The sequence below is a fragment of the Anomaloglossus baeobatrachus genome, chromosome 7 (genome assembly GCF_048569485.1).
Source record: "Anomaloglossus baeobatrachus isolate aAnoBae1 chromosome 7, aAnoBae1.hap1, whole genome shotgun sequence".
Taxonomy (NCBI): domain Eukaryota; kingdom Metazoa; phylum Chordata; class Amphibia; order Anura; family Aromobatidae; genus Anomaloglossus; species Anomaloglossus baeobatrachus.
In genome coordinates, this window is record NC_134359.1 from 230,888,336 (window position 1) to 230,960,424 (window position 72,089).

Consider the following 72,089-nt stretch of genomic DNA (forward strand, 5'->3'; position numbering starts at 1 on the left):
GTGTAGGAACACAAACACAAAGGCGGACCAATGGTAATGGACGGTGGTCAAAGAGGGACATTGTTACTGTATAGGAACACGAAAAGGGGCATGAGTACAGTCTGGAGGACATAAAGTCATATCTAATATATAAAGCTGAATGTGTGTGTGTGTGTGTGTGTGTGTGTGTCCGGGATTGGCATCTGCACCGTCGCAGCTACAGCCACAAAAGTTTGCACACTCACACGTCTGGACCCCAAGAGCGTCATAGGCTATGTTTTGAGGGGAAGTTTTAACGCCGCGCTTTACAGTTATTCAACAAAAAACCTGCCTCCATTAAAGCGAATAGAGCTGGGAGCCACAGTGCAGCCAGAACTTCAGAAGAATGCGCAGACACGCCCTTAAATGGAATGTTGGCGTGTCACAATGCAGCCAGAGAAAGAGACAGACACAGACAGGGAAAGAGGCAGACACAGACAGGGAAAGAGTCAGACATAGACAGGGTAAGACACAGACACAAAGAGACAGATATAGACAAAAAGACAGACTGACAGGGAAAGAGAGACAGGGAAAGAGAGGGAAAGAGAGTGAAAGGTTAAGAGACAGACACAGACAGGTAAAGAGACAGACAAAGAGACAGACAGACACAGGGAAACAGACAGAGAGGGAAAGAGACAGACAGGGTAAGAGACAGACAGGGAAAGAGAGGGAAAGAGACAGACAGGGTAAGAGACAGACAAAGACAGGTAAAGAGACAGACAAAGAGACAGACACAGGGAAAGTGACAGAGGGAAAGAGGGAAAGAGACAGACAGGGAAAGAGACAGACAGGGAAAGAGAGGGAAAGAGACAGACAGGGTAAGAGACAGACAAAGACAGGTAAAGAGACAGACAAAGAGACAGACACAGGGAAAGTGACAGAGGGAAAGAGGGAAAGAGACAGACAGGGAAATAGACAGACAGGGAAAGTGACAGAGAGACAGAGACAGACAGAGAAAGAGATAGATAGACAGACAGGGAAAGAGATTGAGACAGACGGAGAAAGAGACAGAGACAGTCAGAGACAGACAGGGAAAGACAGACAGACCAAGACAGAGAGAGAGAGAGACAGAGAGAGATATACAGAGGGGGAGACAGACAGAGAATGGGAGAGAAACAGAGAGACAGTTACTATCCCGGGAAGCGCCGGGTGCTACAGCTAGTATCTGTTAATAAGGGACGTTCCTGACGTCACCGTTCATCGGAATTGCTGGTTTTCGCTGTGTGCTGCTTCTCAAACTCTATGGAGCCTTGTTCTGAGCCTCCATAGTCTTTGATCATTGTGCAACGTCTTGGTAAGCGCCGGACTACGTTGGACCTGCGTGGGAACTTTGCTTTTTAATAAATTGGTGAACTAGTGACTGTGTCTTGTTTTTATTTCTCTCTGTTTATGTTTTTCTGGTTTCCATTTGTGGACTATGGCGGATTCCTTGGACTACGGCAGTCCTGCTGCTTTTTTTTTATTTAGTAAAGTGGTGAATGATGGAAAGAGTTGGGGAGTGTTTATTTTAATAAAGTATTTTTTACTTGTGAGTATTTTTTTTATTACTGGGTTAGTAATGGGGGTGTCTGATAGACGCTTCTCCATTACTAATCCCTGGGCTTGATGACAGCTGACACTACACAGCTGACATCAACCCCAACTACCATTACCCGATTGCCAGTGCACCAGGGACGAGCAGAGGCAAAGCACCAGAATTGGCGCATCTAATGTGATGTGCTACTTCTGGGGTGGCTGTGTGCTGCTATTTTTACTCTGAGAAGGCCCATGGTTATTGGCTCCTACTGCACTATGGCAATCAGGAAGAGCTGAGGAAAAGTGCCAGAATTGGCGCAGCTAATGTGATGCGCCACTTCTGGGGTGGATGCTTGCTGCTATTTTTAGTCTGGGAATGACCATGGTTATTTGCCCCTGCAGCACCAGGGCAATCAGGAAGAGCCAAAGCAAAGTGCTAACATCTATTGTGAGGTGCCACTTCTTGGATAGCTGTGGGACGCTATGTTTAGGCTGGGAAGGGGCCAATAATCATAGGCCATCCAAGCCTGATAATACCAGCCCCCAGCTGTCTGCTTGACCTTTGTAGTTCTCAAAAGTAAAGGGGTCCCTGTTTTTTTCTATTGATTTATTTAATCATAAATAGATGTCCAATAAGCTCCACAGGGTACAATTTTATTATATGTCGGCAGGTTTTGCAATTGAGGTAATACTTTTGGAGTTGATGTTAGCTTTGTAATGTCAGCTGTCATCAAGCCCATGGGGTTAGTATTGGAGAGGCGTCTATTAGACACCCCCATTGCTAACTCAGTAAGTATAAAGAGAAAAAAAACACACCCAAAAATAGTTTATTTGAAAAAAAAACACTCCAAACTCTTTCCTGTTTCACCAATTATTTAAATAAAAACCCAGGCAGGTCAGATGTAGTCCTGGGAATCTGACGTAGTCCACAAATGGAAATATGAAGGACACAAAAAGAGAGAAAGCATTATTATATGTGGGGGGCTGTGCAGTTATTTGTATGTTTTGGTATCTGCCTATATCTATATATTTTTTATGTCTAAAGTATTCATTGCTGTATAAAAAAAAACAAAATAGAAAAATGCAGGGGAAAAACAAATGCAAAAACGCGTAAATTTTCCCCGCCAAAAGATGCACCAAGCACTTTACATGTGCACAGAGCCTAAAGGGGGCTTTACACGCTGCGGTATCGGTACCGATATCGCTAGCGATCGTACCCACCCCTGTCGGTTGTGCGTCACGGGCAAATCGCTGCCCGTGACGCACAACATCGCTAACACCCGTCACACTACTTACCTGCCCTGCGACGTCGCTGTGGCCGGCGATCCGCCTCCTTTCTAAGGGGCCGGCACACGGCAGCCGTCCAATAGAAGCGGAGGGGCGGAGATGAGCGGGACGTAACATCCCGCCCACCTCCTTCCTTCCGCATTGCCAGCGGAGGCAGGTGAGGAGATGTTTGTCGCTTCTGCGGTGTCACACACCGCGATGTGTGCTGCCGCAGGAAAGACAAGCAACCTCGTTACTCACCAGACAACGATCTTTGGTGTTTGGACGACCTCTCAAAAACCAACGATTTTTACCACTTTTGCGATCGTTGTAGGTCGCTCGTACGTGTTACACGCTGCGATGATGCTAACGACGCCGGATGTGCGTCACAAACACTGTGACCCCGACGATAAATCGTTAGCGATGTCGCAGCGTGTAAAGCACCCTTTACATTGTAATAAAATACATTATATTTACCCCCAAATTTTATCAGTAAAAAGTCAGTTCAGGGTACAAATAAAATAAGCCCTCACACAGCCCCAGATCCCCAAAAATTAAAACTGTTACGGTCCTTGGAAAAAAAAAAACAATTTTTTTTTTTTACTTATTTCAGAATTTTTTTTGACTACTTAAATAAAATAAAACAATCTAGATGTTTGGTCTGTATGAACTCGTACTGACCTGGGGAATGATACCACCAGGTGAGTTTTATTATATAGTGAACATGGTATATAAAAAGCCAAAAAACAATGCGGAATTGCACTTTGTTAGCAATTTCAGTGCACTTGGATTTTTTTTTTTACCATTTTCCACTCCTTTCTATGGTAAAATCAATGATGTCAGTGAAAAGGTGAACTTTCCCCCCAAAAAAGAAGCCCTTCTAGAGTATATTTAAGGAAAAGTAAAAAAGTTCTGGCTTTTGGAATAAGGAGAGGAAAATGAAAAAAAAAACCCGTTAAAATGGCCATGACATGAAGGGGTTAACGAGGCAAGAAATGTTTTTTTTTAAGTCAGTGAATGAGGGTGGAAAAAAAAGCTTGTGTTTAGAAATGCGCTTTGGAAAAAGTTGATTGTTTTTTGTATTTTCCATGTCATCATCCATGGCCTGCTGCAGCTGCTGTGCAGGGGCTAATCAATCATATGCTAATCATCTTGTGTGTAGGCTCTGCCACTGAGCATATGTGCTGCCGAAGCTAGCACAAACTGCTAACCGACATGTCCGCTATATATAGTCCTATAAAAGTGAATATTTTAAATTAGGGAGATTATTTTTTTAATGAGTTAATTCTGAAAGGTTTCATGTAGCACTCTATGAATGTTGCAGTTAAACTGTAAAGAAACTCATCAGGGAAAAAATAAGTAATAATTTGTCAGAAATTAATATGCAAATGAGATCAGTATGCAAATGTGATCGGCGCCGCACAGGATCCTGGGAGAACATGGGGCCTATTTCCTACTGTACAACGGCCATTACTATTGTACAGGGCCACACGGGGGAATTCCTAAGGTACATGGGGCATTACTACTGCACGCATAGGGGGCATTCCAATTTTACAGGGGCTCACAAGAGGCATTACTACTGTACAGGAGGTATTAGTATTGTACAGAGGCTCCTCACAGGGGGCAATACTACTGTACGAGGGGGCATTATTTTTGTACATAGGGGTCACAGTTGGGCAATACTACTGTACAGGGGGGCATTATTACTGTACTGGGGCTCACAGGGGTAATTACTACTGCACAACGGAGCATTACTACTGTACATGGGGTCAAAGGTGGGCATTACTACTGATCTTGGGGGCATTGCTATTGTACAGGGGGCATTACTACTGTGCAGGGGGCATTACTACTGTACAGGGGGCATTACTACTGTACAGGGGGCATTGCTACTGTGCAGGGGGCAGAACTACTGTACAGGGGGCATTACTACTGTACATGGGGTCACAAGTGGGCATTACTACTGATCATGGGGCATTACTACTGCACAAGGGGACACTACTGTTGTACAGGGGGCATTACTATTGTGAATGAGGGCATTACTGCTGTACATGGGGGCATTACTAGTGTACAGGAGCTCACAGAGAGTATTGCTACTGTACAATGGGACATTACTGCTGTACAGGGGCATTATAATTGTACAGGGGCTCACAGAGGGCATTATTACTGTACAAGAGGCATTACTCATGTACTGGGGAACACAGGGGGCATTACTACTGTACATCAGGTCATTACTACTGTAGAGGGGCTCATTGATAAGCATTACTTTTGTACATGGGGCTACTAATACTATACAGTGGCTCACAGGGGACAGTCTCTTGTTTTTATTTTCTCTCTGTTTATCTTTTTCAGGTTCCCATTTGTGGACTATGGCGGATTCCTTGGACTACGGCGGTCCTGCTATTTTTTTTTGTTTGTTTTAATAAAGTAGTGAATGATGGAAAGTGTTTATTTTAATAAATCATTTTGTTAATTTGTGTATGTTGTCTTTTTTTTATTACTGGGTTATTAATAGGGGTGCCTGATAGACGCCTCTCCATTACTATCCCATGGGCTTGCTGCCAGCTGACATTACACAGCTGACGTCAACCCCAGCTACCATTACTCCGATTGCCACTGCACCATGGCAATCAGGAAGAGGCGGGCAAAGCGTCAGAATTAGAGCATCTAGTCAGTGGCCCCGTGATGCGATCACGGTGCGCCGTTGTATTTCTATGACAGCTCGGGGTCAGATTATTACTCCTGATGCTGTCATGAATCACTTCCTGTGAGAGTCAACAGAATGCCAGCACTCTCAGGAGACCAGCATTTCTCCTGATCAGTGCGATGCTGCAGCATCGCTCTGAACAGGAAAAGCCATCGCAGTGTACAGTCATAAAGTCCTCTAGGGCAACTAGTAAAATCAGTAAAAAATATTAAAGAAATAAATAATTATGTAAAATATGAAAAAATAAAAGCTAAAGCTCAAATCAAATCCCCTTTTGCCTCATTGAAAGCAAAACAATTAAAAAACTAAAAAACAAAATTGAGACATCCCTGAGGTAACCAGGTGTCACAAAACAAGGTAACATCACTGTAACAGCTCGGGTCCTACATAACTGTGCCAGTCAGTACACACACACCAGGACACATACACTCCAAAACCAGGGCGGGAGACTCCCATAGAACCAGGTGACAGGGCTGGGCACTGTGAGCTAACAGGCAGACAACTGGGTAGGGAGAGATCAGACCTGGGGGGGGAGTGGATGGCCTGGGGAGAGTGGGAGAAGTCAGTTAGCGGGCTGGAGAGACTGAAAGTGAGCAGTCGCAAGGAGGAGAATGAGTTGTCAGTAAAGGTGTCAAGACAAAGGAATCTTGAGACACAGTGAAAAAAGCAAAGACCCCGCCAAGACCTAAGTAGAAACAGCAGCCACTCAGGGGAGAAAGTATCTGGAGAACGAGAGGTCAAGCTCCAGGGACAGTGGAATGCTGTGGGAGTGGAAATCCAGGGCTCCTAGTACTTTGCACGCACGGGGTGCAGATCCGAGAACAGACCGGGACTTCAAGCCGTCTATTAACTCTGCCAGGTGGGTGGGTTTCCAGGACTCATCTGCCACCATTAACATCCGAGGCATAAGCAGCAAAGGGAGGACCGGGACATATTCCCTTAAATAGTCCAAACTGCCTGCGGCAGGACCCAGACACCAGGAGGACCTCCAAGTGCTCCACGCCAGGGAGGACCCACACACACACACACAAGTGCATCGGTGGGCGAGTGGCACCAGGTCAGCTGGCACAGGGACACAGGACTTGGGCGCACCTGGGATCCAGCACCTCCCCAGGTTGCGAACCCAGCTGTAAGTAAAGCGACCAAACTGCACTCCCCTGTCTGGACTGAGGTATTTCACTGCACCTCCACATTAACCCCTACCTACCCCTGAGGAAAAGCCCTGCTCGCGTAGGGCTTCACCATCCACGCTGCCCCATCCATCACCCCCAGGGAAGAACGGCAGCAGTGGCCATGCCATCCCTGGCCGCGCACCGCGTGTGGCGTAGTCGGACTATTTTTATTATTTTTCCCATTTTATTTAAAAACTGATCAACGTGCCCCTGGATCTGGGACCCCTCGAGCCACGGATTGCCCGGATCCAAGCAGCTCGGCTGCCCCGGGGTGCGACAATACACATATTTGGTATTGCTGAGTTCAGAAATGCCTGGGCTATAAAAATATAAAAGCAATTAATCTGATTAGTACAAGGTGTAGCGAGAAAAAATATTCCAGATGACAAAATGATGGTTTTTGGTCATCGCAACATGGCACTAAAATGCAATAACAGGCGATCAAATCATCATATACAAATATGGTATAATTAAAAACATCAGCTCAAAACGCAAAAAAAAAAGCCGTCACTGAGCCCCAGATACCGAACAATGAGAATGCTACAGGTCTCCGAACATGGAGACAAGGCGCTATTCTTTTTTTGGACAAACTTCTGCTTTTTCTTCACCCTTTAGATAAAAGTAAAAGTATACATGTTTTGTATCTACGAACTCGCACCGGCCTGAGGCATCATAATGCCGGGTCACTTTTACCAAATTGTAAACATGGTGACAGAAAAAAAGCAAAAAAAAACCCCTAAATTGTGGAATTTCACTTTTTAATTACAATTTCTACACTTTTGGAATTTTTCTTCCAATACACTACATGGAAAAATGAAAAGGAAATAAAGTAAAATGGCCATGGCTTGAAGGGGTTAACAAGACCAGAAATGTTCTTACCTCAAAAAATGACGAAAAAAAAATACATTTGGGTTAATAAATGCATCAAAATATGGAACGCTTCACGAATTTGCATGGATGGAAGGTGACATTACATTTGTATAGGGGCACAAAGAGGTAATTTCTACTTTATAGGAGCACAGAGGGCAAACAATACCAATGAATGTGGCTGATAAAAGGGCCATTATTATTGTGTGGGTAAACAAATGGGGACATCACAACAGTATAGGGGGACAAAAGGGGGCACATAGGGTGTAATATAACTGTACAGCCCTAAGAGAAGCACAGTTACTGTGTAGGAACAGAAACACAAGGGCGGACCAATGGTAATGGACGGTGGTCAAAGAGGGACATTGTTACTGTATAGGAACACGAAAAGGGGCATGAGTACAGTCTGGAGGACATAAAGTCATATCTAATATATAAAGCTGAATGTGTGTGTGTGTGTGTGTGTGTGTGTGTGTGTCCGGGATTGGCATCTGCACCGTCGCAGCTACAGCCACAAAAGTTTGCACACTCACACGTCTGGACCCCAAGAGCGTCATAGGCTATGTTTTGAGGGGAAGTTTTAACGCCGCGCTTTACAGTTATTCAACAAAAAACCTGCCTCCATTAAAGCGAATAGAGCTGGGAGCCACAGTGCAGCCAGAACTTCAGAAGAATGCGCAGACACGCCCTTAAATGGAATGTTGGCGTGTCACAATGCAGCCAGATCAGGAGAAAACTGTGGAAGAAACAAGCGCAGAAATAGGGTCTTATCTGATAGATAAGGGGATACACTAGTAGAGACAGGTACTCACCTGTTTCAGTTGTGACAGGCACAACTCCTATGCAAGCATATAGGTAGATCATGCAGCAGTGGTCAGCAGCAGCCCCGAAGCAGGAATAGCAGATAACAGGATGGCTGGGAGAAAACCGGGTTAAATGCTGCGCTAGAAAACCACGATTCCGATGGATAAAATAAATCCTTTCCTTTATTGGCACAAGTCAACGCGTTTCGAAGGCATATCTGCCTTCTTCATCAGGACAAGACAGTACAAGAAAAGAACAGCAACTGTTCTTTTCTTGTACTGTCTTGTCCTGATGAAGAAGGCGGATATGCCTTCGAAACGCGTTGACTTGTGCCAATAAAGGAAAGGATTTATTTTATCCATCGGAATCGTGGTTTTCTAGCGCAGCATTTAACCCGGTTTTCTCCCAGCCATCCTGTTATCTACAATGCAGCCAGAGAAAGAGACAGACACAGACAGGGAAAGAGGCAGACACAGACAGGGAAAGAGTCAGACATAGACAGGGTAAGACACAGACACAAAGAGACAGATACAGACAAAAAGACAGACTGACAGGGAAAGAGAGACAGGGAAAGAGAGGGAAAGAGAGTGAAAGGTTAAGAGACAGACACAGACAGGTAAAGAGACAGACAAAGAGACAGACAGACACAGGGAAACAGACAGAGAGGGAAAGAGACAGACAGGGTAAGAGACAGACAGGGAAAGAGAGGGAAAGAGACAGACAGGGTAAGAGACAGACAAAGACAGGTAAAGAGACAGACAAAGAGACAGACACAGGGAAAGTGACAGAGGGAAAGAGGGAAAGAGACAGACAGGGAAAGAGACAGACAGGGAAAGAGAGGGAAAGAGACAGACAGGGAAAGTGACAGAGAGACAGAGACAGACAGAGAAAGAGATAGATAGACAGACAGGGAAAGAGATTGAGACAGACGGAGAAAGAGACAGAGACAGTCAGAGACAGACAGGGAAAGACAGACAGACCAAGACAGAGAGAGAGAGAGACAGAGAGAGATATACAGAGGGGGAGACAGACAGAGAATGGGAGAGAAACAGAGAGACAGTTACTATCCCGGGAAGCGCCGGGTGCTACAGCTAGTATCTGTTAATAAGGGACGTTCCTGACGTCACCGTTCATCGGAATTGCTGGTTTTCGCTGTGTGCTGCTTCTCAAACTCTATGGAGCCTTGTTCTGAGCCTCCATAGTCTTTGATCATTGTGCAACGTCTTGGTAAGCGCCGGACTACGTTGGACCTGCGTGGGAACTTTGCTTTTTAATAAATTGGTGAACTAGTGACTGTGTCTTGTTTTTATTTCTCTCTGTTTATGTTTTTCTGGTTTCCATTTGTGGACTATGGCGGATTCCTTGGACTACGGCAGTCCTGCTGCTTTTTTTTTATTTAGTAAAGTGGTGAATGATGGAAAGAGTTGGGGAGTGTTTATTTTAATAAAGTATTTTTTACTTGTGTGTATTTTTTTTATTACTGGGTTAGTAATGGGGGTGTCTGATAGACGCTTCTCCATTACTAATCCCTGGGCTTGATGCCAGCTGACACTACACAGCTGACATCAACCCCAACTACCATTACCCGATTGCCAGTGCACCAGGGACGAGCAGAGGCAAAGCACCAGAATTGGCGCATCTAATGTGATGTGCTACTTCTGGGGTGGCTGTGTGCTGCTATTTTTACTCTGAGAAGGCCCATGGTTATTGGCTCCTACTGCACTATGGCAATCAGGAAGAGCTGAGGAAAAGTGCCAGAATTGGCGCAGCTAATGTGATGCGCCACTTCTGGGGTGGATGCTTGCTGCTATTTTTAGTCTGGGAATGACCATGGTTATTTGCCCCTGCAGCACCAGGGCAATCAGGAAGAGCCAAAGCAAAGTGCTAACATCTATTGTGAGGTGCCACTTCTTGGATAGCTGTGGGACGCTATGTTTAGGCTGGGAAGGGGCCAATAATCATAGGCCATCCAAGCCTGATAATACCAGCCCCCAGCTGTCTGCTTGACCTTTGTAGTTCTCAAAAGTAAAGGGGTCCCTGTTTTTTTCTATTGATTTATTTAATCATAAATAGATGTCCAATAAGCTCCACAGGGTACAATTTTATTATATGTCGGCAGGTTTTGCAATTGAGGTAATACTTTTGGAGTTGATGTTAGCTTTGTAATGTCAGCTGTCATCAAGCCCATGGGGTTAGTATTGGAGAGGCGTCTATTAGACACCCCCATTGCTAACTCAGTAAGTATAAAGAGAAAAAAAACACACCCAAAAATAGTTTATTTGAAAAAAAAACACTCCAAACTCTTTCCTGTTTCACCAATTTATTTAAATAAAAACCCAGGCAGGTCAGATGTAGTCCTGGGAATCTGACGTAGTCCACAAATGGAAATATGAAGGACACAAAAAGAGAGAAAGCATTATTATATGTGGGGGGCTGTGCAGTTATTTGTCTGTTTTGGTATCTGCCTATATCTATATATTTTTTATGTCTAAAGTATTCATTGCTGTATAAAAAAAAACAAAATAGAAAAATGCAGGGGAAAAACAAATGCAAAAACGCGTAAATTTTCCCCGCCAAAAGATGCACCAAACACTTTACATGTGCACAGAGCCTAAAGGGGGCTTTACACGCTGCGGTATCGGTACCGATATCGCTAGCGATCGTACCCACCCCTGTCGGTTGTGCGTCACGGGCAAATCGCTGCCCGTGACGCACAACATCGCTAACACCCGTCACACTACTTACCTGCCCTGCGACGTCGCTGTGGCCGGCGATCCGCCTCCTTTCTAAGGGGCCGGCACACGGCAGCCGTCCAATAGAAGCGGAGGGGCGGAGATGAGCGGGACGTAACATCCCGCCCACCTCCTTCCTTCCGCATTGCCAGCGGAGGCAGGTGAGGAGATGTTTGTCGCTTCTGCGGTGTCACACACCGCGATGTGTGCTGCCGCAGGAAAGACAAGCAACCTCGTTACTCACCAGACAACGATCTTTGGTGTTTGGACGACCTCTCAAAAACCAACGATTTTTACCACTTTTGCGATCGTTGTAGGTCGCTCGTACGTGTTACACGCTGCGATGATGCTAACGACGCCGGATGTGCGTCACAAACACCGTGACCCCGACGATAAATCGTTAGCGATGTCGCAGCGTGTAAAGCACCCTTTACATTGTAATAAAATACATTATATTTACCCCCAAATTTTATCAGTAAAAAGTCAGTTCAGGGTACAAATAAAATAAGCCCTCACACAGCCCCAGATCCCCAAAAATTAAAACTATTACGGTCCTTGGAAAAAAAAAAACAATTTTTTTTTTTTACTTATTTCAGAATTTTTTTTGACTACTTAAATAAAATAAAACAATCTAGATGTTTGGTCTGTATGAACTCGTACTGCCCTGGGGAATGATACCACCAGGTGAGTTTTATTATATAGTGAACATGGTATATAAAAAGCCAAAAAACAATGCGGAATTGCACTTTGTTAGCAATTTCAGTGCACTTGGATTTTTTTTTTTACCACTTTCCACTCCTTTCTATGGTAAAATCAATGATGTCAGTGAAAAGGTGAACTTTTCCCCCAAAAAAGAAGCCCTTCTAGAGTATATTTAAGGAAAAGTAAAAAAGTTCTGGCTTTTGGAATAAGGAGAGGAAAATGAAAAAAAAAAACCGTTAAAATGGCCATGACATGAAGGGGTTAACGAGGCAAGAAATGTTTTTTTTTAAGTCAGTGAATGAGGGTGGAAAAAAAAGCTTGTGTTTAGAAATGCGCTTTGGAAAAAGTTGATTGTTTTTTGTATTTTCCATGTCATCATCCATGGCCTGCTGCAGCTGCTGTGCAGGGGCTAATCAATCATATGCTAATCATCTTGTGTGTAGGCTCTGCCACTGAGCATATGTGCTGCCGAAGCTAGCACAAACTGCTAACCGACATGTCGGCTATATATAGTCCTATAAAAGTGAATATTTTAAATTAGGGAGATTATTTTTTTAATGAGTTAATTCTGAAAGGTTTCATGTAGCACTCTATGAATGTTGCAGTTAAACTGTAAAGAAACTCATCAGGGAAAAAATAAGTAATAATTTGTCAGAAATTAATATGCAAATGAGATCAGTATGCAAATGTGATCGGCGCCGCACAGGATCCTGGGAGAACATGGGGCCTATTTCCTACTGTACAACGGCCATTACTATTGTACAGGGCCACACGGGGGAATTCCTAAGGTACATGGGGCATTACTACTGCACGCACAGGGGGCATTCCAATTTTACAGGGGCTCACAAGAGGCATTACTACTGTACAGGAGGTATTAGTATTGTACAGAGGCTCCTCACAGGGGGCAATACTACTGTACGAGGGGGCATTATTTTTGTACATAGGGGTCACAGTTGGGCAATACTACTGTACAGGGGGGCATTATTACTGTACTGGGGCTCACAGGGGTAATTACTACTGCACAACGGAGCATTACTACTGTACATGGGGTCAAAGGTGGGCATTACTACTGATCTTGGGGGCATTGCTATTGTACAGGGGGCATTACTACTGTGCAGGGGGCATTACTACTGTACAGGGGGCATTACTACTGTACAGGGGGCATTGCTACTGTGCAGGGGGCAGAACTACTGTACAGGGGGCATTACTACTGTACATGGGGTCACAAGTGGGCATTACTACTGATCATGGGGCATTACTACTGCACAAGGGGACACTACTGTTGTACAGGGGGCATTACTATTGTGAATGAGGGCATTACTGCTGTACATGGGGGCATTACTAGTGTACAGGAGCTCACAGAGAGTATTGCTACTGTACAATGGGACATTACTGCTGTACAGGGGCATTATAATTGTACAGGGGCTCACAGAGGGCATTATTACTGTACAGGAGGCATTACTCATGTACTGGGGAACACAGGGGGCATTACTACTGTACATCAGGTCATTACTACTGTAGAGGGGCTCATTGATAAGCATTACTTTTGTACATGGGGCTACTAATACTATACAGTGGCTCACAGGGGACAGTCTCTTGTTTTTATTTTCTCTCTGTTTATCTTTTTCAGGTTCCCATTTGTGGACTATGGCGGATTCCTTGGACTACGGCGGTCCTGCTATTTTTTTTTGTTTGTTTTAATAAAGTAGTGAATGATGGAAAGTGTTTATTTTAATAAATCATTTTGTTAATTTGTGTATGTTGTCTTTTTTTTATTACTGGGTTATTAATAGGGGTGCCTGATAGACGCCTCTCCATTACTATCCCATGGGCTTGCTGCCAGCTGACATTACACAGCTGATGTCAACCCCAGCTACCATTACTCCGATTGCCACTGCACCATGGCAATCAGGAAGAGGCGGGCAAAGCGTCAGAATTAGAGCATCTAGTCAGTGGCCCCGTGATGCGATCACGGGGCGCCGTTGTATTTCTATGACAGCTCGGGGTCAGATTATTACTCCTGATGCTGTCATGAATCACTTCCTGTGAGAGTCAACAGAATGCCAGCACTCTCAGGAGACCAGCATTTCTCCTGATCAGTGCGATGCTGCAGCATCGCTCTGAACAGGAAAAGCCATCGCAGTGTACAGTCATAAAGTCCTCTAGGGCAACTAGTAAAATCAGTAAAAAATATTAAAGAAATAAATAATTATGTAAAATATGAAAAAATAAAAGCTAAAGCTCAAATCAAATCCCCTTTTGCCTCATTGAAAGCAAAACAATTAAAAAACTAAAAAACAAAATTGAGACATCCCTGAGGTAACCAGGTGTCACAAAACAAGGTAACATCACTGTAACAGCTCGGGTCCTACATAACTGTGCCAGTCAGTACACACACACCAGGACACATACACTCCAAAACCAGGGCGGGAGACTCCCATAGAACCAGGTGACAGGGCTGGGCACTGTGAGCTAACAGGCAGACAACTGGGTAGGGAGAGATCAGACCTGGGGGGGGAGTGGATGGCCTGGGGAGAGTGGGAGAAGTCAGTTAGCGGGCTGGAGAGACTGAAAGTGAGCAGTCGCAAGGAGGAGAATGAGTTGTCAGTAAAGGTGTCAAGACAAAGGAATCTTGAGACACAGTGAAAAAAGCAAAGACCCCGCCAAGACCTAAGTAGAAACAGCAGCCACTCAGGGGAGAAAGTATCTGGAGAACGAGAGGTCAAGCTCCAGGGACAGTGGAATGCTGTGGGAGTGGAAATCCAGGGCTCCTAGTACTTTGCACGCACGGGGTGCAGATCCGAGAACAGACCGGGACTTCAAGCCGTCTATTAACTCTGCCAGGTGGGTGGGTTTCCAGGACTCATCTGCCACCATTAACATCCGAGGCATAAGCAGCAAAGGGAGGACCGGGACATATTCCCTTAAATAGTCCAAACTGCCTGCGGCAGGACCCAGACACCAGGAGGACCTCCAAGTGCTCCACGCCAGGGAGGACCCACACACACACACACAAGTGCATCGGTGGGCGAGTGGCACCAGGTCAGCTGGCACAGGGACACAGGACTTGGGCGCACCTGGGATCCAGCACCTCCCCAGGTTGCGAACCCAGCTGTAAGTAAAGCGACCAAACTGCACTCCCCTGTCTGGACTGAGGTATTTCACTGCACCTCCACATTAACCCCTACCTACCCCTGAGGAAAAGCCCTGCTCGCGTAGGGCTTCACCATCCACGCTGCCCCATCCATCACCCCCAGGGAAGAACGGCAGCGGTGGCCATGCCATCCCTGGCCGCGCACCGCGTGTGGCGTAGTCGGACTATTTTTATTATTTTTCCCATTTTATTTAAAAACTGATCAACGTGCCCCTGGATCTGGGACCCCTCGAGCCACGGATTGCCCGGATCCAAGCAGCTCGGCTGCCCCGGGGTGCGACAATACACATATTTGGTATTGCTGAGTTCAGAAATGCCTGGGCTATAAAAATATAAAAGCAATTAATCTGATTAGTACAAGGTGTAGCGAGAAAAAATATTCCAGATGACAAAATGATGGTTTTTGGTCATCGCAACATGGCACTAAAATGCAATAACAGGCGATCAAATCATCATATACAAATATGGTATAATTAAAAACATCAGCTCAAAACGCAAAAAAAAAAGCCGTCACTGAGCCCCAGATACCGAACAATGAGAATGCTACAGGTCTCCGAACATGGCGACAAGGCGCTATTCTTTTTTTGGACAAACTTCTGCTTTTTCTTCACCCTTTAGATAAAAGTAAAAGTATACATGTTTTGTATCTACGAACTCGCACCGGCCTGAGGCATCATAATGCCGGGTCACTTTTACCAAATTGAAAACATGGTGACAGAAAAAAAGCAAAAAAACCCCCCTAAATTGTGGAATTTCACTTTTTAATTACAATTTCTACACTTTTGGAATTTTTTTTCCAATACACTACATGGAAAAATGAAAAGGAAATAAAGTAAAATGGCCATGGCTTGAAGGGGTTAACAAGACCAGAAATGTTCTTACCTCAAAAAATGACGAAAAAAAAATACATTTGGGTTAATAAATGCATCAAAATATGGAACGCTTCACGAATTTGCATGGATGGAAGGTGACATTACATTTGTATAGGGGCACAAAGGTAATTTCTACTTTATAGGAGCACAGAGGGCAAACAATACCAATGAATGTGGCTGATAAAAGGGCCATTATTATTGTGTGGGTAAACAAATGGGGACATCACAACAGTATAGGGGGACAAAAGGGGGCACATAGGGTGTAATATAACTGTACAGCCCTAAGAGAAGCACAGTTACTGTGTAGGAACACAAACACAAAGGCGGACCAATGGTAATGGACGGTGGTCAAAGAGGGACATTGTTACTGTATAGGAACACGAAAAGGGGCATGAGTACAGTCTGGAGGACATAAAGTCATATCTAATATATAAAGCTGAATGTGTGTGTGTGTGTGTGTGTGTGTGTGTGTCCGGGATTGGCATCTGCACCGTCGCAGCTACAGCCACAAAAGTTTGCACACTCACACGTCTGGACCCCAAGAGCGTCATAGGCTATGTTTTGAGGGGAAGTTTTAACGCCGCGCTTTACAGTTATTCAACAAAAAACCTGCCTCCATTAAAGCGAATAGAGCTGGGAGCCACAGTGCAGCCAGAACTTCAGAAGAATGCGCAGACACGCCCTTAAATGGAATGTTGGCGTGTCACAATGCAGCCAGAGTATAGATGAAGAGATGGATGTTTAAAAACCGCGCCAAAGACCACTGGTGCAGGAGATGGATTTAACGTGACTTTATTCCATATTCAGGTCTACGCGTTTCAGGAGCGTCCGCTCCCTTCCTCAGGACAATACAGGCACAAGCAACATCAAAATCAGCAGTCAAAGAATGAACCGAAAACTTTATACCTTCCGGTGTGACGTCATTAGTACGCCCACTTGACCCAGAAAAGAAAAAAATCGGCGGGAATTACATACATTCATTGAATAAAACAGTAACATGATTTCAATGCAAAAACCGCTTTTCCTTGTCATGAACATATCTATTAAAATTGTCATTAAAAAACCAGATGAAATAAAAGAAAGGAAAAAGAAAGGAAATTAGAGTCCCGTGTATTTGTGACAGTGAAAAAATAATATATAATTATATACTTGTGTATAGAGAACAGACCAAGCAATGAATCAGAATAGAACCTGCAAGACATCGGATTCATATGTGTGAAGAATGTGACAAGGGATTAGACCATTAAACCATACCGAACAGGTAGCGGTATATATAAAAGAACCCGCTCCTGCGACACCAAACATCAAAAATGAGTGCTATATACATCCTTCATAAAATACAAGAAGTAGAGAACTGCACTTCTCAGAGCAGGTGAGGTCGTGAAAGTTCAGACCGTGGGAAAAAAACTTATACGCATGCGGGAAAAAGGTAAGAAGCAAGATAGAATTGTGAGGTCGAGAAAGTTCAAAGCGTGGGAAAAACACAGCTGCGCATGCGGAAAGGAATGAAAAGATTTACCAGTGATAGATATACACAGGGAAATATTACTGAATAAGAAAAATGTGCGAAAAAATCAAGAAAACAGTAAATATATATCAGAAACCAAAACCCACATTGAATTATAGAGAATAAAAAATGCTAATTACAAAGATATATAATATTAATATCTAATAAATAATTCTTGTGATCATTAAAATTACACAATCTACATAAAAATAACCAAACAATAAACAATAATAATTTAATACAATGCTAAAATATGAGGTGAGACCTGAAGATGAACTATAAAAATGCAACAAACAGTATTTAAAACCAACAATTAAAACTGCACGTTAATCAATTTTCATAATACCCTAATATATAAGCCTAACCAATAACGGATATATAAAAAAATTATAATAAAATAAATAATTATTAATACGTATAAGGATATCTATGTATATATGATGTGTAGCACAATTTAAAAGGGATATAAACATATATATATATAGATATATATATAAACACATATATATGAAAATTAAAAATACATTTTTATAAAATCAAACAGGCAAGAACCCCTAGTGAAAAAGATCAGTTACCTCATTCAACCCCGACGTTGTAATTCAAGGGCACTGGAACATTCTTCTTAATGATCCTTTTTTGAAGGAGGTTCTTCCAAAGAAACCTGGGATCACTTTTAGGAGGGCTTCTAGTCTAAAAAACCAGTTAGCCCCTAGTAGATTGAGGAACTTTTCACATATACCTTTAATTGATAAACCTGTTGGAGTTTTTAGATGTGGTATGAAAAACTGCCTTTGTTGCAGATCCATACAGCATAGAAGGGAGGTTTTTGGTTTGTATCCAGGAGGCACTGAGTTCACTATTAAGAGTCATCTCACTTGTCAATCCGAATTTGTTGTTTACCTTATTGAGTGTGACTGTGATATGCGTTATGTGGGCAGGACCACGCAAGCCCTGCATAATCGAATGAATTCACATAGGCACAATGTAAAAATTGGGTTTATGTTCCATGGTCTATCCAGGCATATGACCATGGTTCATGATAAAAAATTTTGTCTTAAAGTTACTCCTATTGAGCAGATACCTCTACATACCCCTAATCGGAATGAATTACTTAATAAAAAGGAAACGTATTGGATCTATAAGTTAAACACCCTTAAACCGTCGGGGTTGAATGAGGTAACTGATCTTTTTCACTAGGGGTTCTTGCCTGTTTGATTTTATAAAAATGTATTTTTAATTTTCATATATATGTGTTTATATATATATCTATATATATATATGTTTATATCCCTTTTAAATTGTGCTACACATCATATATACATAGATATCCTTATACGTATTAATAATTATTTATTTTATTATAATTTTTTTATATATCCGTTATTGGTTAGGCTTATATATTAGGGTATTATGAAAATTGATTAACGTGCAGTTTTAATTGTTGGTTTTAAATACTGTTTGTTGCATTTTTATAGTTCATCTTCAGGTCTCACCTCATATTTTAGCATTGTATTAAATTATTATTGTTTATTGTTTGGTTATTTTTATGTAGATTGTGTAATTTTAATGATCACAAGAATTATTTATTAGATATTAATATTATATATCTTTGTAATTATCATTTTTTATTCTCTATAATTCAATGTGAGTTTTGGTTTCTGATATATATTTACTGTTTTCTTGATTTTTTCGCACATTTTTCTTATTCAGTAATATTTCCCTGTGTATATCTATCACTGGTAAATCTTTTCATTCCTTTCCGCATGCGCAGCTGTGTTTTTCCCACGCTTTGAACTTTCTCGACCTCACAATTCTATCTTGCTTCTTACCTTTTTCCCGCATGCGTATAAGTTTTTTTCCCACGGTCTGAACTTTCACGACCTCACCTGCTCTGAGAAGTGCAGTTCTCTACTTCTTGTATTTTATGAAGGATGTATATAGCACTCATTTTTGATGTTTGGTGTCGCAGGAGCGGGTTCTTTTATATATACCGCTACCTGTTCGGTATGGTTTAATGGTCTAATCCCTTGTCACATTCTTCACACATATGAATCCGATGTCTTGCAGGTTCTATTCTGATTCATTGCTTGGTCTGTTCTCTATACACAAGTATATAATTATATATTATTTTTTCACTGTCACAAATACACGGGACTCTAATTTCCTTTCTTTTTCCTTTCTTTTATTTCATCTGGTTTTTTAATGACAATTTTAATAGATATGTTCATGACAAGGAAAAGCGGTTTTTGCATTGAAATCATGTTACTGTTTTATTCAATGAATGTATGTAATTCCCGCCGATTTTTTTCTTTTCTGGGTCAAGTGGGCGTACTAATGACGTCACACCGGAAGGTATAAAGTTTTCGGTTCATTCTTTGACTGCTGATTTTGATGTTGCTTGTGCCTGTATTGTCCTGAGGAAGGGAGCGGACGCTCCTGAAACGCGTAGACCTGAATATGGAATAAAGTCACGTTAAATCCATCTCCTGCACCAGTGGTCTTTGGCGCGGTTTTTAAACATCCATCTCTTCATCTATACTATTCATCACTGGGATGACTGCTGCCTTTGACCCAATCCATATGCCTGCATAGTGGTTGTGACTTTCACAACTACACTTGGTGAGTAACCTCTGCGAATCATACCCCATTTGTTTGTCGGGTAAGACCCTATTGCGCTCCTTTTCCACAGTGTTTTGCACAATGCAGCCAGAGAAAGAGACAGACACAGACAGGGAAAGAGGCAGACACAGACAGGGAAAGAGTCAGACATAGACAGGGTAAGACACAGACACAAAGAGACAGATACAGACAAAAAGACAGACTGACAGGGAAAGAGAGACAGGGAAAGAGAGGGAAAGAGAGTGAAAGGTTAAGAGACAGACACAGACAGGTAAAGAAACAGACAAAGAGACAGACAGACACAGGGAAACAGACAGAGAGGGAAAGAGACAGACAGGGTAAGAGACAGACAGGGAAAGAGAGGGAAAGAGACAGACAGGGTAAGAGACAGACAAAGACAGGTAAAGAGACAGACAAAGAGACAGACACAGGGAAAGTGACAGAGGGAAAGAGGGAAAGAGACAGACAGGGAAAGAGACAGACAGGGAAAGAGAGGGAAAGAGACAGACAGGGTAAGAGACAGACAAAGACAGGTAAAGAGACAGACAAAGAGACAGACACAGGGAAAGTGACAGAGGGAAAGAGGGAAAGAGACAGACAGGGAAAGAGACAGACAGGGAAAGAGAGGGAAAGAGACAGACAGGGAAAGAGACAGACAGGGAAAGTGACAGAGAGACAGAGACAGACAGAGAAAGAGATAGATAGACAGACAGGGAAAGAGATTGAGACAGACGGAGAAAGAGACAGAGACAGTCAGAGACAGACAGGGAAAGACAGACAGACCAAGACAGAGAGAGAGAGAGACAGAGAGAGATATACAGAGGGGGAGACAGACAGAGAATGGGAGAGAAACAGAGAGACAGTTACTATCCCGGGAAGCGCCGGGTGCTACAGCTAGTATCTGTTAATAAGGGACGTTCCTGACGTCACCGTTCATCGGAATTGCTGGTTTTCGCTGTGTGCTGCTTCTCAAACTCTATGGAGCCTTGTTCTGAGCCTCCATAGTCTTTGATCATTGTGCAACGTCTTGGTAAGCGCCGGACTACGTTGGACCTGCGTGGGAACTTTGCTTTTTAATAAATTGGTGAACTAGTGACTGTGTCTTGTTTTTATTTCTCTCTGTTTATGTTTTTCTGGTTTCCATTTGTGGACTATGGCGGATTCCTTGGACTACGGCAGTCCTGCTGCTTTTTTTTTATTTAGTAAAGTGGTGAATGATGGAAAGAGTTGGGGAGTGTTTATTTTAATAAAGTATTTTTTACTTGTGTGTATTTTTTTTATTACTGGGTTAGTAATGGGGGTGTCTGATAGACGCTTCTCCATTACTAATCCCTGGGCTTGATGCCAGCTGACACTACACAGCTGACATCAACCCCAACTACCATTACCCGATTGCCAGTGCACCAGGGACGAGCAGAGGCAAAGCACCAGAATTGGCGCATCTAATGTGATGTGCTACTTCTGGGGTGGCTGTGTGCTGCTATTTTTACTCTGAGAAGGCCCATGGTTATTGGCTCCTACTGCACTATGGCAATCAGGAAGAGCTGAGGAAAAGTGCCAGAATTGGCGCAGCTAATGTGATGCGCCACTTCTGGGGTGGATGCTTGCTGCTATTTTTAGTCTGGGAATGACCATGGTTATTTGCCCCTGCAGCACCAGGGCAATCAGGAAGAGCCAAAGCAAAGTGCTAACATCTATTGTGAGGTGCCACTTCTTGGATAGCTGTGGGACGCTATGTTTAGGCTGGGAAGGGGCCAATAATCATAGGCCATCCAAGCCTGATAATACCAGCCCCCAGCTGTCTGCTTGACCTTTGTAGTTCTCAAAAGTAAAGGGGTCCCTGTTTTTTTCTATTGATTTATTTAATCATAAATAGATGTCCAATAAGCTCCACAGGGTACAATTTTATTATATGTCGGCAGGTTTTGCAATTGAGGTAATACTTTTGGAGTTGATGTTAGCTTTGTAATGTCAGCTGTCATCAAGCCCATGGGGTTAGTATTGGAGAGGCGTCTATTAGACACCCCCATTGCTAACTCAGTAAGTATAAAGAGAAAAAAAACACACCCAAAAATAGTTTATTTGAAAAAAAAACACTCCAAACTCTTTCCTGTTTCACCAATTTATTTAAATAAAAACCCAGGCAGGTCAGATGTAGTCCTGGGAATCTGACGTAGTCCACAAATGGAAATATGAAGGACACAAAAAGAGAGAAAGCATTATTATATGTGGGGGGCTGTGCAGTTATTTGTCTGTTTTGGTATCTGCCTATATCTATATATTTTTTATGTCTAAAGTATTCATTGCTGTATAAAAAAAAACAAAATAGAAAAATGCAGGGGAAAAACAAATGCAAAAACGCGTAAATTTTCCCCGCCAAAAGATGCACCAAACACTTTACATGTGCACAGAGCCTAAAGGGGGCTTTACACGCTGCGGTATCGGTACCGATATCGCTAGCGATCGTACCCACCCCTGTCGGTTGTGCGTCACGGGCAAATCGCTGCCCGTGACGCACAACATCGCTAACACCCGTCACACTACTTACCTGCCCTGCGACGTCGCTGTGGCCGGCGATCCGCCTCCTTTCTAAGGGGCCGGCACACGGCAGCCGTCCAATAGAAGCGGAGGGGCGGAGATGAGCGGGACGTAACATCCCGCCCACCTCCTTCCTTCCGCATTGCCAGCGGAGGCAGGTGAGGAGATGTTTGTCGCTTCTGCGGTGTCACACACCGCGATGTGTGCTGCCGCAGGAAAGACAAGCAACCTCGTTACTCACCAGACAACGATCTTTGGTGTTTGGACGACCTCTCAAAAACCAACGATTTTTACCACTTTTGCGATCGTTGTAGGTCGCTCGTACGTGTTACACGCTGCGATGATGCTAACGACGCCGGATGTGCGTCACAAACACCGTGACCCCGACGATAAATCGTTAGCGATGTCGCAGCGTGTAAAGCACCCTTTACATTGTAATAAAATACATTATATTTACCCCCAAATTTTATCAGTAAAAAGTCAGTTCAGGGTACAAATAAAATAAGCCCTCACACAGCCCCAGATCCCCAAAAATTAAAACTGTTACGGTCCTTGGAAAAAAAAAAACAATTTTTTTTTTTTACTTATTTCAGAATTTTTTTTGACTACTTAAATAAAATAAAACAATCTAGATGTTTGGTCTGTATGAACTCGTACTGACCTGGGGAATGATACCACCAGGTGAGTTTTATTATATAGTGAACATGGTATATAAAAAGCCAAAAAACAATGCGGAATTGCACTTTGTTAGCAATTTCAGTGCACTTGGATTTTTTTTTTTACCATTTTCCACTCCTTTCTATGGTAAAATCAATGATGTCAGTGAAAAGGTGAACTTTCCCCCCAAAAAAGAAGCCCTTCTAGAGTATATTTAAGGAAAAGTAAAAAAGTTCTGGCTTTTGGAATAAGGAGAGGAAAATGAAAAAAAAAACCGTTAAAATGGCCATGACATGAAGGGGTTAACGAGGCAAGAAATGTTTTTTTTTAAGTCAGTGAATGAGGGTGGAAAAAAAAGCTTGTGTTTAGAAATGCGCTTTGGAAAAAGTTGATTGTTTTTTGTATTTTCCATGTCATCATCCATGGCCTGCTGCAGCTGCTGTGCAGGGGCTAATCAATCATATGCTAATCATCTTGTGTGTAGGCTCTGCCACTGAGCATATGTGCTGCCGAAGCTAGCACAAACTGCTAACCGACATGTCCGCTATATATAGTCCTATAAAAGTGAATATTTTAAATTAGGGAGATTATTTTTTAATGAGTTAATTCTGAAAGGTTTCATGTAGCACTCTATGAATGTTGCAGTTAAACTGTAAAGAAACTCATCAGGGAAAAAATAAGTAATAATTTGTCAGAAATTAATATGCAAATGAGATCAGTATGCAAATGTGATCGGCGCCGCACAGGATCCTGGGAGAACATGGGGCCTATTTCCTACTGTACAACGGCCATTACTATTGTACAGGGCCACACGGGGGAATTCCTAAGGTACATGGGGCATTACTACTGCACGCACAGGGGGCATTCCAATTTTACAGGGGCTCACAAGAGGCATTACTACTGTACAGGAGGTATTAGTATTGTACAGAGGCTCCTCACAGGGGGCAATACTACTGTACGAGGGGGCATTATTTTTGTACATAGGGGTCACAGTTGGGCAATACTACTGTACAGGGGGGCATTATTACTGTACTGGGGCTCACAGGGGTAATTACTACTGCACAACGGAGCATTACTACTGTACATGGGGTCAAAGGTGGGCATTACTACTGATCTTGGGGGCATTGCTATTGTACAGGGGGCATTACTACTGTGCAGGGGGCATTACTACTGTACAGGGGGCATTACTACTGTACAGGGGGCATTGCTACTGTGCAGGGGGCAGAACTACTGTACAGGGGGCATTACTACTGTACATGGGGTCACAAGTGGGCATTACTACTGATCATGGGGCATTACTACTGCACAAGGGGACACTACTGTTGTACAGGGGGCATTACTATTGTGAATGAGGGCATTACTGCTGTACATGGGGGCATTACTAGTGTACAGGAGCTCACAGAGAGTATTGCTACTGTACAATGGGACATTACTGCTGTACAGGGGCATTATAATTGTACAGGGGCTCACAGAGGGCATTATTACTGTACAGGAGGCATTACTCATGTACTGGGGAACACAGGGGGCATTACTACTGTACATCAGGTCATTACTACTGTAGAGGGGCTCATTGATAAGCATTACTTTTGTACATGGGGCTACTAATACTATACAGTGGCTCACAGGGGACAGTCTCTTGTTTTTATTTTCTCTCTGTTTATCTTTTTCAGGTTCCCATTTGTGGACTATGGCGGATTCCTTGGACTACGGCGGTCCTGCTATTTTTTTTTGTTTGTTTTAATAAAGTAGTGAATGATGGAAAGTGTTTATTTTAATAAATCATTTTGTTAATTTGTGTATGTTGTCTTTTTTTTATTACTGGGTTATTAATAGGGGTGCCTGATAGACGCCTCTCCATTACTATCCCATGGGCTTGCTGCCAGCTGACATTACACAGCTGACGTCAACCCCAGCTACCATTACTCCGATTGCCACCGAACCATGGCAATCAGGAAGAGGCGGGCAAAGCGTCAGAATTAGAGCATCTAGTCAGTGGCCCCGTGATGCGATCACGGGGCGCCGTTGTATTTCTATGACAGCTCGGGGTCAGATTATTACTCCTGATGCTGTCATGAATCACTTCCTGTGAGAGTCAACAGAATGCCAGCACTCTCAGGAGACCAGCATTTCTCCTGATCAGTGCGATGCTGCAGCATCGCTCTGAACAGGAAAAGCCATCGCAGTGTACAGTCATAAAGTCCTCTAGGGCAACTAGTAAAATCAGTAAAAAATATTAAAGAAATAAATAATTATGTAAAATATGAAAAAATAAAAGCTAAAGCTCAAATCAAATCCCCTTTTGCCTCATTGAAAGCAAAACAATTAAAAAACTAAAAAACAAAATTGAGACATCCCTGAGGTAACCAGGTGTCACAAAACAAGGTAACATCACTGTAACAGCTCGGGTCCTACATAACTGTGCCAGTCAGTACACACACACCAGGACACATACACTCCAAAACCAGGGCGGGAGACTCCCATAGAACCAGGTGACAGGGCTGGGCACTGTGAGCTAACAGGCAGACAACTGGGTAGGGAGAGATCAGACCTGGGGGGGGAGTGGATGGCCTGGGGAGAGTGGGAGAAGTCAGTTAGCGGGCTGGAGAGACTGAAAGTGAGCAGTCGCAAGGAGGAGAATGAGTTGTCAGTAAAGGTGTCAAGACAAAGGAATCTTGAGACACAGTGAAAAAAGCAAAGACCCCGCCAAGACCTAAGTAGAAACAGCAGCCACTCAGGGGAGAAAGTATCTGGAGAACGAGAGGTCAAGCTCCAGGGACAGTGGAATGCTGTGGGAGTGGAAATCCAGGGCTCCTAGTACTTTGCACGCACGGGGTGCAGATCCGAGAACAGACCGGGACTTCAAGCCGTCTATTAACTCTGCCAGGTGGGTGGGTTTCCAGGACTTATCTGCCACCATTAACATCCGAGGCATAAGCAGCAAAGGGAGGACCGGGACATATTCCCTTAAATAGTCCAAACTGCCTGCGGCAGGACCCAGACACCAGGAGGACCTCCAAGTGCTCCACGCCAGGGAGGACCCACACACAAGTGCATCGGTGGGCGAGTGGCACCAGGTCAGCTGGCACAGGGACACAGGACTTGGGCGCACCTGGGATCCAGCACCTCCCCAGGTTGCGAACCCAGCTGTAAGTAAAGCGACCAAACTGCACTCCCCTGTCTGGACTGAGGTATTTCACTGCACCTCCACATTAACCCCTACCTACCCCTGAGGAAAAGCCCTGCTCGCGTAGGGCTTCACCATCCACGCTGCCCCATCCATCACCCCCAGGGAAGAACGGCAGCGGTGGCCATGCCATCCCTGGCCGCGCACCGCGTGTGGCGTAGTCGGACTATTTTTATTATTTTTCCCATTTTATTTAAAAACTGATCAACGTGCCCCTGGATCTGGGACCCCTCGAGCCACGGATTGCCCGGATCCAAGCAGCTCGGCTGCCCCGGGGTGCGACAATACACATATTTGGTATTGCTGAGTTCAGAAATGCCTGGGCTATAAAAATATAAAAGCAATTAATCTGATTAGTACAAGGTGTGGCGAGAAAAAATATTCCAGATGACAAAATGATGGTTTTTGGTCATCGCAACATGGCACTAAAATGCAATAACAGGCGATCAAATTATCATATACAAATATGGTATAATTAAAAACATCAGCTCAAAACGCAAAAAAAAAAGCCGTCACTGAGCCCCAGATACCGAACAATGAGAATGCTACAGGTCTCCGAACATGGAGACAAGGCGCTATTCTTTTTTTGGACAAACTTCTGCTTTTTCTTCACCCTTTAGATAAAAGTAAAAGTATACATGTTTTGTATCTACGAACTCGCACCGGCCTGAGGCATCATAATGCCGGGTCACTTTTACCAAATTGTAAACATGGTGACAGAAAAAAAGCAAAAAAAACCCCCTAAATTGTGGAATTTCACTTTTTAATTACAATTTCTACACTTTTGGAATTTTTCTTCCAATACACTACATGGAAAAATGAAAAGGAAATAAAGTAAAATGGCCATGGCTTGAAGGGGTTAACAAGACCAGAAATGTTCTTACCTCAAAAAATGACGAAAAAAAAATACATTTGGGTTAATAAATGCATCAAAATATGGAACGCTTCACGAATTTGCATGGATGGAAGGTGACATTACATTTGTATAGGGGCACAAAGAGGTAATTTCTACTTTATAGGAGCACAGAGGGCAAACAATACCAATGAATGTGGCTGATAAAAGGGCCATTATTATTGTGTGGGTAAACAAATGGGGACATCACAACAGTATAGGGGGACAAAAGGGGGCACATAGGGTGTAATATAACTGTACAGCCCTAAGAGAAGCACAGTTACTGTGTAGGAACACAAACACAAAGGCGGACCAATGGTAATGGACGGTGGTCAAAGAGGGACATTGTTACTGTATAGGAACACGAAAAGGGGCATGAGTACAGTCTGGAGGACATAAAGTCATATCTAATATATAAAGCTGAATGTGTGTGTGTGTGTGTGTGTGTGTGTGTCCGGGATTGGCATCTGCACCGTCGCAGCTACAGCCACAAAAGTTTGCACACTCACACGTCTGGACCCCAAGAGCGTCATAGGCTATGTTTTGAGGGGAAGTTTTAACGCCGCGCTTTACAGTTATTCAACAAAAAACCTGCCTCCATTAAAGCGAATAGAGCTGGCAGCCACAGTGCAGCCAGAACTTCAGAAGAATGCGCAGACACGCCCTTAAATGGAATGTTGGCGTGTCACAATGCAGCCAGAGAAAGAGACAGACACAGACAGGGAAAGAGGCAGACACAGACAGGGAAAGAGTCAGACATAGACAGGGTAAGACACAGACACAAAGAGACAGATACAGACAAAAAGACAGACTGACAGGGAAAGAGAGACAGGGAAAGAGAGGGAAAGAGAGTGAAAGGTTAAGAGACAGACACAGACAGGTAAAGAGACAGACAAAGAGACAGACAGACACAGGGAAACAGACAGAGAGGGAAAGAGACAGACAGGGTAAGAGACAGACAGGGAAAGAGAGGGAAAGAGACAGACAGGGTAAGAGACAGACAAAGACAGGTAAAGAGACAGACAAAGAGACAGACACAGGGAAAGTGACAGAGGGAAAGAGGGAAAGAGACAGACAGGGAAAGAGACAGACAGGGAAAGAGAGGGAAAGAGACAGACAGGGTAAGAGACAGACAAAGACAGGTAAAGAGACAGACAAAGAGACAGACACAGGGAAAGTGACAGAGGGAAAGAGGGAAAGAGACAGACAGGGAAAGAGACAGACAGGGAAAGAGAGGGAAAGAGACAGACAGGGAAAGAGACAGACAGGGAAAGTGACAGAGAGACAGAGACAGACAGAGAAAGAGATAGATAGACAGACAGGGAAAGAGATTGAGACAGACGGAGAAAGAGACAGAGACAGTCAGAGACAGACAGGGAAAGACAGACAGACCAAGACAGAGAGAGAGAGAGACAGAGAGAGATATACAGAGGGGGAGACAGACAGAGAATGGGAGAGAAACAGAGAGACAGTTACTATCCCGGGAAGCGCCGGGTGCTACAGCTAGTATCTGTTAATAAGGGACGTTCCTGACGTCACCGTTCATCGGAATTGCTGGTTTTCGCTGTGTGCTGCTTCTCAAACTCTATGGAGCCTTGTTCTGAGCCTCCATAGTCTTTGATCATTGTGCAACGTCTTGGTAAGCGCCGGACTACGTTGGACCTGCGTGGGAACTTTGCTTTTTAATAAATTGGTGAACTAGTGACTGTGTCTTGTTTTTATTTCTCTCTGTTTATGTTTTTCTGGTTTCCATTTGTGGACTATGGCGGATTCCTTGGACTACGGCAGTCCTGCTGCTTTTTTTTTATTTAGTAAAGTGGTGAATGATGGAAAGAGTTGGGGAGTGTTTATTTTAATAAAGTATTTTTTACTTGTGTGTATTTTTTTTATTACTGGGTTAGTAATGGGGGTGTCTGATAGACGCTTCTCCATTACTAATCCCTGGGCTTGATGCCAGCTGACACTACACAGCTGACATCAACCCCAACTACCATTACCCGATTGCCAGTGCACCAGGGACGAGCAGAGGCAAAGCACCAGAATTGGCGCATCTAATGTGATGTGCTACTTCTGGGGTGGCTGTGTGCTGCTATTTTTACTCTGAGAAGGCCCATGGTTATTGGCTCCTACTGCACTATGGCAATCAGGAAGAGCTGAGGAAAAGTGCCAGAATTGGCGCAGCTAATGTGATGCGCCACTTCTGGGGTGGATGCTTGCTGCTATTTTTAGTCTGGGAATGACCATGGTTATTTGCCCCTGCAGCACCAGGGCAATCAGGAAGAGCCAAAGCAAAGTGCTAACATCTATTGTGAGGTGCCACTTCTTGGATAGCTGTGGGACGCTATGTTTAGGCTGGGAAGGGGCCAATAATCATAGGCCATCCAAGCCTGATAATACCAGCCCCCAGCTGTCTGCTTGACCTTTGTAGTTCTCAAAAGTAAAGGGGTCCCTGTTTTTTTCTATTGATTTATTTAATCATAAATAGATGTCCAATAAGCTCCACAGGGTACAATTTTATTATATGTCGGCAGGTTTTGCAATTGAGGTAATACTTTTGGAGTTGATGTTAGCTTTGTAATGTCAGCTGTCATCAAGCCCATGGGGTTAGTATTGGAGAGGCGTCTATTAGACACCCCCATTGCTAACTCAGTAAGTATAAAGAGAAAAAAAACACACCCAAAAATAGTTTATTTGAAAAAAAAACACTCCAAACTCTTTCCTGTTTCACCAATTTATTTAAATAAAAACCCAGGCAGGTCAGATGTAGTCCTGGGAATCTGACGTAGTCCACAAATGGAAATATGAAGGACACAAAAAGAGAGAAAGCATTATTATATGTGGGGGGCTGTGCAGTTATTTGTCTGTTTTGGTATCTGCCTATATCTATATATTTTTTATGTCTAAAGTATTCATTGCTGTATAAAAAAAAACAAAATAGAAAAATGCAGGGGAAAAACAAATGCAAAAACGCGTAAATTTTCCCCGCCAAAAGATGCACCAAACACTTTACATGTGCACAGAGCCTAAAGGGGGCTTTACACGCTGCGGTATCGGTACCGATATCGCTAGCGATCGTACCCACCCCTGTCGGTTGTGTGTCACGGGCAAATCGCTGCCCGTGACGCACAACATCGCTAACACCCGTCACACTACTTACCTGCCCTGCGACGTTGCTGTGGCCGGCGATCCGCCTCCTTTCTAAGGGGCCGGCACACGGCAGCCGTCCAATAGAAGCGGAGGGGCGGAGATGAGCGGGACGTAACATCCCGCCCACCTCCTTCCTTCCGCATTGCCAGCGGAGGCAGGTGAGGAGATGTTTGTCGCTTCTGCGGTGTCACACACCGCGATGTGTGCTGCCGCAGGAAAGACAAGCAACCTCGTTACTCACCAGACAACGATCTTTGGTGTTTGGACGACCTCTCAAAAACCAACGATTTTTACCACTTTTGCGATCGTTGTAGGTCGCTCGTACGTGTTACACGCTGCGATGATGCTAACGACGCCGGATGTGCGTCACAAACACCGTGACCCCGACGATAAATCGTTAGCGATGTCGCAGCGTGTAAAGCACCCTTTACATTGTAATAAAATACATTATATTTACCCCCAAATTTTATCAGTAAAAAGTCAGTTCAGGGTACAAATAAAATAAGCCCTCACACAGCCCCAGATCCCCAAAAATTAAAACTGTTACGGTCCTTGGAAAAAAAAAAACAATTTTTTTTTTTTACTTATTTCAGAATTTTTTTTGACTACTTAAATAAAATAAAACAATCTAGATGTTTGGTCTGTATGAACTCGTACTGACCTGGGGAATGATACCACCAGGTGAGTTTTATTATATAGTGAACATGGTATATAAAAAGCCAAAAAACAATGCGGAATTGCACTTTGTTAGCAATTTCAGTGCACTTGGATTTTTTTTTTTACCATTTTCCACTCCTTTCTATGGTAAAATCAATGATGTCAGTGAAAAGGTGAACTTTTCCCCCAAAAAAGAAGCCCTTCTAGAGTATATTTAAGGAAAAGTAAAAAAGTTCTGGCTTTTGGAATAAGGAGAGGAAAATGAAAAAAAAAACCGTTAAAATGGCCATGACATGAAGGGGTTAACGAGGCAAGAAATGTTTTTTTTTAAGTCAGTGAATGAGGGTGGAAAAAAAAGCTTGTGTTTAGAAATGCGCTTTGGAAAAAGTTGATTGTTTTTTGTATTTTCCATGTCATCATCCATGGCCTGCTGCAGCTGCTGTGCAGGGGCTAATCAATCATATGCTAATCATCTTGTGTGTAGGCTCTGCCACTGAGCATATGTGCTGCCGAAGCTAGCACAAACTGCTAACCGACATGTCGGCTATATATAGTCCTATAAAAGTGAATATTTTAAATTAGGGAGATTATTTTTTTAATGAGTTAATTCTGAAAGGTTTCATGTAGCACTCTATGAATGTTGCAGTTAAACTGTAAAGAAACTCATCAGGGAAAAAATAAGTAATAATTTGTCAGAAATTAATATGCAAATGAGATCAGTATGCAAATGTGATCGGCGCCGCACAGGATCCTGGGAGAACATGGGGCCTATTTCCTACTGTACAACGGCCATTACTATTGTACAGGGCCACACGGGGGAACTCCTAAGGTACATGGGGCATTACTACTGCACGCACAGGGGGCATTCCAATTTTACAGGGGCTCACAAGAGGCATTACTACTGTACAGGAGGTATTAGTATTGTACAGAGGCTCCTCACAGGGGGCAATACTACTGTACGAGGGGGCATTATTTTTGTACATAGGGGTCACAGTTGGGCAATACTACTGTACAGGGGGGCATTATTACTGTACTGGGGCTCACAGGGGTAATTACTACTGCACAACGGAGCATTACTACTGTACATGGGGTCAAAGGTGGGCATTACTACTGATCTTGGGGGCATTGCTATTGTACAGGGGGCATTACTACTGTGCAGGGGGCATTACTACTGTACAGGGGGCATTACTACTGTACAGGGGGCATTGCTACTGTGCAGGGGGCAGAACTACTGTACAGGGGGCATTAATACTGTACATGGGGTCACAAGTGGGCATTACTACTGATCATGCGGCATTACTACTGCACAAGGGGACACTACTGTTGTACAGGGGGCATTACTATTGTGAATGAGGGCATTACTGCTGTACATGGGGGCATTACTAGTGTACAGGAGCTCACAGAGAGTATTGCTACTGTACAATGGGACATTACTGCTGTACAGGGGCATTATAATTGTACAGGGGCTCACAGAGGGCATTATTACTGTACAGGAAGCATTACTCATGTACTGGGGAACACAGGGGGCATTACTACTGTACATCAGGTCATTACTACTGTAGAGGGGCTCATTGATAAGCATTACTTTTGTACATGGGGCTACTAATACTATACAGTGGCTCACAGGGGACAGTCTCTTGTTTTTATTTTCTCTCTGTTTATCTTTTTCAGGTTCCCATTTGTGGACTATGGCGGATTCCTTGGACTACGGCGGTCCTGCTATTTTTTTTTGTTTGTTTTAATAAAGTAGTGAATGATGGAAAGTGTTTATTTTAATAAATCATTTTGTTAATTTGTGTATGTTGTCTTTTTTTTATTACTGGGTTATTAATAGGGGTGCCTGATAGACGCCTCTCCATTACTATCCCATGGGCTTGCTGCCAGCTGACATTACACAGCTGACGTCAACCCCAGCTACCATTACTCCGATTGCCACCGCACCATGGCAATCAGGAAGAGGCGGGCAAAGCGTCAGAATTAGAGCATCTAGTCAGTGGCCCCGTGATGCGATCACGGGGCGCCGTTGTATTTCTATGACAGCTCGGGGTCAGATTATTACTCCTGATGCTGTCATGAATCACTTCCTGTGAGAGTCAACAGAATGCCAGCACTCTCAGGAGACCAGCATTTCTCCTGATCAGTGCGATGCTGCAGCATCGCTCTGAACAGGAAAAGCCATCGCAGTGTACAGTCATAAAGTCCTCTAGGGCAACTAGTAAAATCAGTAAAAAATATTAAAGAAATAAATAATTATGTAAAATATGAAAAAATAAAAGCTAAAGCTCAAATCAAATCCCCTTTTGCCTCATTGAAAGCAAAACAATTAAAAAACTAAAAAACAAAATTGAGACATCCCTGAGGTAACCAGGTGTCACAAAACAAGGTAAAATCACTGTAACAGCTCGGGTCCTACATAACTGTGCCAGTCAGTACACACACACCAGGACACATACACTCCAAAACCAGGGCGGGAGACTCCCATAGAACCAGGTGACAGGGCTGGGCACTGTGAGCTAACAGGCAGACAACTGGGTAGGGAGAGATCAGACCTGGGGGGGGAGTGGATGGCCTGGGGAGAGTGGGAGAAGTCAGTTAGCGGGCTGGAGAGACTGAAAGTGAGCAGTCGCAAGGAGGAGAATGAGTTGTCAGTAAAGGTGTCAAGACAAAGGAATCTTGAGACACAGGGAAAAAAGCAAAGACCCCGCCAAGACCTAAGTAGAAACAGCAGCCACTCAGGGGAGAAAGTATCTGGAGAACGAGAGGTCAAGCTCCAGGGACAGTGGAATGCTGTGGGAGTGGAAATCCAGGGCTCCTAGTACTTTGCACGCACGGGGTGCAGATCCGAGAACAGACCGGGACTTCAAGCCGTCTATTAACTCTGCCAGGTGGGTGGGTTTCCAGGACTTATCTGCCACCATTAACATCCGAGGCATAAGCAGCAAAGGGAGGACCGGGACATATTCCCTTAAATAGTCCAAACTGCCTGCGGCAGGACCCAGACACCAGGAGGACCTCCAAGTGCTCCACGCCAGGGAGGACCCACACACACACACACAAGTGCATCGGTGGGCGAGTGGCACCAGGTCAGCTGGCACAGGGACACAGGACTTGGGCGCACCTGGGATCCAGCACCTCCCCAGGTTGCGAACCCAGCTGTAAGTAAAGCGACCAAACTGCACTCCCCTGTCTGGACTGAGGTATTTCACTGCACCTCCACATTAACCCCTACCTACCCCTGAGGAAAAGCCCTGCTCGCGTAGGGCTTCACCATCCACGCTGCCCCATCCATCACCCCCAGGGAAGAACGGCAGCGGTGGCCATGCCATCCCTGGCCGCGCACCGCGTGTGGCGTAGTCGGACTATTTTGATTATTTTTCCCATTTTATTTAAAAACTGATCAACGTGCCCCTGGATCTGGGACCCCTCGAGCCACGGATTGCCCGGATCCAAGCAGCTCGGCTGCCCCGGGGTGCGACAATACACATATTTGGTATTGCTGAGTTCAGAAATGCCTGGGCTATAAAAATATAAAAGCAATTAATCTGATTAGTACAAGGTGTAGCGAGAAAAAATATTCCAGATGACAAAATGATGGTTTTTGGTCATCGCAACATGGCACTAAAATGCAATAACAGGCGATCAAATCATCATATACAAATATGGTATAATTAAAAACATCAGCTCAAAACGCAAAAAAAAAAGCCGTCACTGAGCCCCAGATACCGAACAATGAGAATGCTACAGGTCTCCGAACATGGAGACAAGGCGCTATTCTTTTTTTGGACAAACTTCTGCTTTTTCTTCACCCTTTAGATAAAAGTAAAAGTATACATGTTTTGTATCTACGAACTCGCACCGGCCTGAGGCATCATAATGCCGGGTCACTTTTACCAAATTGTAAACATGGTGACAGAAAAAAAGCAAAAAAAACCCCCTAAATTGTGGAATTTCACTTTTTAATTACAATTTCTACACTTTTGGAATTTTTCTTCCAATACACTACATGGAAAAATGAAAAGGAAATAAAGTAAAATGGCCATGGCTTGAAGGGGTTAACAAGACCAGAAATGTTCTTACCTCAAAAAATGACGAAAAAAAAATACATTTGGGTTAATAAATGCATCAAAATATGGAACGCTTCACGAATTTGCATGGATGGAAGGTGACATTACATTTGTATAGGGGCACAAAGAGGTAATTTCTACTTTATAGGAGCACAGAGGGCAAACAATACCAATGAATGTGGCTGATAAAAGGGCCATTATTATTGTGTGGGTAAACAAATGGGGACATCACAACAGTATAGGGGGACAAAAGGGGGCACATAGGGTGTAATATAACTGTACAGCCCTAAGAGAAGCACAGTTACTGTGTAGGAACACAAACACAAAGGCGGACCAATGGTAATGGACGGTGGTCAAAGAGGGACATTGTTACTGTATAGGAACACGAAAAGGGGCATGAGTACAGTCTGGAGGACATAAAGTCATATCTAATATATAAAGCTGAATGTGTGTGTGTGTGTGTGTGTGTGTGTGTGTGTGTGTGTCCGGGATTGGCATCTGCACCGTCGCAGCTACAGCCACAAAAGTTTGCACACTCACACGTCTGGACCCCAAGAGCGTCATAGGCTATGTTTTGAGGGGAAGTTTTAACGCCGCGCTTTACAGTTATTCAACAAAAAACCTGCCTCCATTAAAGCGAATAGAGCTGGGAGCCACAGTGCAGCCAGAACTTCAGAAGAATGCGCAGACACGCCCTTAAATGGAATGTTGGCGTGTCACAATGCAGCCAGAGAAAGAGACAGACACAGACAGGGAAAGAGGCAGACACAGACAGGGAAAGAGTCAGACATAGACAGGGTAAGACACAGACACAAAGAGACAGATACAGACAAAAAGACAGACTGACAGGGAAAGAGAGACAGGGAAAGAGAGGGAAAGAGAGTGAAAGGTTAAGAGACAGACACAGACAGGTAAAGAGACAGACAAAGAGACAGACATACACAGGGAAACAGACAGAGAGGGAAAGAGACAGACAGGGTAAGAGACAGACAGGGAAAGAGAGGGAAAGAGACAGACAGGGTAAGAGACAGACAAAGACAGGTAAAGAGACAGACAAAGAGACAGACACAGGGAAAGTGACAGAGGGAAAGAGGGAAAGAGACAGACAGGGAAAGAGACAGACAGGGAAAGAGAGGGAAAGAGACAGACAGGGTAAGAGACAGACAAAGACAGGTAAAGAGACAGACAAAGAGACAGACACAGGGAAAGTGACAGAGGGAAAGAGGGAAAGAGACAGACAGGGAAAGAGACAGACAGGGAAAGAGAGGGAAAGAGACAGACAGGGAAAGAGACAGACAGGGAAAGTGACAGAGAGACAGAGACAGACAGAGAAAGAGATAGATAGACAGACAGGGAAAGAGATTGAGACAGACGGAGAAAGAGACAGAGACAGTCAGAGACAGACAGGGAAAGACAGACAGACCAAGACAGAGAGAGAGATATACAGAGGGGGAGACAGACAGAGAATGGGAGAGAAACAGAGAGACAGTTACTATCCCGGGAAGCGCCGGGTGCTACAGCTAGTATCTGTTAATAAGGGACGTTCCTGACGTCACCGTTCATCGGAATTGCTGGTTTTCGCTGTGTGCTGCTTCTCAAACTCTATGGAGCCTTGTTCTGAGCCTCCATAGTCTTTGATCATTGTGCAACGTCTTGGTAAGCGCCGGACTACGTTGGACCTGCGTGGGAACTTTGCTTTTTAATAAATTGGTGAACTAGTGACTGTGTCTTGTTTTTATTTCTCTCTGTTTATGTTTTTCTGGTTTCCATTTGTGGACTATGGCGGATTCCTTGGACTACGGCAGTCCTGCTGCTTTTTTTTTATTTAGTAAAGTGGTGAATGATGGAAAGAGTTGGGGAGTGTTTATTTTAATAAAGTATTTTTTACTTGTGTGTATTTTTTTTATTACTGGGTTAGTAATGGGGGTGTCTGATAGACGCTTCTCCATTACTAATCCCTGGGCTTGATGCCAGCTGACACTACACAGCTGACATCAACCCCAACTACCATTACCCGATTGCCAGTGCACCAGGGACGAGCAGAGGCAAAGCACCAGAATTGGCGCATCTAATGTGATGTGCTACTTCTGGGGTGGCTGTGTGCTGCTATTTTTACTCTGAGAAGGCCCATGGTTATTGGCTCCTACTGCACTATGGCAATCAGGAAGAGCTGAGGAAAAGTGCCAGAATTGGCGCAGCTAATGTGATGCGCCACTTCTGGGGTGGATGCTTGCTGCTATTTTTAGTCTGGGAATGACCATGATTATTTGCCCCTGCAGCACCAGGGCAATCAGGAAGAGCCAAAGCAAAGTGCTAACATCTATTGTGAGGTGCCACTTCTTGGATAGCTGTGGGACGCTATGTTTAGGCTGGGAAGGGGCCAATAATCATAGGCCATCCAAGCCTGATAATACCAGCCCCCAGCTGTCTGCTTGACCTTTGTAGTTCTCAAAAGTAAAGGGGTCCCTGTTTTTTTCTATTGATTTATTTAATCATAAATAGATGTCCAATAAGCTCCACAGGGTACAATTTTATTATATGTCGGCAGGTTTTGCAATTGAGGTAATACTTTTGGAGTTGATGTTAGCTTTGTAATGTCAGCTGTCATCAAGCCCATGGGGTTAGTATTGGAGAGGCGTCTATTAGACACCCCCATTGCTAACTCAGTAAGTATAAAGAGAAAAAAAACACACCCAAAAATAGTTTATTTGAAAAAAAAACACTCCAAACTCTTTCCTGTTTCACCAATTTATTTAAATAAAAACCCAGGCAGGTCAGATGTAGTCCTGGGAATCTGACGTAGTCCACAAATGGAAATATGAAGGACACAAAAAGAGAGAAAGCATTATTATATGTGGGGGGCTGTGCAGTTATTTGTCTGTTTTGGTATCTGCCTATATCTATATATTTTTTATGTCTAAGGCCTGTGCCACACATCCGTGCCTCCGGTACGTTTTTGGCATTTTTTGCACGTACCGGAGACACGTGCTGATGTTGACATACTATTTTTAATCTAAAAAGCCTCACGTCAGTGTTTGCGCACGGAGCGTGTGTCCGTTCCGTGCGTACGTTTGTGCGTGTCGAAAAAGCGCTGACATGTCCGTTTTCCACCGGCATCACGTCCTCACGGATCCATTAAATCCTATGGGTCCGTGTTTACACGTACGTGATACGGATGGCCTCCGTATGCTATCCGTGTGGTCCGTGTCCGTGTTTTAATTAGAAAGTTTGTTACACTCTGAAATACTTTCAGGTGGCGTAGCTAACATATTTTTTTGCACAAAACTAACTGTGCATTTGCAGAAGGAGTGAGCAAGCAAGAAGTTGGAGTTCTGTGTATAGCAAGATCTATTTTGAGCAAACTTTCGTCTTCGAAATATAATAATGGCACCACGGGTGGACACGGAGAAACTTATAACAGCTGTCGAGACTCACCCACCATTATGGGATACACGTGTAGATGGTTACCATGACCGACTGACAGTTGATCGCCATTGGAATCAAGTAGCTGAGGAAGTGTACCCCAATAATGCATGGTCTAGATGTTCTCCTGCAAAGCGTGCTAAATATGGTAAGTTGTTGTATTTTTTTATATTTATTTATTTAATATCTATATTTGGATTTATTCATACTTTCAAACTGTGATTGTTTTGGCATAGTTATGTTGTCTTTTAGTGTAAAATCCTATGAGAAGATTTGGTGTATGTACTACTCAATATATTGAGTTCCTGTACACTTTTTTCATAGTATCACCAAACTTTCATCAGTGTCAAAAATCCAAGTATACTTAAATTTGAAATCTGACTTGGAATTCCTCATGAATTTACTTAATTAACTGATTAAACTGTCATGTGTTTTAAAATTCCCTGTTGTATTAGTCAAAATGTAGTATCACACTTGAAAATTTTTTTTTTTTTTTTATTTTGTTCAAAAAAATTGTTTAAAATGACCTGTCAATATCATTACCTACATGTATCAAATAATATTTCGAGTAATTTTTAGCCAAATGTCTTTGCAAAAACACCGAATTATAATTTAAATATAGATGACAATGACTTAAAATATAATTATTCAGAAATATTATTTGGTTTTGTGTGAATGTCTAAACATGTTTTTGAATGAAGAATATCTAAATAAATTACATTTCATCCTAAGTATTTGACCAACATAATTGTGTAAAATTGTATAGTAAATTTCGCAAACATTATTTAAATTAATGTGTGCAGATTTATGGAGAATGTTGCAAGTGACATATTTGTTAATTTTCCCCAGTTGACTTGGTAAAAAGGCGTTGGCGTTCAGCCCGTGATCAGTACCGAAGGGAGTACAACCCTATGCCATCCTCATCCAGCCAAGGCCGCAAACGCAGATATGTCTACTATGAACAAATAAGCTTCCTAGCACCCATCTTAGAAGTTACACAGTAAGTTTTTTTTTTTTTTGTTAAAAAAAAAAAAAACCCCTGTAGAAAATTGGACAAAGATAAATGTTAAGATTGTAATATGTTTTTACATTTCTTATAGAACGGAGGATAATCTTGACGAATCAGATGATGAACCAACAGCAGGTCCCTCTGCTACAGCCACCTCTGCATCAGAACAAGAACCTGCCAGAGAAGACAATGAAATTCCTGAGACTCAACAAGATGCAGCAACTGATTCACATGAGGGTGGGACAGAGAGTGCACAAACCAACACCCAAGGCTCATCAACGCAACAAACAAACACACCAGCTACACAAGCAACACAAACAAATGTACTTCCACGTTTTGCACCACAACCTCTACGTGCAAGAAGAATCCGCAGACCTGAGGAAATGAGATCCTTACCGGAAATAATTGACACACGCATTATTCACATAATGAACACTTTAATTCCAGAAACAGATGCCGAGCGTTTTTGTCGCTCTTTATCAACAAGCTTAACCAAAATTCCTTCAGATAGGCAGGAACGTGTAAGAGCTGCTATGCTGACCCTACTGTCAGCTAGTCAGGCAGAACAGGAACCAGTGAGAGTGTATGAGGCCATAGAAAATTGGCGTACCATTATGCAACAACATACAGTCCCAAACACAACAGACAATCAAAATACAATTTCAACACAAACAACAATGGCAACTGTAATAGTCAATAATCCACTATTACAACAATCTGGACAACCTTCAATGGCTTCAAGTACGTTATTCCCCACACCAATTAGACAAGGGTATGTTGCAACCAATACTGGTGCCTTAAGCACAGTACAAAGTGCTACCTCTCAGCAACCCTTGAACTATATGAATTTACAACCAACTCAAACTAGTAGTTACTTTACTCAACCCACAAATATTGGTGGTTTACCTAATTTGTTTCCAGGTTCAACATACCCACAATCATTCATGATGCCTCATTATCCAATCTCAACTATGTTACCTACACCACACTTACAAACATCAGTCAACTATCCTCAAGGTCAACAACATACACACACACAATACCCAATTACCCATGTAGATCCACAGGTCTACTCAACCACAGGCAATGTGTTGGGACAAACCAGCATGCAACAGACTGTTCCACACACTACTGTAGCTAGTAATAGGAATGTTGTTCAGCAAACAACTGTTTCCATTCCTGAAAATACCATTTCTGAGGCCACACAAAACAACATACTCAGCAACACTCAGGTTACTTCACTAGAAGATCTTGTTGACTTGTGATGCACATTTTTGCTAATCTTAACAATCAAACAACAAATCTGATGAATGTGTCAAAATGTTAAAAAAGAGGGATTTCCAAAAATGTGCAAACTCAGAGTTGAAAAGATTTTAAAAAAATGTGTGATTATACTTAGTGACGGATCACATATATGTTTTATGGCCTTTATGTTTGGAAATGTATTAACACATTTTTACCCAACCAATTTGATGGTTAGATTAGTTCTAATATTCTGAAAACACAGCTTACAATTTTTTGGTCTATGTCAATGTCCAACATGATAGCAACTTATTTGGCCGACATTTTTCAACATTGTAAGCAATGCACACATTTTCTTTACAATGACTCTTGTATGTAAAGTATATTTTGTATGTTATGAAGATTAGCATTAAAATTTACATTTTGAAAAATTTAACCCAAAATGAACAATATGTACATTTTTAATGTGGATGTGAAAAAATAACATCCTTAATTTATGGATTAATATGCTTATTCGTAATAAAAGATTATGTTTTTGAAGAAAAGAAACATGTTTAATTTTGATATTTATTAATAATTTTGCATTTTTTCAATAGACGATTAACATTATTAATGTTGTAAGTTAGAAATAAGTTTCCTAAAACATGATAGTAACACAGAAATGTACATACACATACATACAACATTCAGAAAACCATGTTGCAAACAGAAATGTCAGTTTATGAATAACGCATTTCCCCTTTAATACTTGTTTGATTTAAGCTCTGAGATGTTGAGAAAAATTAACCAAGTTCCTATAATCAAATAATTTAATATTTTTTTCAACAAAAAACCATCACAATCTTAACAATCATCACTATTATTATTATCATCAAAACAATTAAAGTAATCAGTAAATAAATTTCTAATTTGTAAACCAGATGTCACGGAATTATGAGACATAGGTTCACCTGTGGGATTAACAACATGGTTTATCTGAAATTCATCATCCACATAAGTTCCTCCTTCATGTATCCGACAGTAATTGTGAAGCACAATGGTAGCCTTGAGTACAGATGTGACAAAGGTTGGCTGCAACTGTATAGTTGTCTGATAAATGCGCCATTTGTTAGCTAAAATACCAAATGCACACTCCACATAACGTCTTGCTTTAGTTAGCCGATTATTAAAGTACTGTTTCCTGTCATCAATGGATCTCCTTGGATATGGTCGCATAACATGTTTGGATAATGCAAATCCTGCATCTGCTACCATCACATATGGTGCCAACGGTCCAGATGTACCAGGTAGGGCAACTGGAGGGGGGATCAATAATGAATTTTCTTGCAGGCGTTGGGCTAATCTGGATGAACGGAAAATACGGGCATCTGAGGCACTACCATAGGCCCCAATGTCTGCATAAATAAATCGGTATTCTGTGTCAACCAATGCCAAAATCACAACGGAAAAAAACTTATGAAAATTGAAATAACGTGACCCAGAGTTTGGTGGCTTTTTAACTCTGAAATGCTTGCCATCCAAAGCTCCTATGCAGTTAGGAAAGTCAACAGAGTCCTTGAAGCCCTTAGAGATTTTCAACCAATCTTCTCTGTTTGGCTGAGGCATCATTTGTTCTTTTAAATGTTGCCATATCATGTCGCATGTGTGACGTACTATAACGGCAATGGTTGATCGACCCAACAAATAATCAAAATGTAAAGCACTAAAAGATTGACCAGTCGCCAAGAATCTATGAAAACAAGACAAAGAATAATTTACAATTAACACTATTTCTTAACAAATTTAAACAATCATAAGAAAACACAAACATTGAATCAAAAATGAGATTACATCAATAAGGATCAATTACACATTTCACTGTGAAAAATAACACATTTACACAAATTACCAAAAAAAAAAATATAATACCTCAGAGTCACCATAAATCTCTCCTCTGGGGAAATGGAAAGCCGCATCCAAGTGTCCTGATGTTGCAAATAAGGTCGTAAAATATTTAGTAAGTAATCAAAACTCTCAACTGACAACCGGCAGTATGAAAAAAACTTATCTGGGAAATTCCGTAACTCAAAAAATAAAGTATGGAAATGACCATGCATAGGCCGCATCATCATTAGTGGATGCACCCACAATCTGGTTCTTCTTACATTATCATAATGCAACATGTGCCGTCTAACGCCAAAACGACGAGATATAATCCAACATAAAAACACTAAGGCCTCCGTGGATAATGGCATTGCCACAATTTTGTCTCAACACATAGGTGCTCCAAGGCATAATCCAAGCAGGAAAGAGTTTATAGTTAACTTATATTTATGTCCTAATCACATACACCTATGTGTCATTTAATTCAAAGTAATCACCATTATCTCAATGTGTGAAACATGTGAAACACGCACAAAAAACGGACTGCACACGGAACACACACTGACGTATTTCACGCACAGGAAAACGCACACACGTACACACGTATGACACACGATATGCATACGGACACCACACGGAGGGGAAAAACGGACTGCAAATACGGAACACGGACACAAAAAACGGACTACACCAAACGTACGTTTTTTACACGTGAGTGTGGCAGAGGCCTAAAGTATTCATTGCTGTATAAAAAAAAACAAAATAGAAAAATGCAGGGGAAAAACAAATGCAAAAACGCGTAAATTTTCCCCGCCAAAAGATGCACCAAACACTTTACATGTGCACAGAGCCTAAAGGGGGCTTTACACGCTGCGGTATCGGTACCGATATCGCTAGCGATCGTACCCACCCCTGTCGGTTGTGCGTCACGGGCAAATCGCTGCCCGTGACGCACAACATCGCTAACACCCGTCACACTACTTACCTGCCCTGCGACGTCGCTGTGGCCGGCGATCCGCCTCCTTTCTAAGGGGCCGGCACACGGCAGCCGTCCAATAGAAGCGGAGGGGCGGAGATGAGCGGGACGTAACATCCCGCCCACCTCCTTCCTTCCGCATTGCCAGCGGAGGCAGGTGAGGAGATGTTTGTCGCTTCTGCGGTGTCACACACCGCGATGTGTGCTGCCGCAGGAAAGACAAGCAACCTCGTTACTCACCAGACAACGATCTTTGGTGTTTGGACGACCTCTCAAAAACCAACGATTTTTACCACTTTTGCGATCGTTGTAGGTCGCTCGTACGTGTTACACGCTGCGATGATGCTAACGACGCCGGATGTGCGTCACAAACACCGTGACCCCGACGATAAATCGTTAGCGATGTCGCAGCGTGTAAAGCACCCTTTACATTGTAATAAAATACATTATATTTACCCCCAAATTTTATCAGTAAAAAGTCAGTTCAGGGTACAAATAAAATAAGCCCTCACACAGCCCCAGATCCCCAAAAATTAAAACTGTTACGGTCCTTGGAAAAAAAAAACCAATTTTTTTTTTTACTTATTTCAGAATTTTTTTTGACTACTTAAATAAAATAAAACAATCTAGATGTTTGGTCTGTATGAACTCGTACTGACCTGGGGAATGATACCACCAGGTGAGTTTTATTATATAGTGAACATGGTATATAAAAAGCCAAAAAACAATGCGGAATTGCACTTTGTTAGCAATTTCAGTGCACTTGGATTTTTTTTTTTACCATTTTCCACTCCTTTCTATGGTAAAATCAATGATGTCAGTGAAAAGGTGAACTTTCCCCCCAAAAAAGAAGCCCTTCTAGAGTATATTTAAGGAAAAGTAAAAAAGTTCTGGCTTTTGGAATAAGGAGAGGAAAATGAAAAAAAAAACCCGTTAAAATGGCCATGACATGAAGGGGTTAACGAGGCAAGAAATGTTTTTTTTTAAGTCAGTGAATGAGGGTGGAAAAAAAAGCTTGTGTTTAGAAATGCGCTTTGGAAAAAGTTGATTGTTTTTTGTATTTTCCATGTCATCATCCATGGCCTGCTGCAGCTGCTGTGCAGGGGCTAATCAATCATATGCTAATCATCTTGTGTGTAGGCTCTGCCACTGAGCATATGTGCTGCCGAAGCTAGCACAAACTGCTAACCGACATGTCCGCTATATATAGTCCTATAAAAGTGAATATTTTAAATTAGGGAGATTATTTTTTTAATGAGTTAATTCTGAAAGGTTTCATGTAGCACTCTATGAATGTTGCAGTTAAACTGTAAAGAAACTCATCAGGGAAAAAATAAGTAATAATTTGTCAGAAATTAATATGCAAATGAGATCAGTATGCAAATGTGATCGGCGCCGCACAGGATCCTGGGAGAACATGGGGCCTATTTCCTACTGTACAACGGCCATTACTATTGTACAGGGCCACACGGGGGAATTCCTAAGGTACATGGGGCATTACTACTGCACGCACAGGGGGCATTCCAATTTTACAGGGGCTCACAAGAGGCATTACTACTGTACAGGAGGTATTAGTATTGTACAGAGGCTCCTCACAGGGGGCAATACTACTGTACGAGGGGGCATTATTTTTGTACATAGGGGTCACAGTTGGGCAATACTACTGTACAGGGGGGCATTATTACTGTACTGGGGCTCACAGGGGTAATTACTACTGCACAACGGAGCATTACTACTGTACATGGGGTCAAAGGTGGGCATTACTACTGATCTTGGGGGCATTGCTATTGTACAGGGGGCATTACTACTGTGCAGGGGGCATTACTACTGTACAGGGGGCATTACTACTGTACAGGGGGCATTGCTACTGTGCAGGGGGCAGAACTACTGTACAGGGGGCATTACTACTGTACATGGGGTCACAAGTGGGCATTACTACTGATCATGGGGCATTACTAGTGCACAAGGGGACACTACTGTTGTACAGGGGGCATTACTATTGTGAATGAGGGCATTACTGCTGTACATGGGGGCATTACTAGTGTACAGGAGCTCACAGAGAGTATTGCTACTGTACAATGGGACATTACTGCTGTACAGGGGCATTATAATTGTACAGGGGCTCACAGAGGGCATTATTACTGTACAGGAGGCATTACTCATGTACTGGGGAACACAGGGGGCATTACTACTGTACATCAGGTCATTACTACTGTAGAGGGGCTCATTGATAAGCATTACTTTTGTACATGGGGCTACTAATACTATACAGTGGCTCACAGGGGACAGTCTCTTGTTTTTATTTTCTCTCTGTTTATCTTTTTCAGGTTCCCATTTGTGGACTATGGCGGATTCCTTGGACTACGGCGGTCCTGCTATTTTTTTTTGTTTGTTTTAATAAAGTAGTGAATGATGGAAAGTGTTTATTTTAATAAATCATTTTGTTAATTTGTGTATGTTGTCTTTTTTTTATTACTGGGTTATTAATAGGGGTGCCTGATAGACGCCTCTCCATTACTATCCCATGGGCTTGCTGCCAGCTGACATTACACAGCTGACGTCAACCCCAGCTACCATTACTCCGATTGCCACCGCACCATGGCAATCAGGAAGAGGCGGGCAAAGCGTCAGAATTAGAGCATCTAGTCAGTGGCCCCGTGATGCGATCACGGGGCGCCGTTGTATTTCTATGACAGCTCGGGGTCAGATTATTACTCCTGATGCTGTCATGAATCACTTCCTGTGAGAGTCAACAGAATGCCAGCACTCTCAGGAGACCAGCATTTCTCCTGATCAGTGCGATGCTGCAGCATCGCTCTGAACAGGAAAAGCCATCGCAGTGTACAGTCATAAAGTCCTCTAGGGCAACTAGTAAACTCAGTAAAAAATATTAAAGAAATAAATAATTATGTAAAATATGAAAAAATAAAAGCTAAAGGTCAAATCAAATCCCCTTTTGCCTCATTGAAAGCAAAACAATTAAAAAACTAAAAAACAAAATTGAGACATCCCTGAGGTAACCAGGTGTCACAAAACAAGGTAAAATCACTGTAACAGCTCGGGTCCTACATAACTGTGCCAGTCAGTACACACACACCAGGACACATACACTCCAAAACCAGGGCGGGAGACTCCCATAGAACCAGGTGACAGGGCTGGGCACTGTGAGCTAACAGGCAGACAACTGGGTAGGGAGAGATCAGACCTGGGGGGGGAGTGGATGGCCTGGGGAGAGTGGGAGAAGTCAGTTAGCGGGCTGGAGAGACTGAAAGTGAGCAGTCGCAAGGAGGAGAATGAGTTGTCAGTAAAGGTGTCAAGACAAAGGAATCTTGAGACACAGTGAAAAAAGCAAAGACCCCGCCAAGACCTAAGTAGAAACAGCAGCAACTCAGGGGAGAAAGTATCTGGAGAACGAGAGGTCAAGCTCCAGGGACAGTGGAATGCTGTGGGAGTGGAAATCCAGGGCTCCTAGTACTTTGCACGCACGGGGTGCAGATCCGAGAACAGACCGGGACTTCAAGCCGTCTATTAACTCTGCCAGGTGGGTGGGTTTCCAGGACTTATCTGCCACCATTAACATCCGAGGCATAAGCAGCAAAGGGAGGACCGGGACATATTCCCTTAAATAGTCCAAACTGCCTGCGGCAGGACCCAGACACCAGGAGGACCTCCAAGTGCTCCACGCCAGGGAGGACCCACACACACACACACAAGTGCATCGGTGGGCGAGTGGCACCAGGTCAGCTGGCACAGGGACACAGGACTTGGGCGCACCTGGGATCCAGCACCTCCCCAGGTTGCGAACCCAGCTGTAAGTAAAGCGACCAAACTGCACTCCCCTGTCTGGACTGAGGTATTTCACTGCACCTCCACATTAACCCCTACCTACCCCTGAGGAAAAGCCCTGCTCGCGTAGGGCTTCACCATCCACGCTGCCCCATCCATCACCCCCAGGGAAGAACGGCAGCGGTGGCCATGCCATCCCTGGCCGCGCACCGCGTGTGGCGTAGTCGGACTATTTTGATTATTTTTCCCATTTTATTTAAAAACTGATCAACGTGCCCCTGGATCTGGGACCCCTCGAGCCACGGATTGCCCGGATCCAAGCAGCTCGGCTGCCCCGGGGTGCGACAATACACATATTTGGTATTGCTGAGTTCAGAAATGCCTGGGCTATAAAAATATAAAAGCAATTAATCTGATTAGTACAAGGTGTAGCGAGAAAAAATATTCCAGATGACAAAATGATGGTTTTTGGTCATCGCAACATGGCACTAAAATGCAATAACAGGCGATCAAATTATCATATACAAATATGGTATAATTAAAAACATCAGCTGAAAACGCAAAAAAAAAAGCCGTCACTGAGCCCCAGATACCGAACAATGAGAATGCTACAGGTCTCCGAACATGGAGACAAGGCGCTATTCTTTTTTTGGACAAACTTCTGCTTTTTCTTCACCCTTTAGATAAAAGTAAAAGTATACATGTTTTGTATCTACGAACTCGCACCGGCCTGAGGCATCATAATGCCGGGTCACTTTTACCAAATTGTAAACATGGTGACAGAAAAAAAGCAAAAAAAACCCCCTAAATTGTGGAATTTCACTTTTTAATTACAATTTCTACACTTTTGGAATTTTTCTTCCAATACACTACATGGAAAAATGAAAAGGAAATAAAGTAAAATGGCCATGGCTTGAAGGGGTTAACAAGACCAGAAATGTTCTTACCTCAAAAAATGACGAAAAAAAAATACATTTGGGTTAATAAATGCATCAAAATATGGAACGCTTCACGAATTTGCATGGATGGAAGGTGACATTACATTTGTATAGGGGCACAAAGAGGTAATTTCTACTTTATAGGAGCACAGAGGGCAAACAATACCAATGAATGTGGCTGATAAAAGGGCCATTATTATTGTGTGGGTAAACAAATGGGGACATCACAACAGTATAGGGGGACAAAAGGGGGCACATAGGGTGTAATATAACTGTACAGCCCTAAGAGAAGCACAGTTACTGTGTAGGAACACAAACACAAAGGCGGACCAATGGTAATGGACGGTGGTCAAAGAGGGACATTGTTACTGTATAGGAACACGAAAAGGGGCATGAGTACAGTCTGGAGGACATAAAGTCATATCTAATATATAAAGCTGAATGTGTGTGTGTGTGTGTGTGTGTGTGTGTGTGTCCGGGATTGGCATCTGCACCGTCGCAGCTACAGCCACAAAAGTTTGCACACTCACACGTCTGGACCCCAAGAGCGTCATAGGCTATGTTTTGAGGGGAAGTTTTAACGCCGCGCTTTACAGTTATTCAACAAAAAACCTGCCTCCATTAAAGCGAATAGAGCTGGGAGCCACAGTGCAGCCAGAACTTCAGAAGAATGCGCAGACACGCCCTTAAATGGAATGTTGGCGTGTCACAATGCAGCCAGAGAAAGAGACAGACACAGACAGGGAAAGAGGCAGACACAGACAGGGAAAGAGTCAGACATAGACAGGGTAAGACACAGACACAAAGAGACAGATACAGACAAAAAGACAGACTGACAGGGAAAGAGAGACAGGGAAAGAGAGGGAAAGAGAGTGAAAGGTTAAGAGACAGACACAGACAGGTAAAGAGACAGACAAAGAGACAGACAGACACAGGGAAACAGACAGAGAGGGAAAGAGACAGACAGGGTAAGAGACAGACAGGGAAAGAGAGGGAAAGAGACAGACAGGGTAAGAGACAGACAAAGACAGGTAAAGAGACAGACAAAGAGACAGACACAGGGAAAGTGACAGAGGGAAAGAGGGAAAGAGACAGACAGGGAAAGAGACAGACAGGGAAAGAGAGGGAAAGAGACAGACAGGGTAAGAGACAGACAAAGACAGGTAAAGAGACAGACAAAGAGACAGACACAGGGAAAGTGACAGAGGGAAAGAGGGAAAGAGACAGACAGGGAAAGAGACAGACAGGGAAAGAGAGGGAAAGAGACAGACAGGGAAAGTGACAGAGAGACAGAGACAGACAGAGAAAGAGATAGATAGACAGACAGGGAAAGAGATTGAGACAGACGGAGAAAGAGACAGAGACAGTCAGAGACAGACAGGGAAAGACAGACAGACCAAGACAGAGAGAGAGAGAGACAGAGAGAGATATACAGAGGGGGAGACAGACAGAGAATGGGAGAGAAACAGAGAGACAGTTACTATCCCGGGAAGCGCCGGGTGCTACAGCTAGTATCTGTTAATAAGGGACGTTCCTGACGTCACCGTTCATCGGAATTGCTGGTTTTCGCTGTGTGCTGCTTCTCAAACTCTATGGAGCCTTGTTCTGAGCCTCCATAGTCTTTGATCATTGTGCAACGTCTTGGTAAGCGCCGGACTACGTTGGACCTGCGTGGGAACTTTGCTTTTTAATAAATTGGTGAACTAGTGACTGTGTCTTGTTTTTATTTCTCTCTGTTTATGTTTTTCTGGTTTCCATTTGTGGACTATGGCGGATTCCTTGGACTACGGCAGTCCTGCTGCTTTTTTTTTATTTAGTAAAGTGGTGAATGATGGAAAGAGTTGGGGAGTGTTTATTTTAATAAAGTATTTTTTACTTGTGTGTATTTTTTTTATTACTGGGTTAGTAATGGGGGTGTCTGATAGACGCTTCTCCATTACTAATCCCTGGGCTTGATGCCAGCTGACACTACACAGCTGACATCAACCCCAACTACCATTACCCGATTGCCAGTGCACCAGGGACGAGCAGAGGCAAAGCACCAGAATTGGCGCATCTAATGTGATGTGCTACTTCTGGGGTGGCTGTGTGCTGCTATTTTTACTCTGAGAAGGCCCATGGTTATTGGCTCCTACTGCACTATGGCAATCAGGAAGAGCTGAGGAAAAGTGCCAGAATTGGCGCAGCTAATGTGATGCGCCACTTCTGGGGTGGATGCTTGCTGCTATTTTTAGTCTGGGAATGACCATGGTTATTTGCCCCTGCAGCACCAGGGCAATCAGGAAGAGCCAAAGCAAAGTGCTAACATCTATTGTGAGGTGCCACTTCTTGGATAGCTGTGGGACGCTATGTTTAGGCTGGGAAGGGGCCAATAATCATAGGCCATCCAAGCCTGATAATACCAGCCCCCAGCTGTCTGCTTGACCTTTGTAGTTCTCAAAAGTAAAGGGGTCCCTGTTTTTTTCTATTGATTTATTTAATCATAAATAGATGTCCAATAAGCTCCACAGGGTACAATTTTATTATATGTCGGCAGGTTTTGCAATTGAGGTAATACTTTTGGAGTTGATGTTAGCTTTGTAATGTCAGCTGTCATCAAGCCCATGGGGTTAGTATTGGAGAGGCGTCTATTAGACACCCCCATTGCTAACTCAGTAAGTATAAAGAGAAAAAAAACACACCCAAAAATAGTTTATTTGAAAAAAAAACACTCCAAACTCTTTCCTGTTTCACCAATTTATTTAAATAAAAACCCAGGCAGGTCAGATGTAGTCCTGGGAATCTGACGTAGTCCACAAATGGAAATATGAAGGACACAAAAAGAGAGAAAGCATTATTATATGTGGGGGGCTGTGCAGTTATTTGTCTGTTTTGGTATCTGCCTATATCTATATATTTTTTATGTCTAAAGTATTCATTGCTGTATAAAAAAAAACAAAATAGAAAAATGCAGGGGAAAAACAAATGCAAAAACGCGTAAATTTTCCCCGCCAAAAGATGCACCAAACACTTTACATGTGCACAGAGCCTAAAGGGGGCTTTACACGCTGCGGTATCGGTACCGATATCGCTAGCGATCGTACCCACCCCTGTCGGTTGTGCGTCACGGGCAAATCGCTGCCCGTGACGCACAACATCGCTAACACCCGTCACACTACTTACCTGCCCTGCGACGTCGCTGTGGCCGGCGATCCGCCTCCTTTCTAAGGGGCCGGCACATGGCAGCCGTCCAATAGAAGCGGAGGGGCGGAGATGAGCGGGACGTAACATCCCGCCCACCTCCTTCCTTCCGCATTGCCAGCGGAGGCAGGTGAGGAGATGTTTGTCGCTTCTGCGGTGTCACACACCGCGATGTGTGCTGCCGCAGGAAAGACAAGCAACCTCGTTACTCACCAGACAACGATCTTTGGTGTTTGGACGACCTCTCAAAAACCAACGATTTTTACCACTTTTGCGATCGTTGTAGGTCGCTCGTACGTGTTACACGCTGCGATGATGCTAACGACGCCGGATGTGCGTCACAAACACCGTGACCCCGACGATAAATCGTTAGCGATGTCGCAGCGTGTAAAGCACCCTTTACATTGTAATAAAATACATTATATTTACCCCCAAATTTTATCAGTAAAAAGTCAGTTCAGGGTACAAATAAAATAAGCCCTCACACAGCCCCAGATCCCCAAAAATTAAAACTGTTACGGTCCTTGGAAAAAAAAAACAATTTTTTTTTTTTACTTATTTCAGAATTTTTTTTGACTACTTAAATAAAATAAAACAATCTAGATGTTTGGTCTGTATGAACTCGTACTGACCTGGGGAATGATACCACCAGGTGAGTTTTATTATATAGTGAACATGGTATATAAAAAGCCAAAAAACAATGCGGAATTGCACTTTGTTAGCAATTTCAGTGCACTTGGATTTTTTTTTTTACCATTTTCCACTCCTTTCTATGGTAAAATCAATGATGTCAGTGAAAAGGTGAACTTTCCCCCCAAAAAAGAAGCCCTTCTAGAGTATATTTAAGGAAAAGTAAAAAAGTTCTGGCTTTTGGAATAAGGAGAGGAAAATGAAAAAAAAAACCCGTTAAAATGGCCATGACATGAAGGGGTTAACGAGGCAAGAAATGTTTTTTTTTAAGTCAGTGAATGAGGGTGGAAAAAAAAGCTTGTGTTTAGAAATGCGCTTTGGAAAAAGTTGATTGTTTTTTGTATTTTCCATGTCATCATCCATGGCCTGCTGCAGCTGCTGTGCAGGGGCTAATCAATCATATGCTAATCATCTTGTGTGTAGGCTCTGCCACTGAGCATATGTGCTGCCGAAGCTAGCACAAACTGCTAACCGACATGTCCGCTATATATAGTCCTATAAAAGTGAATATTTTAAATTAGGGAGATTATTTTTTAAATGAGTTAATTCTGAAAGGTTTCATGTAGCACTCTATGAATGTTGCAGTTAAACTGTAAAGAAACTCATCAGGGAAAAAATAAGTAATAATTTGTCAGAAATTAATATGCAAATGAGATCAGTATGCAAATGTGATCGGCGCCGCACAGGATCCTGGGAGAACATGGGGCCTATTTCCTACTGTACAACGGCCATTACTATTGTACAGGGCCACACGGGGGAACTCCTAAGGTACATGGGGCATTACTACTGCACGCACAGGGGGCATTCCAATTTTACAGGGGCTCACAAGAGGCATTACTACTGTACAGGAGGTATTAGTATTGTACAGAGGCTCCTCACAGGGGGCAATACTACTGTACGAGGGGGCATTATTTTTGTACATAGGGGTCACAGTTGGGCAATACTACTGTACAGGGGGGCATTATTACTGTACTGGGGCTCACAGGGGTAATTACTACTGCACAACGGAGCATTACTACTGTACATGGGGTCAAAGGTGGGCATTACTACTGATCTTGGGGGCATTGCTATTGTACAGGGGGCATTACTACTGTGCAGGGGGCATTACTACTGTACAGGGGGCATTACTACTGTACAGGGGGCATTGCTACTGTGCAGGGGGCAGAACTACTGTACAGGGGGCATTACTACTGTACATGGGGTCACAAGTGGGCATTACTACTGATCATGGGGCATTACTAGTGCACAAGGGGACACTACTGTTGTACAGGGGGCATTACTATTGTGAATGAGGGCATTACTGCTGTACATGGGGGCATTACTAGTGTACAGGAGCTCACAGAGAGTATTGCTACTGTACAATGGGACATTACTGCTGTACAGGGGCATTATAATTGTACAGGGGCTCACAGAGGGCATTATTACTGTACAGGAGGCATTACTCATGTACTGGGGAACACAGGGGGCATTACTACTGTACATCAGGTCATTACTACTGTAGAGGGGCTCATTGATAAGCATTACTTTTGTACATGGGGCTACTAATACTATACAGTGGCTCACAGGGGACAGTCTCTTGTTTTTATTTTCTCTCTGTTTATCTTTTTCAGGTTCCCATTTGTGGACTATGGCGGATTCCTTGGACTACGGCGGTCCTGCTATTTTTTTTTGTTTGTTTTAATAAAGTAGTGAATGATGGAAAGTGTTTATTTTAATAAATCATTTTGTTAATTTGTGTATGTTGTCTTTTTTTTATTACTGGGTTATTAATAGGGGTGCCTGATAGACGCCTCTCCATTACTATCCCATGGGCTTGCTGCCAGCTGACATTACACAGCTGACGTCAACCCCAGCTACCATTACTCCGATTGCCACCGCACCATGGCAATCAGGAAGAGGCGGGCAAAGCGTCAGAATTAGAGCATCTAGTCAGTGGCCCCGTGATGCGATCACGGGGCGCCGTTGTATTTCTATGACAGCTCGGGGTCAGATTATTACTCCTGATGCTGTCATGAATCACTTCCTGTGAGAGTCAACAGAATGCCAGCACTCTCAGGAGACCAGCATTTCTCCTGATCAGTGCGATGCTGCAGCATCGCTCTGAACAGGAAAAGCCATCGCAGTGTACAGTCATAAAGTCCTCTAGGGCAACTAGTAAAATCAGTAAAAAATATTAAAGAAATAAATAATTATGTAAAATATGAAAAAATAAAAGCTAAAGCTCAAATCAAATCCCCTTTTGCCTCATTGAAAGCAAAACAATTAAAAAACTAAAAAACAAAATTGAGACATCCCTGAGGTAACCAGGTGTCACAAAACAAGGTAAAATCACTGTAACAGCTCGGGTCCTACATAACTGTGCCAGTCAGTACACACACACCAGGACACATACACTCCAAAACCAGGGCGGGAGACTCCCATAGAACCAGGTGACAGGGCTGGGCACTGTGAGCTAACAGGCAGACAACTGGGTAGGGAGAGATCAGACCTGGGGGGGGAGTGGATGGCCTGGGGAGAGTGGGAGAAGTCAGTTAGCGGGCTGGAGAGACTGAAAGTGAGCAGTCGCAAGGAGGAGAATGAGTTGTCAGTAAAGGTGTCAAGACAAAGGAATCTTGAGACACAGTGAAAAAAGCAAAGACCCCGCCAAGACCTAAGTAGAAACAGCAGCCACTCAGGGGAGAAAGTATCTGGAGAACGAGAGGTCAAGCTCCAGGGACAGTGGAATGCTGTGGGAGTGGAAATCCAGGGCTCCTAGTACTTTGCACGCACGGGGTGCAGATCCGAGAACAGACCGGGACTTCAAGCCGTCTATTAACTCTGCCAGGTGGGTAGGTTTCCAGGACTTATCTGCCACCATTAACATCCGAGGCATAAGCAGCAAAGGGAGGACCGGGACATATTCCCTTAAATAGTCCAAACTGCCTGCGGCAGGACCCAGACACCAGGAGGACCTCCAAGTGCTCCACGCCAGGGAGGACCCACACACACACACACAAGTGCATCGGTGGGCGAGTGGCACCAGGTCAGCTGGCACAGGGACACAGGACTTGGGCGCACCTGGGATCCAGCACCTCCCCAGGTTGCGAACCCAGCTGTAAGTAAAGCGACCAAACTGCACTCCCCTGTCTGGACTGAGGTATTTCACTGCACCTCCACATTAACCCCTACCTACCCCTGAGGAAAAGCCCTGCTCGCGTAGGGCTTCACCATCCACGCTGCCCCATCCATCACCCCCAGGGAAGAACGGCAGCGGTGGCCATGCCATCCCTGGCCGCGCACCGCGTGTGGCGTAGTCGGACTATTTTTATTATTTTTCCCATTTTATTTAAAAACTGATCAACGTGCCCCTGGATCTGGGACCCCTCGAGCCACGGATTGCCCGGATCCAAGCAGCTCGGCTGCCCCGGGGTGCGACAATACACATATTTGGTATTGCTGAGTTCAGAAATGCCTGGGCTATAAAAATATAAAAGCAATTAATCTGATTAGTACAAGGTGTAGCGAGAAAAAATATTCCAGATGACAAAATGATGGTTTTTGGTCATCGCAACATGGCACTAAAATGCAATAACAGGCGATCAAATCATCATATACAAATATGGTATAATTAAAAACATCAGCTCAAAACGCAAAAAAAAAAGCCGTCACTGAGCCCCAGATACCGAACAATGAGAATGCTACAGGTCTCCGAACATGGAGACAAGGCGCTATTCTTTTTTTGGACAAACTTCTGCTTTTTCTTCACCCTTTAGATAAAAGTAAAAGTATACATGTTTTGTATCTACGAACTCGCACCGGCCTGAGGCATCATAATGCCGGGTCACTTTTACCAAATTGTAAACATGGTGACAGAAAAAAAGCAAAAAAAACCCCCTAAATTGTGGAATTTCACTTTTTAATTACAATTTCTACACTTTTGGAATTTTTCTTCCAATACACTACATGGAAAAATGAAAAGGAAATAAAGTAAAATGGCCATGGCTTGAAGGGGTTAACAAGACCAGAAATGTTCTTACCTCAAAAAATGACGAAAAAAAAATACATTTGGGTTAATAAATGCATCAAAATATGGAACGCTTCACGAATTTGCATGGATGGAAGGTGACATTACATTTGTATAGGGGCACAAAGAGGTAATTTCTACTTTATAGGAGCACAGAGGGCAAACAATACCAATGAATGTGGCTGATAAAAGGGCCATTATTATTGTGTGGGTAAACAAATGGGGACATCACAACAGTATAGGGGGACAAAAGGGGGCACATAGGGTGTAATATAACTGTACAGCCCTAAGAGAAGCACAGTTACTGTGTAGGAACACAAACACAAAGGCGGACCAATGGTAATGGACGGTGGTCAAAGAGGGACATTGTTACTGTATAGGAACACGAAAAGGGGCATGAGTACAGTCTGGAGGACATAAAGTCATATCTAATATATAAAGCTGAATGTGTGTGTGTGTGTGTGTGTGTGTGTGTGTGTGTGTGTGTGTCCGGGATTGGCATCTGCACCGTCGCAGCTACAGCCACAAAAGTTTGCACACTCACACGTCTGGACCCCAAGAGCGTCATAGGCTATGTTTTGAGGGGAAGTTTTAACGCCGCGCTTTACAGTTATTCAACAAAAAACCTGCCTCCATTAAAGCGAATAGAGCTGGGAGCCACAGTGCAGCCAGAACTTCAGAAGAATGCGCAGACACGCCCTTAAATGGAATGTTGGCGTGTCACAATGCAGCCAGAGAAAGAGACAGACACAGACAGGGAAAGAGGCAGACACAGACAGGGAAAGAGTCAGACATAGACAGGGTAAGACACAGACACAAAGAGACAGATACAGACAAAAAGACAGACTGACAGGGAAAGAGAGACAGGGAAAGAGAGGGAAAGAGAGTGAAAGGTTAAGAGACAGACACAGACAGGTAAAGAGACAGACAAAGAGACAGACAGACACAGGGAAACAGACAGAGAGGGAAAGAGACAGACAGGGAAAGAGAGGGAAAGAGACAGACAGGGTAAGAGACAGACAAAGACAGGTAAAGAGACAGACACAGGGAAAGTGACAGAGGGAAAGAGGGAAAGAGACAGACAGGGAAAGAGACAGACAGGGAAAGAGAGGGAAAGAGACAGACAGGGTAAGAGACAGACAAAGACAGGTAAAGAGACAGACAAAGAGACAGACACAGGGAAAGTGACAGAGGGAAAGAGGGAAAGAGACAGACAGGGAAAGAGACAGACAGGGAAAGAGAGGGAAAGAGACAGACAGGGAAAGAGACAGACAGGGAAAGTGACAGAGAGACAGAGACAGACAGAGAAAGAGATAGATAGACAGACAGGGAAAGAGATTGAGACAGACGGAGAAAGAGACAGAGACAGTCAGAGACAGACAGGGAAAGACAGACAGACCAAGACAGAGAGAGAGAGAGACAGAGAGAGATATACAGAGGGGGAGACAGACAGAGAATGGGAGAGAAACAGAGAGACAGTTACTATCCCGGGAAGCGCCGGGTGCTACAGCTAGTATCTGGTAATAAGGGACGTTCCTGACGTCACCGTTCATCGGAATTGCTGGTTTTCGCTGTGTGCTGCTTCTCAAACTCTATGGAGCCTTGTTCTGAGCCTCCATAGTCTTTGATCATTGTGCAACGTCTTGGTAAGCGCCGGACTACGTTGGACCTGCGTGGGAACTTTGCTTTTTAATAAATTGGTGAACTAGTGACTGTGTCTTGTTTTTATTTCTCTCTGTTTATGTTTTTCTGGTTTCCATTTGTGGACTATGGCGGATTCCTTGGACTACGGCAGTCCTGCTGCTTTTTTTTTATTTAGTAAAGTGGTGAATGATGGAAAGAGTTGGGGAGTGTTTATTTTAATAAAGTATTTTTTACTTGTGTGTATTTTTTTTATTACTGGGTTAGTAATGGGGGTGTCTGATAGACGCTTCTCCATTACTAATCCCTGGGCTTGATGCCAGCTGACACTACACAACTGACATCAACCCCAACTACCATTACCCGATTGCCAGTGCACCAGGGACGAGCAGAGGCAAAGCACCAGAATTGGCGCATCTAATGTGATGTGCTACTTCTGGGGTGGCTGTGTGCTGCTATTTTTACTCTGAGAAGGCCCATGGTTATTGGCTCCTACTGCACTATGGCAATCAGGAAGAGCTGAGGAAAAGTGCCAGAATTGGCGCAGCTAATGTGATGCGCCACTTCTGGGGTGGATGCTTGCTGCTATTTTTAGTCTGGGAATGACCATGGTTATTTGCCCCTGCAGCACCAGGGCAATCAGGAAGAGCCAAAGCAAAGTGCTAACATCTATTGTGAGGTGCCACTTCTTGGATAGCTGTGGGACGCTATGTTTAGGCTGGGAAGGGGCCAATAATCATAGGCCATCCAAGCCTGATAATACCAGCCCCCAGCTGTCTGCTTGACCTTTGTAGTTCTCAAAAGTAAAGGGGTCCCTGTTTTTATCTATTGATTTATTTAATCATAAATAGATGTCCAATAAGCTCCACAGGGTACAATTTTATTATATGTCGGCAGGTTTTGCAATTGAGGTAATACTTTTGGAGTTGATGTTAGCTTTGTAATGTCAGCTGTCATCAAGCCCATGGGGTTAGTATTGGAGAGGCGTCTATTAGACACCCCCATTGCTAACTCAGTAAGTATAAAGAGAAAAAAAACACACCCAAAAATAGTTTATTTGAAAAAAAAAACACTCCAAACTCTTTCCTGTTTCACCAATTTATTTAAATAAAAACCCAGGCAGGTCAGATGTAGTCCTGGGAATCTGACGTAGTCCACAAATGGAAATATGAAGGACACAAAAAGAGAGAAAGCATTATTATATGTGGGGGGCTGTGCAGTTATTTGTCTGTTTTGGTATCTGCCTATATCTATATATTTTTTATGTCTAAAGTATTCATTGCTGTATAAAAAAAAACAAAATAGAAAAATGCAGGGGAAAAACAAATGCAAAAACGCGTAAATTTTCCCCGCCAAAAGATGCACCAAACACTTTACATGTGCACAGAGCCTAAAGGGGGCTTTACACGCTGCGGTATCGGTACCGATATCGCTAGCGATCGTACCCACCCCTGTCGGTTGTGCGTCACGGGCAAATCGCTGCCCGTGACGCACAACATCGCTAACACCCGTCACACTACTTACCTGCCCTGCGACGTCGCTGTGGCCGGCGATCCGCCTCCTTTCTAAGGGGCCGGCACACGGCAGCCGTCCAATAGAAGCGGAGGGGCGGAGATGAGCGGGACGTAACATCCCGCCCACCTCCTTCCTTCCGCATTGCCAGCGGAGGCAGGTGAGGAGATGTTTGTCGCTTCTGCGGTGTCACACACCGCGATGTGTGCTGCCGCAGGAAAGACAAGCAACCTCGTTACTCACCAGACAACGATCTTTGGTGTTTGGACGACCTCTCAAAAACCAACGATTTTTACCACTTTTGCGATCGTTGTAGGTCGCTCGTACGTGTTACACGCTGTGATGATGCTAACGACGCCGGATGTGCGTCACAAACACTGTGACCCCGACGATAAATCGTTAGCGATGTTGCAGCGTGTAAAGCACCCTTTACATTGTAATAAAATACATTATATTTACCCCCAAATTTTATCAGTAAAAAGTCAGTTCAGGGTACAAATAAAATAAGCCCTCACACAGCCCCAGATCCCCAAAAATTAAAACTGTTACGGTCCTTGGAAAAAAAAAAACAATTTTTTTTTTTTACTTATTTCAGAATTTTTTTTGACTACTTAAATAAAATAAAACAATCTAGATGTTTGGTCTGTATGAACTCGTACTGACCTGGGGAATGATACCACCAGGTGAGTTTTATTATATAGTGAACATGGTATATAAAAAGCCAAAAAACAATGCGGAATTGCACTTTGTTAGCAATTTCAGTGCACTTGGATTTTTTTTTTTTACCATTTTCCACTCCTTTCTATGGTAAAATCAATGATGTCAGTGAAAAGGTGAACTTTCCCCCCAAAAAAGAAGCCCTTCTAGAGTATATTTAAGGAAAAGTAAAAAAGTTCTGGCTTTTGGAATAAGGAGAGGAAAATGAAAAAAAAAACCGTTAAAATGGCCATGACATGAAGGGGTTAACGAGGCAAGAAATGTTTTTTTTTAAGTCAGTGAATGAGGGTGGAAAAAAAAGCTTGTGTTTAGAAATGCGCTTTGGAAAAAGTTGATTGTTTTTTGTATTTTCCATGTCATCATCCATGGCCTGCTGCAGCTGCTGTGCAGGGGCTAATCAATCATATGCTAATCATCTTGTGTGTAGGCTCTGCCACTGAGCATATGTGCTGCCGAAGCTAGCACAAACTGCTAACCGACATGTCCGCTATATATAGTCCTATAAAAGTGAATATTTTAAATTAGGGAGATTATTTTTTTAATGAGTTAATTCTGAAAGGTTTCATGTAGCACTCTATGAATGTTGCAGTTAAACTGTAAAGAAACTCATCAGGGAAAAAATAAGTAATAATTTGTCAGAAATTAATATGCAAATGAGATCAGTATGCAAATGTGATCGGCGCCGCACAGGATCCTGGGAGAACATGGGGCCTATTTCCTACTGTACAACGGCCATTACTATTGTACAGGGCCACACGGGGGAATTCCTAAGGTACATGGGGCATTACTACTGCACGCACAGGGGGCATTCCAATTTTACAGGGGCTCACAAGAGGCATTACTACTGTACAGGAGGTATTAGTATTGTACAGAGGCTCCTCACAGGGGGCAATACTACTGTACGAGGGGGCATTATTTTTGTACATAGGGGTCACAGTTGGGCAATACTACTGTACAGGGGGGCATTATTACTGTACTGGGGCTCACAGGGGTAATTACTACTGCACAACGGAGCATTACTACTGTACATGGGGTGAAAGGTGGGCATTACTACTGATCTTGGGGGCATTGCTATTGTACAGGGGGCATTACTACTGTGCAGGGGGCATTACTACTGTACAGGGGGCATTACTACTGTACAGGGGGCATTGCTACTGTGCAGGGGGCAGAACTACTGTACAGGGGGCATTACTACTGTACATGGGGTCACAAGTGGGCATTACTACTGATCATGGGGCATTACTACTGCACAAGGGGACACTACTGTTGTACAGGGGGCATTACTATTGTGAATGAGGGCATTACTGCTGTACATGGGGGCATTACTAGTGTACAGGAGCTCACAGAGAGTATTGCTACTGTACAATGGGACATTACTGCTGTACAGGGGCATTATAATTGTACAGGGGCTCACAGAGGGCATTATTACTGTACAAGAGGCATTACTCATGTACTGGGGAACACAGGGGGCATTACTACTGTACATCAGGTCATTACTACTGTAGAGGGGCTCATTGATAAGCATTACTTTTGTACATGGGGCTACTAATACTATACAGTGGCTCACAGGGGACAGTCTCTTGTTTTTATTTTCTCTCTGTTTATCTTTTTCAGGTTCCCATTTGTGGACTATGGCGGATTCCTTGGACTACGGCGGTCCTGCTATTTTTTTTTGTTTGTTTTAATAAAGTAGTGAATGATGGAAAGTGTTTATTTTAATAAATCATTTTGTTAATTTGTGTATGTTGTCTTTTTTTTATTACTGGGTTATTAATAGGGGTGCCTGATAGACGCCTCTCCATTACTATCCCATGGGCTTGCTGCCAGCTGACATTACACAGCTGACGTCAACCCCAGCTACCATTACTCCGATTGCCACCGCACCATGGCAATCAGGAAGAGGCGGGCAAAGCGTCAGAATTAGAGCATCTAGTCAGTGGCCCCGTGATGCGATCACGGGGCGCCGTTGTATTTCTATGACAGCTCGGGGTCAGATTATTACTCCTGATGCTGTCATGAATCACTTCCTGTGAGAGTCAACAGAATGCCAGCACTCTCAGGAGACCAGCATTTCTCCTGATCAGTGCGATGCTGCAGCATCGCTCTGAACAGGAAAAGCCATCGCAGTGTACAGTCATAAAGTCCTCTAGGGCAACTAGTAAAATCAGTAAAAAATATTAAAGAAATAAATAATTATGTAAAATATGAAAAAATAAAAGCTAAAGCTCAAATCAAATCCCCTTTTGCCTCATTGAAAGCAAAACAATTAAAAAACTAAAAAACAAAATTGAGACATCCCTGAGGTAACCAGGTGTCACAAAACAAGGTAACATCACTGTAACAGCTCGGGTCCTACATAACTGTGCCAGTCAGTACACACACACCAGGACACATACACTCCAAAACCAGGGCGGGAGACTCCCATAGAACCAGGTGACAGAGCTGGGCACTGTGAGCTAACAGGCAGACAACTGGGTAGGGAGAGATCAGACCTGGGGGGGGAGTGGATGGCCTGGGGAGAGTGGGAGAAGTCAGTTAGCGGGCTGGAGAGACTGAAAGTGAGCAGTCGCAAGGAGGAGAATGAGTTGTCAGTAAAGGTGTCAAGACAAAGGAATCTTGAGACACAGTGAAAAAAGCAAAGACCCCGCCAAGACCTAAGTAGAAACAGCAGCCACTCAGGGGAGAAAGTATCTGGAGAACGAGAGGTCAAGCTCCAGGGACAGTGGAATGCTGTGGGAGTGGAAATCCAGGGCTCCTAGTACTTTGCACGCACGGGGTGCAGATCCGAGAACAGACCGGGACTTCAAGCCGTCTATTAACTCTGCCAGGTGGGTGGGTTTCCAGGACTCATCTGCCACCATTAACATCCGAGGCATAAGCAGCAAAGGGAGGACCGGGACATATTCCCTTAAATAGTCCAAACTGCCTGCGGCAGGACCCAGACACCAGGAGGACCTCCAAGTGCTCCACGCCAGGGAGGACCCACACACACACACACAAGTGCATCGGTGGGCGAGTGGCACCAGGTCAGCTGGCACAGGGACACAGGACTTGGGCGCACCTGGGATCCAGCACCTCCCCAGGTTGCGAACCCAGCTGTAAGTAAAGCGACCAAACTGCACTCCCCTGTCTGGACTGAGGTATTTCACTGCACCTCCACATTAACCCCTACCTACCCCTGAGGAAAAGCCCTGCTCGCGTAGGGCTTCACCATCCACGCTGCCCCATCCATCACCCCCAGGGAAGAACGGCAGCGGTGGCCATGCCATCCCTGGCCGCGCACCGCGTGTGGCGTAGTCGGACTATTTTTATTATTTTTCCCATTTTATTTAAAAACTGATCAACGTGCCCCTGGATCTGGGACCCCTCGAGCCACGGATTGCCCGGATCCAAGCAGCTCGGCTGCCCCGGGGTGCGACAATACACATATTTGGTATTGCTGAGTTCAGAAATGCCTGGGCTATAAAAATATAAAAGCAATTAATCTGATTAGTACAAGGTGTAGCGAGAAAAAATATTCCAGATGACAAAATGATGGTTTTTGGTCATCGCAACATGGCACTAAAATGCAATAACAGGCGATCAAATCATCATATACAAATATGGTATAATTAAAAACATCAGCTCAAAACGCAAAAAAAAAAGCCGTCACTGAGCCCCAGATACCGAACAATGAGAATGCTACAGGTCTCCGAACATGGAGACAAGGCGCTATTCTTTTTTTGGACAAACTTCTGCTTTTTCTTCACCCTTTAGATAAAAGTAAAAGTATACATGTTTTGTATCTACGAACTCGCACCGGCCTGAGGCATCATAATGCCGGGTCACTTTTACCAAATTGTAAACATGGTGACAGAAAAAAAGCAAAAAAAACCCCCTAAATTGTGGAATTTCACTTTTTAATTACAATTTCTACACTTTTGGAATTTTTCTTCCAATACACTACATGGAAAAATGAAAAGGAAATAAAGTAAAATGGCCATGGCTTGAAGGGGTTAACAAGACCAGAAATGTTCTTACCTCAAAAAATGACGAAAAAAAAATACATTTGGGTTAATAAATGCATCAAAATATGGAACGCTTCACGAATTTGCATGGATGGAAGGTGACATTACATTTGTATAGGGGCACAAAGAGGTAATTTCTACTTTATAGGAGCACAGAGGGCAAACAATACCAATGAATGTGGCTGATAAAAGGGCCATTATTATTGTGTGGGTAAACAAATGGGGACATCACAACAGTATAGGGGGACAAAAGGGGGCACATAGGGTGTAATATAACTGTACAGCCCTAAGAGAAGCACAGTTACTGTGTAGGAACACAAACACAAAGGCGGACCAATGGTAATGGACGGTGGTCAAAGAGGGACATTGTTACTGTATAGGAACACGAAAAGGGGCATGAGTACAGTCTGGAGGACATAAAGTCATATCTAATATATAAAGCTGAATGTGTGTGTGTGTGTGTGTGTGTGTGTGTGTGTGTCCGGGATTGGCATCTGCACCGTCGCAGCTACAGCCACAAAAGTTTGCACACTCACACGTCTGGACCCCAAGAGCGTCATAGGCTATGTTTTGAGGGGAAGTATTAACGCCGCGCTTTACAGTTATTCAACAAAAAACCTGCCTCCATTAAAGCGAATAGAGCTGGGAGCCACAGTGCAGCCAGAACTTCAGAAGAATGCGCAGACACGCCCTTAAATGGAATGTTGGCGTGTCACAATGCAGCCAGAGAAAGAGACAGACACAGACAGGGAAAGAGGCAGACACAGACAGGGAAAGAGTCAGACATAGACAGGGTAAGACACAGACACAAAGAGACAGATACAGACAAAAAGACAGACTGACAGGGAAAGAGAGACAGGGAAAGAGAGGGAAAGAGAGTGAAAGGTTAAGAGACAGACACAGACAGGTAAAGAGACAGACAAAGAGACAGACAGACACAGGGAAACAGACAGAGAGTGAAAGAGACAGACAGGGTAAGAGACAGACAGGGAAAGAGAGGGAAAGAGACAGACAGGGTAAGAGACAGACAAAGACAGGTAAAGAGACAGACACAGGGAAAGTGACAGAGGGAAAGAGGGAAAGAGACAGACAGGGAAAGAGACAGACAGGGAAAGAGAGGGAAAGAGACAGACAGGGTAAGAGACAGACAAAGACAGGTAAAGAGACAGACAAAGAGACAGACACAGGGAAAGTGACAGAGGGAAAGAGGGAAAGAGACAGACAGGGAAAGAGACAGACAGGGAAAGAGAGGGAAAGAGACAGACAGGGAAAGAGACAGACAGGGAAAGTGACAGAGAGACAGAGACAGACAGAGAAAGAGATAGATAGACAGACAGGGAAAGAGATTGAGACAGACGGAGAAAGAGACAGAGACAGTCAGAGACAGACAGGGAAAGACAGACAGACCAAGACAGAGAGAGAGAGAGACAGAGAGAGATATACAGAGGGGGAGACAGACAGAGAATGGGAGAGAAACAGAGAGACAGTTACTATCCCGGGAAGCGCCGGGTGCTACAGCTAGTATCTGGTAATAAGGGACGTTCCTGACGTCACCGTTCATCGGAATTGCTGGTTTTCGCTGTGTGCTGCTTCTCAAACTCTATGGAGCCTTGTTCTGAGCCTCCATAGTCTTTGATCATTGTGCAACGTCTTGGTAAGCGCCGGACTACGTTGGACCTGCGTGGGAACTTTGCTTTTTAATAAATTGGTGAACTAGTGACTGTGTCTTGTTTTTATTTCTCTCTGTTTATGTTTTTCTGGTTTCCATTTGTGGACTATGGCGGATTCCTTGGACTACGGCAGTCCTGCTGCTTTTTTTTTATTTAGTAAAGTGGTGAATGATGGAAAGAGTTGGGGAGTGTTTATTTTAATAAAGTATTTTTTACTTGTGTGTATTTTTTTTATTACTGGGTTAGTAATGGGGGTGTCTGATAGACGCTTCTCCATTACTAATCCCTGGGCTTGATGCCAGCTGACACTACACAGCTGACATCAACCCCAACTACCATTACCCGATTGCCAGTGCACCAGGGACGAGCAGAGGCAAAGCACCAGAATTGGCGCATCTAATGTGATGTGCTACTTCTGGGGTGGCTGTGTGCTGCTATTTTTACTCTGAGAAGGCCCATGGTTATTGGCTCCTACTGCACTATGGCAATCAGGAAGAGCTGAGGAAAAGTGCCAGAATTGGCGCAGCTAATGTGATGCGCCACTTCTGGGGTGGATGCTTGCTGCTATTTTTAGTCTGGGAATGACCATGGTTATTTGCCCCTGCAGCACCAGGGCAATCAGGAAGAGCCAAAGCAAAGTGCTAACATCTATTGTGAGGTGCCACTTCTTGGATAGCTGTGGGACGCTATGTTTAGGCTGGGAAGGGGCCAATAATCATAGGCCATCCAAGCCTGATAATACCAGCCCCCAGCTGTCTGCTTGACCTTTGTAGTTCTCAAAAGTAAAGGGGTCCCTGTTTTTTTCTATTGATTTATTTAATCATAAATAGATGTCCAATAAGCTCCACAGGGTACAATTTTATTATATGTCGGCAGGTTTTGCAATTGAGGTAATACTTTTGGAGTTGATGTTAGCTTTGTAATGTCAGCTGTCATCAAGCCCATGGGGTTAGTATTGGAGAGGCGTCTATTAGACACCCCCATTGCTAACTCAGTAAGTATAAAGAGAAAAAAAACACACCCAAAAATAGTTTATTTGAAAAAAAAAACACTCCAAACTCTTTCCTGTTTCACCAATTTATTTAAATAAAAACCCAGGCAGGTCAGATGTAGTCCTGGGAATCTGACGTAGTCCACAAATGGAAATATGAAGGACACAAAAAGAGAGAAAGCATTATTATATGTGGGGGGCTGTGCAGTTATTTGTCTGTTTTGGTATCTGCCTATATCTATATATTTTTTATGTCTAAAGTATTCATTGCTGTATAAAAAAAAACAAAATAGAAAAATGCAGGGGAAAAACAAATGCAAAAACGCGTAAATTTTCCCCGCCAAAAGATGCACCAAACACTTTACATGTGCACAGAGCCTAAAGGGGGCTTTACACGCTGCGGTATCGGTACCGATATCGCTAGCGATCGTACCCACCCCTGTCGGTTGTGCGTCACGGGCAAATCGCTGCCCGTGACGCACAACATCGCTAACACCCGTCACACTACTTACCTGCCCTGCGACGTCGCTGTGGCCGGCGATCCGCCTCCTTTCTAAGGGGCCGGCACACGGCAGCCGTCCAATAGAAGCGGAGGGGCGGAGATGAGCGGGACGTAACATCCCGCCCACCTCCTTCCTTCCGCATTGCCAGCGGAGGCAGGTGAGGAGATGTTTGTCGCTTCTGCGGTGTCACACACCGCGATGTGTGCTGCCGCAGGAAAGACAAGCAACCTCGTTACTCACCAGACAACGATCTTTGGTGTTTGGACGACCTCTCAAAAACCAACGATTTTTACCACTTTTGCGATCGTTGTAGGTCGCTCGTACGTGTTACACGCTGCGATGATGCTAACGACGCCGGATGTGCGTCACAAACACTGTGACCCCGACGATAAATCGTTAGCGATGTTGCAGCGTGTAAAGCACCCTTTACATTGTAATAAAATACATTATATTTACCCCCAAATTTTATCAGTAAAAAGTCAGTTCAGGGTACAAATAAAATAAGCCCTCACACAGCCCCAGATCCCCAAAAATTAAAACTGTTACGGTCCTTGGAAAAAAAAAAACAATTTTTTTTTTTTACTTATTTCAGAATTTTTTTTGACTACTTAAATAAAATAAAACAATCTAGATGTTTGGTCTGTATGAACTCGTACTGACCTGGGGAATGATACCACCAGGTGAGTTTTATTATATAGTGAACATGGTATATAAAAAGCCAAAAAACAATGCGGAATTGCACTTTGTTAGCAATTTCAGTGCACTTGGATTTTTTTTTTTTACCATTTTCCACTCCTTTCTATGGTAAAATCAATGATGTCAGTGAAAAGGTGAACTTTCCCCCCCAAAAAGAAGCCCTTCTAGAGTATATTTAAGGAAAAGTAAAAAAGTTCTGGCTTTTGGAATAAGGAGAGGAAAATGAAAAAAAAACCCGTTAAAATGGCCATGACATGAAGGGGTTAACGAGGCAAGAAATGTTTTTTTTTAAGTCAGTGAATGAGGGTGGAAAAAAAAGCTTGTGTTTAGAAATGCGCTTTGGAAAAAGTTGATTGTTTTTTGTATTTTCCATGTCATCATCCATGGCCTGCTGCAGCTGCTGTGCAGGGGCTAATCAATCATATGCTAATCATCTTGTGTGTAGGCTCTGCCACTGAGCATATGTGCTGCCGAAGTTAGCACAAACTGCTAACCGACATGTCCGCTATATATAGTCCTATAAAAGTGAATATTTTAAATTAGGGAGATTATTTTTTAATGAGTTAATTCTGAAAGGTTTCATGTAGCACTCTATGAATGTTGCAGTTAAACTGTAAAGAAACTCATCAGGGAAAAAATAAGTAATAATTTGTCAGAAATTAATATGCAAATGAGATCAGTATGCAAATGTGATCGGCGCCGCACAGGATCCTGGGAGAACATGGGGCCTATTTCCTACTGTACAACGGCCATTACTATTGTACAGGGCCACACGGGGGAATTCCTAAGGTACATGGGGCATTACTACTGCACGCACAGGGGGCATTCCAATTTTACAGGGGCTCACAAGAGGCATTACTACTGTACAGGAGGTATTAGTATTGTACAGAGGCTCCTCACAGGGGGCAATACTACTGTACGAGGGGGCATTATTTTTGTACATAGGGGTCACAGTTGGGCAATACTACTGTACAGGGGGGCATTATTACTGTACTGGGGCTCACAGGGGTAATTACTACTGCACAACGGAGCATTACTACTGTACATGGGGTGAAAGGTGGGCATTACTACTGATCTTGGGGGCATTGCTATTGTACAGGGGGCATTACTACTGTGCAGGGGGCATTACTACTGTACAGGGGGCATTACTACTGTACAGGGGGCATTGCTACTGTGCAGGGGGCAGAACTACTGTACAGGGGGCATTACTACTGTACATGGGGTCACAAGTGGGCATTACTACTGATCATGGGGCATTACTACTGCACAAGGGGACACTACTGTTGTACAGGGGGCATTACTATTGTGAATGAGGGCATTACTGCTGTACATGGGGGCATTACTAGTGTACAGGAGCTCACAGAGAGTATTGCTACTGTACAATGGGACATTACTGCTGTACAGGGGCATTATAATTGTACAGGGGCTCACAGAGGGCATTATTACTGTACAGGAGGCATTACTCATGTACTGGGGAACACAGGGGGCATTACTACTGTACATCAGGTCATTACTACTGTAGAGGGGCTCATTGATAAGCATTACTTTTGTACATGGGGCTACTAATACTATACAGTGGCTCACAGGGGACAGTCTCTTGTTTTTATTTTCTCTCTGTTTATCTTTTTCAGGTTCCCATTTGTGGACTATGGCGGATTCCTTGGACTACGGCGGTCCTGCTATTTTTTTTTGTTTGTTTTAATAAAGTAGTGAATGATGGAAAGTGTTTATTTTAATAAATCATTTTGTTAATTTGTGTATGTTGTCTTTTTTTTATTACTGGGTTATTAATAGGGGTGCCTGATAGACGCCTCTCCATTACTATCCCATGGGCTTGCTGCCAGCTGACATTACACAGCTGACGTCAACCCCAGCTACCATTACTCCGATTGCCACCGCACCATGGCAATCAGGAAGAGGCGGGCAAAGCGTCAGAATTAGAGCATCTAGTCAGTGGCCCCGTGATGCGATCACGGGGCGCCGTTGTATTTCTATGACAGCTCGGGGTCAGATTATTACTCCTGATGCTGTCATGAATCACTTCCTGTGAGAGTCAACAGAATGCCAGCACTCTCAGGAGACCAGCATTTCTCCTGATCAGTGCGATGCTGCAGCATCGCTCTGAACAGGAAAAGCCATCGCAGTGTACAGTCATAAAGTCCTCTAGGGCAACTAGTAAAATCAGTAAAAAATATTAAAGAAATAAATAATTATGTAAAATATGAAAAAATAAAAGCTAAAGCTCAAATCAAATCCCCTTTTGCCTCATTGAAAGCAAAACAATTAAAAAACTAAAAAACAAAATTGAGACATCCCTGAGGTAACCAGGTGTCACAAAACAAGGTAACATCACTGTAACAGCTCGGGTCCTACATAACTGTGCCAGTCAGTACACACACACCAGGACACATACACTCCAAAACCAGGGCGGGAGACTCCCATAGAACCAGGTGACAGAGCTGGGCACTGTGAGCTAACAGGCAGACAACTGGGTAGGGAGAGATCAGACCTGGGGGGGGAGTGGATGGCCTGGGGAGAGTGGGAGAAGTCAGTTAGCGGGCTGGAGAGACTGAAAGTGAGCAGTCGCAAGGAGGAGAATGAGTTGTCAGTAAAGGTGTCAAGACAAAGGAATCTTGAGACACAGTGAAAAAAGCAAAGACCCCGCCAAGACCTAAGTAGAAACAGCAGCCACTCAGGGGAGAAAGTATCTGGAGAACGAGAGGTCAAGCTCCAGGGACAGTGGAATGCTGTGGGAGTGGAAATCCAGGGCTCCTAGTACTTTGCACGCACGGGGTGCAGATCCGAGAACAGACCGGGACTTCAAGCCGTCTATTAACTCTGCCAGGTGGGTGGGTTTCCAGGACTCATCTGCCACCATTAACATCCGAGGCATAAGCAGCAAAGGGAGGACCGGGACATATTCCCTTAAATAGTCCAAACTGCCTGCGGCAGGACCCAGACACCAGGAGGACCTCCAAGTGCTCCACGCCAGGGAGGACCCACACACACACACACAAGTGCATCGGTGGGCGAGTGGCACCAGGTCAGCTGGCACAGGGACACAGGACTTGGGCGCACCTGGGATCCAGCACCTCCCCAGGTTGCGAACCCAGCTGTAAGTAAAGCGACCAAACTGCACTCCCCTGTCTGGACTGAGGTATTTCACTGCACCTCCACATTAACCCCTACCTACCCCTGAGGAAAAGCCCTGCTCGCGTAGGGCTTCACCATCCACGCTGCCCCATCCATCACCCCCAGGGAAGAACGGCAGCGGTGGCCATGCCATCCCTGGCCGCGCACCGCGTGTGGCGTAGTCGGACTATTTTTATTATTTTTCCCATTTTATTTAAAAACTGATCAACGTGCCCCTGGATCTGGGACCCCTCGAGCCACGGATTGCCCGGATCCAAGCAGCTCGGCTGCCCCGGGGTGCGACAATACACATATTTGGTATTGCTGAGTTCAGAAATGCCTGGGCTATAAAAATATAAAAGCAATTAATCTGATTAGTACAAGGTGTAGCGAGAAAAAATATTCCAGATGACAAAATGATGGTTTTTGGTCATCGCAACATGGCACTAAAATGCAATAACAGGCGATCAAATCATCATATACAAATATGGTATAATTAAAAACATCAGCTCAAAACGCAAAAAAAAAAGCCGTCACTGAGCCCCAGATACCGAACAATGAGAATGCTACAGGTCTCCGAACATGGAGACAAGGCGCTATTCTTTTTTTGGACAAACTTCTGCTTTTTCTTCACCCTTTAGATAAAAGTAAAAGTATACATGTTTTGTATCTACGAACTCGCACCGGCCTGAGGCATCATAATGCCGGGTCACTTTTACCAAATTGTAAACATGGTGACAGAAAAAAAGCAAAAAAAACCCCCTAAATTGTGGAATTTCACTTTTTAATTACAATTTCTACACTTTTGGAATTTTTCTTCCAATACACTACATGGAAAAATGAAAAGGAAATAAAGTAAAATGGCCATGGCTTGAAGGGGTTAACAAGACCAGAAATGTTCTTACCTCAAAAAATGACGAAAAAAAAATACATTTGGGTTAATAAATGCATCAAAATATGGAACGCTTCACGAATTTGCATGGATGGAAGGTGACATTACATTTGTATAGGGGCACAAAGAGGTAATTTCTACTTTATA